A 71,413-nucleotide genomic window follows, 5' to 3' on the forward strand; every position below is an offset into this window, starting at 1 on the left:
CCTCCTATAGAGAAATTCCAAGGTTACGTCCTTGTCCTCGCATAAATATGTGAGTACCGTCTTACGAAGAAGAACTAGACGGACACGACTCGACATATCATCCGGGAGGTAGCTATTACAGCGGGGACAGTCGTTTCCTTCCATTTGGAGAGGCTAGTTACCCGCGATCGGCTATTCGCCACGCAGAATATTACAGCAATGCGGAACACGATTTCTCCAAACCATATCGCCCGGAATCATTCGCAGAAAAATCAAAGTTCATTCCGGCCATTGCGACAGCTCCGTTCCCGATAAACGCAAAAATACCAACATCCGTTGGGACATATAACGGGATGACGGACCCCAGTGATCACTTGCTGAGGTTCGAAGCAGTTGGAGGAGTCAGTGGTTGGACTCTTCCGTACTGGTGTCATATGTTCGCATTGACATTTACTGGAGCTGCACGAGAATGGTTTGAAAAATTACCTTGCGGACACATTAAGAGTTGGAAAGACTTTGTAGCAAAGTTCTCCCAACACTTTAGTCAGCAAAAGAAACACACTCGCGACCCGTCTGAAATACTTGATGTGGTAAGGCGAAATAATGAATCCATTGAAGATTTTATTACCCGTTTCAATAATGAGAGCCTTAATATTGGCGGGGTTAGTGAAGACATGCTGAGGGGATCATTCCGAAAAAACGTAAATAGTGACGCTTTGATTCGTACTCTAACCGGAAGAGACGGTATGCCCAAATCTTGGACGAAATCGTGACGTCAGCTAAGTTATTTGCAAGGAATGAGAAAACCTTGGGATCCGGCAATCAAAAACAAGTGCTAAAAGTCGAATTCCAAACTCCAAGACCAAATCGACAAGCCAAAGGGCCAATTTGGTCAAGACTGCAACCAAGTACAGAAGCACCAAAGCAATTTGATGCAAGATCATTGATTAGCAACAAGAACAAACGTAACTTTCCCGCACGTTCTTCCAATAACAGTTGGACTAAGTTGTCAAAATCTCCATCAGAAATACTCACAATCGAGAATCTGACTTTCCGCAAGCCTCAACCACTACCAAGGAAATCATTCCTTGACAGTAACAGACATTGTACGTACCATGATGACATAGGACACAACACAAACGAATGTGTGGCTTTAAGAAATGAAATAGAGGCAGCGGTAAAAAATGGGAAGTTAAACCATTTGGTCAAAAGTGTGCGACTAGGGGCTGGTAAACCTCCCGCAAAGGATAACTAGGGCCCGGCCAAAAGGCAGATAAAAGACTTGAATGTCCATATGATTCACGGAGGCCAACAGATCAGCGGAAAGAGGAAAGAATTTGAGGACGCAGAATGGAAGAATGAGCCCGTCATTTTTCCGCGTGTCAAAGGAGGACCATGCAATAAGAATCCTTTAATAATTACTGCCTTATTCGGACACTACCGGTCACAGTATGTGTTCTTCGACACCGGTAGTACGTCCGAGATTATGTATGAACAGTGCTTTGAACAGCTTGAGGAAGAGGATAAAGAACGATTGCGACCTATTCACGCACCCGTTTCTGGGTTTGTTGGGGGAAATAATGCACCCCGCGGGGTGTCATTACTTTCCTGGTCACACTTAGTGATGGAGTTCACTCAAGAACTGAAGAGGTTGAATTCTTAGTTTTACTAGCAACGTCTAAACATGATATTATCCTCTGGCGAGAGGCAATTGGTGACTTCAATGCTCACCCATCCACAGCTCACAGAGCAGTAGGGGTTCCGACCCGCACCGGTGTAGCAATAATTCGTGTTAATCGACATTGCTTCACAACCGAAAGCTCAAGACCGAGTAAGGTTTCGAAACAAAATCAGAGGACTGAGCCAGAGAAATGGGTACTTAACAAGAAATTCCCTGATCAAACAGTAATAATAGGGCCAGCCATCTCCGAAATTGTTCGAACCTTCTTAAAACAATTATTGACAAAGAATATCGACATCTTTGCGTGGCAAGCCGCGGACATGACAGGTGTCCCATGGAGGATGTGTATAGATTATAAAGATCTAAACAAGGCATGTCCGAAAGATTGTTATCCACTTCCGAAAATCGACTTAAAGGTAGACGCCGTGGCCCCATTCAAATTCAAGTGCTTCCTTGATGCCTACAAAGGGTATCACCAGATTCATATGACGGCTGGTGATGAGGATAAGACAGCTTTCCGCACCGACCAGGGCACATTCTGCTATAGAATGATGCCTTTCGGGTTAAAAAATGCGGGGGCCACGTATCAAAGGCTGATGGATCAAGCCTTCAATGGTCAGATAAGTCGAAACCTCGAAGTTTACATGGACGATTTAGTGATCAAAAGCATCGCAGAAGATCAAATGCTGAGGGACATAGAAGAAACTTTCGAAACACTGAGAAGTATCAACATGAAACTTAACCCAACAAAGTGTTCCTTCGGAATGGAAGAAGGGAAGTTCCTCGGGGTAATCGTTACAGGTGCGGGTTTCAAGGCTAATCCAGATAAGATACAAGCGGTAGCCCGCATGCCATCTCCCGCATCCCTCAAAGAAGTCCAAACACTTAACGGAAGATTGGTAGCATTAAACAGGTTTTTGGCAAACCACGCTGCTAAATCTTACCCGTTCATATCAACATTGAGGAATTGCCTCAATAAGGCACAGTTCAGATGGACTCCGGAAGCCGAGCAAGCATTCCAAGAAGTCAAGAAGTGTTTAATGGAATTACCCACGTTAACTGCTCCTCACGCGGGTGAACCATTAACGCTATATTTGTCGGCATCTGACATTGCCGTGGGGGCTGTCCTATTGACGGATAGGAAAAGTGTTCAAACTCCAATCTATTACGTCAGTAGAACATTATCAGACCCGGAAACAAGATATTCAATGTTGGAAAAACTGGTTTTGGCACTGGTTTATGCTGCCAGACGACTCCGCAGATATTTCCAGGGTTATCCCATCAACGTGTTAACCGGATACAAACTCAAGAACGTGTTGAGTAAGCCTGAATTGTCCGGCCGACTGGCAAAATGGGCCATTGAATTAGGTGAACACTCAATCGAGTACAAACCAAGGCCAGCTATCAAAGGGCAAGTACTAGCGGACTTCGTCACAGAAGTCCCGCAGCATAAAGAACAAGAGTGTCTGATCGAACAACAACCCCAAGCACCTCCGGAACAAGGACAAGTTTGGTCATTGTTTACGGATGGAGCTTCAAGCAGTGAAGGATCAGGTGCAGGCTTAAGGCTAGTCAACCCCGAGGGGCATGAATTTACATACGCCATCAAGTTAGACTTCAAGAGTACTAACAACGAGGCAGAATACGAAGCCTTCCTGGCAGGCCTGCGGATAGCGAAAAAGCTTGGGGTGAAACATTTGGAAGCGCGGGTGGATTCTATGCTAATTGTGGGACAAATAAATGGAACATATGAAGCAAAAAACGATGTCATGGCTTCTTATTTGTCACAAGCGAGGGTCTTGATCCGCCAATTTACTTCCTTCAACGTTATTCACATTAAAAGGAGTGAGAACAAATCGGCGGACGCTCTTAGCAAGTTAGCTTCAACGAATTTTGAGCATTTTGCTAAAGATATTCGTGTAGAATTCTTAGACCATCCATCCGTTCCCCAGAATCAAGTCTTGGTAATTCAAACAGGCGTCGAATCATGGATGACGCCAATTAAAGCTTACTTATCTTCCGGAGCACTTCCAGCTGGAAAAGCTGAAGCTCGGAAGATCAAACACAAAGCTTTGAATTACCAGATGATTAATGGCATCTTGTACCAAAGATCATTTCTTGGTCCGCTGTTACGTTGTGTGGACGCGGAAGGCGCAAATTACCTCATCCGGGAAATTCATGAAGGTATTTGTGGACTTCATGCGGGTCCAAGAATGATAGTTGCAAAAATCATGAACGCAGGGTATTACTTGCCTGGTATGCATTTAGACGCTGTGCAAGAAATCAGAAAGTGCGATTCTTGCCAGCGTCATACCCCAAATACCTTACGCCCAAAGAACGAATTGATTCCGGTAACATCTGCCTGACCGTTCCAGAAGTGGGCTATTGACATTATGGGACCTTTCCCAGAAGCTCCAGGACAAGTTAAATTCTTGCTAGTGGCCATCGATTACTTCACCAAGTGGGTAGAAGCCAAACCAGTTGCCTCGATAACGGCATCAACCGTAAAAAAGTTCCTTTGGGAATTCATTATTTGCCGGTTTGGCCTCCAACAAGAACTGGTAAGTGATAATGGGACCCAATTTGCTGACAACGGGTTACAGAATTGGTTAAAAAAACTTCAAGTCACTCAAGTCTTCACATCTGTAGCACACCCGCAAGCAAACGGTCAGGTCGAATGGACCAACCGAACTATCAAGGAAGGGATTAAAGCGAGGTAAGGTTCTAAACGAACGGGTTGGGTTGACGAATTGCCCCATGTACTTTGAGCCTTCCGCACCCAAAAGAACTATAGCAATCTGGAAACACCGTTTAGCCTAACCTATGGTACAGAAGCTATGATCCCAGCAGAAATCGGGATCCCATCCGCGAGGGTTCTGTTGATTAATGATAATGATCATGAACTCCGGATGAATCTCGATTTGCTTGAGGAAAGAAGAGAATTAGCATTGATCCGCAAACACAATTATAAGCGACAGCTTCAGAAATATTATAATTCGCGGGTCCAAGAATGCAAATTCGATTCGGGAGACTTTGTCTTCCGCGACAACGAGGCCTCCGGACAGGAGCCTCCGGGCAAGTTAGCCCCAACTTGGGAAGGACCTTACAGAATCAAACAAGTATTAACCAAAGGTGCCTACAAGTTGGAGAAATTAGATGGGACTGAGATTCCTCGGACGTGGAATGCAGCACAACTAAAGAAATGCTACATGTAGTGCTCCTATTTGTCTTTTATTTTCGGCATGCGCGCCCACATAGTACAGTAATTGTGTAATGCCAATGAATGAAAAATATTGAGTTAGTTCCACTTCATTCCGATAAGCTGTAATCTTTTATTGACAAAAACGAAGCACCGGATAGACACTTATATTATAGTACATAAGACAAAGTGCACCGGAAAGAAACAAAGACTTCTTATTAAACAGTCAAATGAGATTACAAGCAACGGAGATATTTACAAACAAAGGAATATACACTTATGGGGTGGCATCCTCATCTTCCGCAGTGTTTTTTAGCTTCGTCCCCTTCTTCATCATCAAGATCTAATAATTCTTTTAATCGATCGATGGCATCCTCCTTGTCCGCAAGCTCTTATATGTGATCGGAAAGGGAGAATTTCAGAGTGTCAAAATTTTTGGTTTTTTCGATGAGGATGGAAGCAGTATCTTTACCAGCCAAGATATAATCCTCCGGGATCCGGCCCTCAGAACCAAACTTGTATCCTTCTTCAAAACCCATCTGCCGGCCCACTTGTTTGGAAGCACGAAGAAGTATCGCAACGCAATTTCCAAGGTCATCACTATTGCGAACGTCAATAATAACCTGTTAAGTAAAACAAACATGTGTAAGCTTATACACATTTGAATTGATTATGTTAACAAACAGACTTGGTACCTTGGGAATCGCCGTCGACAAAAGCCATTTCCTATCCGTCTGAGCCCGGATAAGATCCATTTTGTGCTTAGCACACTCCATAGCTTGGTCTCGGCTCTTAGCATTAAGAGCAGACAAGCGCTTGTCTTTTGCTGCTGAGTCAGCCTGAAGGGTCTTTATCAGCTCAGCTTGGTCATCAAGCTGTTTCTGGATAACAGCCCTAGCTTCCTCAGCAGCAAGTTGTTCGGCTTTCGCCACCTCCATAGCCCGATGGCTATCCCAGGCATCTATTAACGCTTTAAGAGCTTCTTTCTTGGCGTCCAACAGTTTATGCTCAGTCTCTTCCAGTTCGTCGTTCATAGCCAACCAATCACGGCGTATCTCCTGATTGGTGGACACAGTGTTCGCCATGTGGTAAGAGTTGGAATCTAGAAGTTCCTGGCGGATGCGACGACGTTGTCGTTCCTGCTCTACGGGAGGAAGACTTTCGTGAAGATACTCCTGACAAACATCCGCATCGTTCAACACTGAGTTCCGACGCAACGACCAACGAGGATTATGCGGAGCAGTATCCTCCTCCACTCGGGATGAAGAAGCCTGCTCCCCATGCTTGAACACATTAACCCCCTTGATCCCGGAAGTGATACTCGTGGCGGGGGGGGGGGGGAGATACAGGAAGCTTCTCGAACTCACCAACCTCTTTTTCCCTGATGGGAGAAGAGTCTGATAGATTGATCGGTTCTTGAATATTGTTTAATGGAGAGGTTGGCGGAGTCGGAAGTTGTACAGTAGTTGAATCCTTGAAACCTGAAATCTCCAAGGCAAAGCTTTTTTAGCCATCAGTAAGTGACAAGGTCAAAATATAGCCATAATGGTTTAAAACTTACCTTTGGAGACATCTCGGGAAGACAGCTCTCGAAGACGAGCACCCAAGTCAAGAACCTAGGTCTTTCCCTTCTTCTTCTTCTTCTTGGGCGCGGCATCGGAAGGCGGCACTTTCCGCTTGCCAGCGACCTTAGAAGTACCCGCATCCAAAGCCTGAGGTCCACCCTCGACGGATTGAGGACCACCTTCCTCACCTGTTGTCGGGTCGGTGGTGGCCTTCGAATCTTGCTTACGGGTTAAACCTACAGTCGAAGATGAAGGGTTAGCAGCACCATTCGATAACTTCTCTTCACAGAGTGATGATTCTTCGCTGGACGAAAGAAGAACTACCACTCCGCTTGAAGTAACGGCGGTCACAGGTCGAGGTTGGAAAATACCTTCACACTTGGTGACAAACTCCTCACCTTGTGCGAACATCGCCTCGGAGACAAGGGGCTCCGGTGAAAGGGTTGTGGAAAAGACAAAGTTATTTCGCGTACGATCCAAAAATGGTATATCATGTTGAGTAATAGAACGGCGAACCATCATGCCTCCCATCTTGTCCACAAGCGTAGAAAGGGTCGTACCTTCACCTACAATCGAAGAACGTTAAAAAAGATACACCAGGAACCTGGAATATGACAAATAAACACTTACTCCCATCGGAATTCTCATAATAAGGTTCCAAGGAGGAAACGGCCACAAACGACTCATTCGGGCATGAACCATCGCCCCTTCGTGAATGGGACGCATGGGTGTTGGTGTCTTGGTCAAGGTGCTAAACCACTTGTGACCCTCATATTCAATAGCGGGAATTTCGGGCGCTTCGTCTTCCGGTTTCCGTTTTAACATGGTAAAAGGGATGACATCTTCCCGAATCCAAAAGAACTTGGATTTCCATCCGTGAACACTCCGGATCCATTCAAAACCAACTGGGCCCTTTCCAGTGGTAGCGAAACCATACCACCCATCACGATATGTCATTTTGTAGAAAATGGCAAACATGTTAACAGATGGTTCATAATTGTGGGATTGGCAGCAGAATTCGAAGTGACGAATTCTCAGCATCCCGAACAGGTGGATTTGGGATAAATGGAGCCCATACTTTTTTAATATAGACCGAACAAACTTCATCACGGGCAACCGGAAGTTACCCGTAGTAAAGTGGTCTAGGTATACGGCCATCTTCTTTGGCGGTGGCGCCGTTGCAATGGCCCCTTGGGTAGGACGTTCAGCCTCCCATTCCGGAGGGAAGCCGTACACATTTTTAACATCCTCGAAGTACTTCTCTTTAATATCACATCCAACTTCACTAATAGTCGGAGGACCCCTCTTCTGAGCAGCCATTATAATAAAGGGCAGATAACAGATATAAGAAGAAAAAGTTCTTTGATATGGGTAAAGGAGGAAATATGTTAATGATATGAATAGATTGAAGACATCAAGGCCTTTTTGTACTCATCGCAATTAATGCGACCGTCTGACTCACAGAGATAAGAGAAAAAATTTGAACCAAGGGATGACTGACACGTCAGGCGGGAGATTTGAAAAAGTGCTTACATGCTGTCAAAACAAGCGTTTTACACGTCATGTCAGCCACCGTCTAAAAACCTCTCTCCGCCACGTCATCAGTATTATCTACCCAACTTGCATAAGTTCAAAAATTCAAAGGAAAAGATATTCCACAACAGATATTATCAACATAGAGTTCCTTTTCATTAATATTCAAAACAGTGATTACAAAAACATGAAAAGAAATTACAAGTTTAGATTCTAACGCCTACACATAACCTAAGGGTTAGGAGGCCGCATTTTCCGGAGCAGTATAAGCCACGTCTTCCACCTTGTCATCATCAGATTTGTCGTCATCGGACTCATCATCATCAGATTCATCATCAATGTATACCCGCAATTGCTTCACACCATCTTCGGATGAAGCAAATTCCGGAAGCATATTTTGTAGCGGAAAGACAAGGTCGTCATACTTTTGAACCCGCATGCCAAGTTCTTGCTCCGCGTCAAGTCCGTGAAGAGGATGGTTTTCAATAGGTTGTCCGGATTGGGCGAATACCAATCCTTCGTTGAAGCCTTTTACCCGGCCAACCCCTTCAGAAGCGGTCGTCAAGTTCACAAAACAGTCAGTCAGCTCCGTACTTCTCTTAACATGACGGATGACCTATAAACGAAGCTTGTTAACACCATAAAAATAAGAATGCGAGAGTTAAGTAGTATCTAAGAGAAACTTACTGAGTCAAGACCACGGTTGAGGAAGTATTGCCTCTCGCGCTCAGCACGCTCCGCCCTGCCACGAAGTTCTTCTAATTCGGTGGAGGCGCGGGTGTCCGCTTCAGTCTGGGATTGCAAAAGGGAGTCATAAGCAGACTGCATCTCAACAATCGTTTTATCTTTCAGCTCAGCCTGCTCCCCTTGCAATTTCAAAGCTTCCTCGAGCTCTTGAATCCGGGCGTTTTGTCGAGACACTTCATCCTGCGCCTTCGATAATTCGTCCTTCTTCCTTTGAGTCTCAGCTCGGGAAGCCTCAAGGGTGGAATTAGACCTTTCACATGCCTCTTTCCACCGTTTCGCAGCATCAGCATTCCACTCCTTTTCCTTTTGGAGTGCAGCCTCAGTGTCGGTTTGTTTCCACCTAGCTGCACTCGCTGCCTTTCGATGCTCCTCGGTTTCCGCCTTGGCGACTTTCAAGGCCTCCGAAGCCGCACCAAGCTTCCCACCCATCGTTCGCCATTCTCGCAGAATTTCCTGACTACAAGCTAAGCTGTTAGTCAAAGAAACAGCCAAATCAGTATGAAGGTCTTGGCGGGAGCGAGTCCGTTGATACGCCATTTCAGCAGGCGGCATGCAGTGTTCAACGAAGATCATACAGGTCTTGGAGTTAGACACCCGAGACCCGTTGACAAGGTCCCAAGACGGGACAAACAAATCATAGTTTCCTCCCAACCGAACGTTCTCGAAATACTGGGAACTAGAAGTCCCGAGACGGACAGTAGTAAAAGAAGACTGTTGAGGTCCACCTTGTGAAGAACCCCCCCCCCCCAAGTCCCATGAACAGTTGGTCCCAAAAAGAATTCATCTTCCCCACCCGATGCAAAGGGCGAGGAAATAGGGTTGAATTGAGGACTGGAGTGAGGAGGAGGTTCATCAGCCCTGAAGCTTTCTTTAGTGACTTCAGTGTTATCTTGTTGAAAACCGGTGCCGTCCCCGCCTTCAAAAAGGTAATCCAATGACCCGGCGGTCATTGGTTGAACGTTAGACCCCTCCACAGTCATGTCGACAGGAGGGGTAACAAACTTCTCTGCCTCTTTCTCCGGAGGAGGCGACGGTTGCTTTTCAACATTTGGCATTGACAACCTATCAAACGCATGGCCTTCAGCAATAGACGGATCTGCAAGAGAAAGCTATAGTCAGACCACAATATCGAAAAACAACAAAGTAAACATACAATTACTTACCAGTAACCTTCCCTAGACGTTCCGCAAGGCTGGGCGGCAGTGGTTTACTCGGACGTTGTGTCCGGCGTTTCTTCGTTTTTGGCCCCTTCTCGGCGTCCGCAGCACTAGTACCTGCGTCACTCGCCTGAGAGACTTGGAAGGGCCTCTTCCGGTAAAGCTTTGCCAACAAATGAGAGACAGATGAAACTTCAGAAGCATCATCTGAGCTCTCCTCCTCAAGAATGGCAAAGTCATCGCTTGGAATGACGATTGCCCCATCGGAGGTCAGCATGTTAAGAGGGGGAGGGTTTAGAATGTACGCACCCGTTTCAAAGATGGCTTCCGAGATAATCGGTTCAGCACGAACTTTGACAGGAAAAAGAAAGTACCCGGGCTGTCTTCTCAAGGATAGGCGTGTCCTTTAAGTCACGAATAACCTTACCTACACAGCCTTTTCCATCATCTAGGTCGTTCAACATCGACCCATAACCTGGAAAACAAACGCAAACGTTAACAATGAGAACAAAAACATGGAAAGGCAAAGAAATAGGACATTAGAACTCACGCCCGTCTAGCCCAATAAAAACAGGCTCCATAAAGGGAGAAGGCTATAAGCGACTAATGCCCGCCCACACGAGGGCTTCCTCTGGGAGCGCCCGCATAGGTGTTGGCGAAGTAGTAAGTTTACGGAACCAGTCGCGTTTCTCATGAGTAGCTGGTGTGATGTCAATAAGAGCATCGTTCGGAGAACGACGAACCATGACCTCAGGCACCACATCCTCAGAAATCCAAAAGAATTTCTTCTTCCAATCCTTGGAAGTATCCTCGGTCACATTGCCGATAGTCCTATTCGGTTGGCTATGGCAAGTATACCATCCGTTCCGATTTGCCATTTTGTAAAAAACAGCGAATCGATCCAACCGAGGTACTAAGTCATGTACCATACACATGAACTCGAAATGACGAATTCACATGACGGCACGAGGATGGAGTTGGGATAAATGAATCCCAAACGCCTTGACCACTCGTTGAAAAAACTTTATGACAGGAAGGTGGAAATTCCCATGGACAAAGTAATCAGCGTACAAAGCCATCTTCCCAGGAGGTGGGAAACTGGCTATGGATCCAGCAGAAGGGAACTCTGGTTCCCATTCTGGTGGAATACCATAAGTCGTGATGAGAATCTGATACTCATCCAAGCCCCATCGGACTTCTATCTCGTCAACTTCAGATTGTACAGACGCCATGCGTAAACACTCGATGAGAAATATTCAGATTATTTCAAAGGAATCAAAAGGAAGATCAAAGGATTAAAGACAGAAAGCAAGTTCGAGTGCAGAATTCAAAGGCAATAAAACTTCAAAAAGAAGTTAACTCTCCCTATTTATACCCACCGCAATTAATGCGATGGGATATGAACAGAAGAGAGAGAAAAAACCGTCCAGTAACAGATCGCCACATCACGTGGGAAATTCGAAAAAGAGAAAAAGTGGTACAGTCGGGTACAATAACAACCGTCAAAAAAGTCCTGTCACTTGCGCATGCGCCTGCGAGTGGTCAACTTGTCATTTTTCATGATTATCCACAAACAACAATAGATATTTCTCACCAATTTGCAAAGTCAAAAACCCCCAAATCCACATTAAGTCCAGAATTTCACCCGCTTAAAGTACTTCACACTGAAGAAACACTGGTCTGGGGGGACTTATAGAGGTAGGGTACCAAAAAGACCCAAATACCTTTAAGTAATGACCGCGGGTCAATCAGAAGTCCCTCATAAGGCACCCGCGGGACATATAAACCATCCGCATAATCAGTTGAGGAAGAAACACCTTCATAGCGCGTGTGGAAGCATCATAGCACCCTCAAAGGTCATCCGCAAGAAGAAATATCCTTCCGCGTAGATGACCACAAAGTAGTGCTCCGGGGCAGCTGTCAATAACCAATTACCTTCTAGAAGATTTACCAAGATGCTTTCTTGGGCAATACGTGATCCTTCGGCCAATCAGCCAGTAACACCTGGCAAGGACGTTATAACCGTGCACATGGCCAATATTCTCCCATTAACCAATGAGAAAGTAACACGTGTCCAGGTTGTTATACATGCACATGCAACGTATAAGCTGAACCTATCACATAAGGACACGTGTACGGACGGTTATGCAGGTATCTTCTTAAGGGACAGCTGGCCCAATCACCTTCCCACACCCTTCGGCTATAAATACCCTCTCAATCATCATGAGGTATTCATTCACTCCCATTGTACTCTCTCAATTTACTTAAGTGCTTATCTTCTACAGAACAGTACTTATTCTCACGCCGGAGCCCGAAGGGTGGTTACGGGAAGCCCCCCCTCTTGTCCTTCCCGTAGCGAGCTCACGGTGTCTGTTTTGCAGGTGCTTATCATTGGACTTTAGGCAATTGGGTTCATATCGTGTTGGCAGTTAACCGTATCCTACCCTGTTGACTCATTGGATCCAGGACCCATTAGTGGGGAGAGGATCCGTGTTTCTTCATGGCACGTTAGTATCTACTACTTGGAGCTATATACGCTTGTTTATATTGTTTTGATAGCATAGCACATGAAAGGCAAAAGGGTAAATAGACTGTCAAAAAGGTCCTGAAAAATCTATGTCGTTAACAAGCGACTAGATCTCTAGAACACGTTTAAATGGTAATAATTGGTTCATGGCTAATCAAATGCAAAACAGGCTATACGGGTTAGGGCTGCGTTTTATAGGAACTAGTTCTATAATCGGGTTAGTTTTTAAACTTGGTTTATGATTCAAAACCAAATTGTTTACACTTCTAAGTAGAGGTGCAAAAAAAACCCGAACTCGTAACCGGACCGGAAAAAAAAACCCGGAACCGGTTTTTTTATACCTAGGTTCTTAATACTCGAACCCGACCCTACACGTAAGGTACAAATAGGGTATGCATTTTAGTACCAAAACCCGTACCCGAAACGGACCCGATTTGTACCCGTTAATACCCGAAAACCCGAACCGGTTCCATACTCGGAACCGGGTTCGAAACAAGCTTTTTCAAATACCCGATCTATACCCGAAATTACCCGAAAAATAACTGGAAAATACCCCAAAAATACCCTTAAAAAGTGCAACCTCTAAAAAATTCCAATCTATACCCATAAAAACCCGGAAAAAAATCCGAAGAACCCCGAACATATGATTTTTTCAATACCCAGAAATAGAGGCAAAAGGGTAAATAGACTGTCAAAAAGGTCCTGAAAAATCTATGTCGTTAACAAGCGACTAGATCTCTAGAACACGTTTAAATGGTAATAATTGGTTCATGGCTAATCAAATGCAAAACAGGCTATACGGGTTAGGGCTGCGTTTTATAGGAACTAGTTCTATAATCGGGTTAGTTTTTAAACTTGGTTTATGATTCAAAACCAAATTGTTTACACTTCTAAGTAGAGGTGCAAAAAAAACCCGAACTCGTAACCGGACCGGAAAAAAAAACCCGGAACCGGTTTTTTTATACCTAGGTTCTTAATACTCGAACCCGACCCTACACGTAAGGTACAAATAGGGTATGCATTTTAGTACCAAAACCCGTACCCGAAACGGACCCGATTTGTACCCGTTAATACCCGAAAACCCGAACCGGTTCCATACTCGGAACCGGGTTCGAAACAAGCTTTTTCAAATACCCGATCTATACCCGAAATTACCCGAAAAATAACTGGAAAATACCCCAAAAATACCCTTAAAAAGTGCAACCTCTAAAAAATTCCAATCTATACCCATAAAAACCCGGAAAAAAATCCGAAGAACCCCGAACATATGATTTTTTCAATACCCAGAAATAGAGGCAAAAGGGTAAATAGACTGTCAAAAAGGTCCTGAAAAATCTATGTCGTTAACAAGCGACTAGATCTCTAGAACACGTTTAAATGGTAATAATTGGTTCATGGCTAATCAAATGCAAAACAGGCTATACGGGTTAGGGCTGCGTTTTATAGGAACTAGTTCTATAATCGGGTTAGTTTTTAAACTTGGTTTATGATTCAAAACCAAATTGTTTACACTTCTAAGTAGAGGTGCAAAAAAAACCCGAACTCGTAACCGGACCGGAAAAAAAAACCCGGAACCGGTTTTTTTATACCTAGGTTCTTAATACTCGAACCCGACCCTACACGTAAGGTACAAATAGGGTATGCATTTTAGTACCAAAACCCGTACCCGAAACGGACCCGATTTGTACCCGTTAATACCCGAAAACCCGAACCGGTTCCATACTCGGAACCGGGTTCGAAACAAGCTTTTTCAAATACCCGATCTATACCCGAAATTACCCGAAAAATAACTGGAAAATACCCCAAAAATAACCTTAAAAAGTGCAACCTCTAAAAAATTCCAATCTATACCCATAAAAACCCGGAAAAAAATCCGAAGAACCCCGAACATATGATTTTTTCAATACCCAGAAATAGGGTATTCAAATACCCGTCCCGAACCCGATACATAGGGTATGGTTTTTAGAGGCAATACCCGGACCCGAACCTGGCCCGGGTATTGCTAATACCCGATCATACCCGAACCCAGGTTTTTCTAATACCCGATTTGTGCACTCTACTTCTAAGAGTATGCAGTCCTTTATTTTTCTTTCGATTTGTGTGTTTAGCCCAGTAAGCCCGATAAACACCCGAGATAGCCCAACTAAACCCAATAAACACTTTGGCCCGATTTAGTCATGACACCCATTTTTATCCGTAACCTCCGACCTCCGTATTTATAATTTTGGAATCCAAACATTAAAATTCTGAAACTTCAATTAATTAGGTTGCAAATCTAACAACACTTTTACACAACAATTTTTCTTATATTATTTCCAAATTAAACATATAAGACATCATATACACCATTATTTCCAAATTAAACATATGAGATCGATATCCAAGCCGGTTTCATGGGTTGTAAGCCGGGTAGAATCCCGTTTACTTATCTTGGGATTATGGTTGGAGCTAACATGAATAGGGTGGTTAATTGGGAACCGGTTGTGTCCAAGTTCAAGAAGAGGCTTTCTAAATGGAAAGTTAATTCGTTATCTATTGCTGGTCGGTTAACCCTTATTAAATCGGTGCTGGATAGTCTTCCCACTTATTACTTTTCGTTTTTTAAGGCACCCAAGAAGGTTACCAATGATTTAGAAGCTTTGATGAGAAGGTTCTTATGGGGAGGTTCGGATGAAGTGAGGAAGATGTCTTGGGTGGCTTGGGAGGTAGTCACCAAACCTATAAAAGAAGGGGGTTTAGGTATCGCTCGTTTAGAGGTTAATAATCAAGCGCTGATTACTAAATGGCTTGGGAGATTTCTAAATGACCAGCACGCGATGTGGAGAAGAGTAGTGTTGTCTATTCACGGGACCTCGCGCTGTTGGGGGCTTGCTCCGGTTAATAATGGGGTTCCCGGGGTTTGGAAGAATTGTGTTATGTTCTGGAACAAATTTAAGGTTGATGGTGTGGGTTTTAATAGAGTGATCCGGGCCACAGTCGGGAATGGTCGCCAAGTTAGGTTTTGGACGGATTTGTGGTTGGGTTCGGCGCCGGTTATGGACAAGTATCCGTCCTTATATGCGGTAGAAAAACATAAAAATGTCTTGTTAGCTGATCGGTTGGTGGTCACTGGATCTTCTCGTCGCATTGTGTGGGATTGGCTTAGAGCTCCTTGCTCCCATCAGGAGGTCAGCGAGAAGCAGGAGTTGGAAGATCTCCTTCAAGGGGTGGTGATGGTTGACCGTGAAGATTCATGGTCTTGGGCGGTTGGTAGCTGCAAAGAGTTTGAGGTTTCGGCGATTAAAAGATGGATGGTGCGGTCCGTTGTGGACGCTGGGAGTTCCAGTTTCCAATGGAGCGATTGGGTCCCGAAAAAATGTAATATTTTTATGTGGAGGGCCGTTCAGGATAGCCTTCCAACCAAGCAGGCTTTAGCTAGACGTCATTTGTATTGTGATGATCATAGTTGCGCTTTATGTGAGAGTAATGAGGAATCGCTCGAGCACTTGTTAACCGGGTGTTCCATTTCTATGGCCGTTTGGAATGCGATTGGTTCATGGTGCAACATCCCTAGACTATTTGTTTTTCATGTCAATGATTTGGTGGAAGTGCATAAGGTTTGTGGTGCGACGGGGAATAAAAGGTTGATTATTCATGGAATTGTCATCATTACTTGTTGGAGGATTTGGCGGGCTAGGAATGAAAAGATTTTTTCGGGCAAGAGCACTAACGTGGCAGAAATGGTTGCGGATATAAAATCTTTGGGTTTTCTTTGGTACAAAAATAGATCTAAGATAGGGGTGGTGGATTGAAAAAATTGGTGTTTATTTGATGTAACGTGATTGTTGGTTTTGGTTTTTGGATTTCAGCGTCTTTCTCCGTCTTGGTGATAGTCGTTGGTTGTGTCTTTTTTTAATGAAAGTCAATTTTCAAAAAAAAAAAAAATATACACCATTGTTTTCCAAACGGCCACATCATTGCTAACCTATTAAAAGAGGTGCCATTTAATCACACTTTTTAATTAAAAACTGTATTTTAAAAGCCTAACTTTCTTTAATTACATTTAGTGACGGTTTAAAAGCCTAATTTTTTTTCAAGAGCATTAAACAAAGAACATGTTTATTGATGGTTTATATATCGAACACTTTGAAATGTAAACACGACACTTAACGATATGTAGTTAAACAAGTTTGGGTTTGGACTTAACTAATTCCGTGTCTTAAACATGTTCACATGTTTAAGATCTGTTTAAATAGGTTAATCATCTGCTAACCTGTTAATGACCTTTTATATTTTTTGTTTTTCTTTAAATAAAATATATGCACTACTTAGTGGATGCTATGATTTGATTTAAAACCTTTCTGAATTTTTGCTTCAAGTATGTTAAGAATTATATAATAATTAAGACTTTTATGAATTTTGACAACTTCTGTCTCACTATAAATTAATGTGATATTTTCGTTTCACTAAACAGGTCGTGCTATGTAACATACTTTTAAACATGTTTGTGTCTTAGGGGTTGTTTGGCAAGTGCTAACCATTAAGTGCTGAACCATTAAGAGGTCTGAATGATTAAGAGGGCTGAACCACTAAGATCTGAACAAGTTAAAGTCTGTTTGGTTGGACATCTGAATAACTGTACAAAATGACTATCTTACCCTCTGAACTATTTTATGCTAAATGAACTGTATCTTTTTGTTTAAAACTAAAAGGAAAAGACAAAAATCATAGAAAATTCAAATTGCACATTATTACTTCAAAATTCATGGAAACATACTAAAATCCAAATAGAAATTAATACTTGTTTACAATTTTAATTTTATTAATTTGAAATTAGTCGAGTAGTTATCTCGTCACGCAAAGTAGTCATATACTCAACACCTTGTGAACCCCATTCTATGTCATGAACGAACTCGCCATCACTTTCATCGCCTTGTATTTCAGAAAAGATGGTGTTCTCATCATAGTCCAAAAATAATTGATCATGGATATTGCATTTCCTTATAAAGTTATGGACAGCAAAACATGCAATCACTATGTCTCTTTGTATTGGAAAAGAAAAGGGAGCAATTCTCTTTAGGATTGGGAATCTAGCCTTCAAAACGGCATATGTGCGCTCGATAACATTTCCGAGTTAAGGGCTGGGAGGGATAGTAGATGAGAAAGACTGATTGGCAAGCAGCACTGCAGCAGCACCGAAATGGAATGAGGTAGGCTGATTGGAAGGTTGAGGTTGGGGAGGGATAACAGATGAAGAAGAAGCGTGTATTAGGTTAGGGTTATTGTTGTCCATGTTCTCATTCTGACTCTTTATGTATCTGAGCGATTCAGATGTTTAATTTTTCATTCAGATGAAATTTTTAAACAAAACAAACGGTCTGAATCTGACCGATTCAGATGTTCAGGTCTGAATGGTACCATTAGGAGCTGAAACAAACAACCCCTTATAGTCTTAAATACTTAATGCAACGTAAGAAATTAAATTACGTGAAGTAGTTGGAATTGAATCGAATTGTCAAAACATTTCTTCAAGGACTAAACATGCACACTTTTATCAATCATGGTTGGCTTGGAGCTGTCTATAAATAAAGTGAGACATCACAACTAACATAACCTCTAAAACCTTGGCTAGCTATCACAACTGTATCTGCCGTTAATAATTTCTAGCATCATGTATAGCATATCGCCATCCGACGATGTTAATTCCGGTGATCTTACGACCGAGAACTATATCCAGATTACAACGTCTGGTGGTCGAAGTATTCCGGTACACGCTAACATTCTGGTAATATACATATATTCATTGTCTCTCGTAGTTTTGAGATCCTGCTTATTGTATTTTAATGAAATTATGATTTGGTTGCTATGTGCATTCAGGCATCGGCTTCGACGGTGTTCGAAAGCATAATTGATAGGCCACGTAATAAGCATCGAATCTCTGAGAAAAGTATTCCGATCCTTGGCGTTCCGTGTGACGCCGTGGAGGTGTTCGTCGGATTTCTTTGTTCCGGCAAGTGAGTTCCCAGCCATTTTATTCATTTACTGGTCATGCTATAGCTACACCATTCCAATTTGGTTTCATACAATCCAACGGCCGGTCTACAAACACTCGTTTTGATAAAAAAGAAAAAGAAAATCAAACTTAGAAAATGCTGTTTAGAATGTCAGTTTGAACAATATTTGAACGGCTGTTATAACCATTTGGGATCGAATTTTGAAAATTATTGGTTAAAATGTCCGTTTGGTCGATATCTGTTTTGACCATAGATAGTCAAACTTTGAAATTTTTTTAACCGTCTAAATTGTATGGGATTAGATGTCAAACGCATGTTTTATAACCATTATTTTATATATTTGGAGGATTTATTTACATGCTAGCCGTTGAATATAATATTTATTCAAGTGAGTTCCCAATCATTTTATCTAATTTAACACTATCAAACGGCCATTCATCAAACACTTAAAACGATTGTTTGATTAAAAAATGTGAACTTAGAAATTATTGGTTTAAAAGTTTTCACAACATCCAGATGATCATTCTAACAAAATGGGTCAAACTTTAAAAATTATTAGTCGGTCGTCTGAACAATTTTTGGGATTGTTGTTGTAGTCATACGCGATAAACTTTAAAATTTTTGATCAAAATGACCGTTCATCTGCTATAAAAAAATTTGTTTGAAGCAGTGTGAGATTAGATATTAAACGATGTATATATTATAGTATATACTCCCCCGTCTCATTATAAGTGTCATAGTTTGAATTTTCAAGTCTTTCTTTTCAACGTTGACCGTAAATATTTTTGTTCATGTCATATAGTACTTGATGAAAATTATATCAATGTAAAATACGTTTAAAACCCAATCCATTCATATATTTTACATCAAGTATTATATAACACAAACAAAAATATTGTCGGTCAAAGTTAAACAAGAAAGACTAGAAAAATCAAACTCTGACACTTATAATGAGACGGATGGAGTATTATAGACCCCAATAATAATAATAATTATTTTATGTATTTGGAGGATTAAATTACTTACATGCTAGCCGTAGAATATAGTAATATTTGTTCAAAAACATCTGCACCGTCCAACCTTTCTACACCTTACACATCTGCCACCGCCCATAAGCGATGGTTGAAACTTACTCCACCGCCGGCCACCGGTTGTTCCGGTAATATTTGAACAAATCAACGCCACCAAATATTAATATAATAATAAAAACAAGTAATATATATTATTGAGATGACAGGTGCACGGAGGAAGATATGGAAAACTACGGGGTTCATCTACTGGCCCTATCACATGTATACCTGGTCCCACAACTCAAATCGCAGTGCACCAAGGCCTTGATCCAACGGTTATCAATTCATAACGTAGTTGATGCGCTTCAACTTGCGAGGCTATGTGACGCACCTGATCTCTACCTCAAATGCATGAAGCTCGTGTCTAATAGCTTTTATGCCGTTGAAAAAACTGAAGGCTGGAAATTTGTTCAAAACCATGATCCTTTCCTTGAACTCGAGATTCTCCAGTTCATCGATGATACTGAATCGGTACGTACTGAATACTAGTCACTTTCCATTTCGTTTGCCTTGAAAATTACCTTGGGCATTACTTAAATTGTGTCGGGTTGGAGTATTGTGACACTTAAAACGTATCAAACAGGTTGGTGGGTATAATCAAATAAGTCAACCAAAACACGACTTGTTTATAAAGTAGGTTAGATATATACCAACACAAAACTAGATTATTTTCGAGTCACGCGGAAGTTGTCAACCACTAGGTTCCAAAGTCTTTTACCATAACCATAAGTTTTCCAGTAAAAGTTCTTATGGTAAAGAAAAGATCAAACTGAAATTTGATCTGTTCAATATTAATTTTCAGAGGATGAAGATGAGCAGGAAGAAGATAAAAGAACAAAACATGTATTTTCAGCTGAGTGAAGCCATGGATTGTTTGGAGCACATTTGTACCGAAGGTTGCATAAACGTCGGACCACACGACAAGGAACCGAGTAAGAAGATGACCCCATGTAACAAGTTTTCAACATGTCAAGGCCTGCAACTCTCAATCCAACATTTCATGAACTGCAAAAAAAGAATCAATGGAGTCTGTGTTCGGTGCAAAAGGATGTGGCAACTCTTCAAACTCCATGCATCCATATGCAAATCACCTGACTCTACATGTAGAGTTCCTCTTTGCGGGTAACAAATCATTCTTTCTTGATTTAAGTCGGTACATACTCGTAATAGCTGTAATGGGTGAGATAGATTTGACCCGAATGGGATCGGGCATGGGCGGACCTACGTGTTAGGTTGGGGTTGGGGGGGTTACTTTAATATTTATTTTTCCTTTTTGGTGTTATTATTTGTATGGGAAAATCTCGATCGCACTCATTAAAATTAGCGTTAAGTCATGATGTCGACCTAAGAAAATAATTTTTGGGTCCGCCATGGAAAGGATTTGGGTTCTAGAAGATAAAATTTTGCATGTGAAGAAAGAGTGGTTACAAAGTTAATTAGGTGCCATATTGCAATAATGTTGATGGCAAAATGCATTCATGTAGAGAGGTAGCTACCTTAAAAAGCATGCAACTTGTGTTTCAGTCAACTACTTTATGAGATGTTCATATTCAAAAAAGGACAAAAACAATAACATATGATTTCAGAGCATTCACAACAACAAACTCATGCAAACCATCATATCATCATCACATCATATTTCAAACTTTTTTCAAAAACCCTCATTTTTTTCACAACAACAAATCTTCAAAGACCTTATTAAAAAAATATTAAATATGTATGCATATGTGTAATATTATATGATATGGGTGTGTAAGAGAGAGAGAGGGGACCCATACTCCAAGTTTGCAAATTCAAACTTAGAAAAATCCTTAATTCTTCACAATGGTGAAGTTTGGCTCCTTCAAAGTTTACAAGTTAGCCACATAGATTTGGACATTGGGGTGTGTAGCCCATTGTGAATGCTTTTATGAGAGGCAACTTGAACCCGACCAACATACTACATTTATACAAATAGAATTTAATCCTCCTATATTCATTTATATTTGACATTTTGCTTATCATCTTTCAATTTATAAGCCATGTTTTTCATTTTGGCTATTGTCGACTTAAATTAACTTTCAAGGCGTAGCGTACCCGTAATCGCTTATTTCCATCTTATTATTGGCAAACTATTTACGGTGTCTCATGAATATTCTAGGAAGGGTTTTTCGTAGACATTAAAATGAAAGTTGATCCCACATGATTTTTTTCTTTGATTTTTATAACGTATCACATATGAAGTATGAACTCATTATTAAGAAGGCAGCTGGTCTTTTATAAAGTTCTCTTTACATGTTGGGTGCTCAACTGTGCATGTGTAATTGTGTATGGTAGTTAATAAGATCAAGTCACTTTTTAGTAGCTTAAACTAGATATGTTAGTTATGTTTATTGTCGAATGAAATGAAAGAGATTATTTGATATTCCGTATTTATGACTGATTTAACATAACATACATTAAGTAACTGAATTGTTATGACAAGTATATATGACATTATACATATAAGGTTAGGTTTTGAATGTGACCCATCATGAATTGTATTTAATTTGACCGAGCCATTTCATTAATATTGTAGGCGATTCAAGACACGATGTAGAGAGGAAAAGAAGAGGAGGAAGAAGAAGAAGGAAGAGGTACGATGGGAGTTATTGGTTCAAAAAGTGGTGTTAGCAAAAGCCACGTCGTCTTTATTGTTGCCCAAGAGAAAAAGGATGGAAGAAGAGCCAACACCGGTATGCGGGGATGCCAATGAGAATAATAGTTATGGCATAATAAATTTAGTTTGTTGACTATAGCAATCAATGAATAGTTTGATTATATTTCTTTCTAGGAAATAGCAAAAGCATGTGTTTGTATATCTTGGGTGTGGGCATACCATACATATTTATATATATTGTATCATTGTTATATTTTTGAATTTTTTTTCAAGTGGTAATGGAGAAATACTTTTATGGTTTTAACTTTTAATCTATTATAAATCCACATACGGTTTTAGTTTGATGGCAATTGTTGATATTCAAGAACTTCTTATCAAAGTTTAAAAGAATTAAGATTCTTCTTATGTTCAAACATCAGATCGAGTTTGGAACTATCTAATTTTGTTATTCTTATGCACTAGATGAATCTTCTATCAGTTGTGAACATGCTGAATTCATAATGAATACATGTGAAGTTTGGTGACTAGGATCGATAAACACAAAAATATATATTTAGATCATAAGCTCGATCTTTGTAATTTTCATTAGCTCGGAAATTACAATACTCAAATCTCTTAAAGATATAACCCACAAGCTCGGGTATATATACTAGTTTAAATATGAAAACATAATTAGACTAAAATACAAACTACTTATCATACTCAAATATTTTTTTTTTCATTTTGTAAGATATTTCATTATATAGAAACATAGATATTACATCAACATAGCAGGTAGGCGGGCAACAAGCTGCGCCGCCACCTCTTTCTGAATTGCAAACCCTAACCTGCTAAAGACATACCCCTGCCCCTTTGGAGTCGACACATTGCTATGCACAACCCGTTGGACCCTGGTTAGGAAACGGATAGCTTCCGGTGCCAAGGAGCCAAAGGTATCAAAAGCCAAAGGGACAAAAACATGTTGGTTCTCTTCGCAGGCTTTAGCATGTTTCTCCACCTTCTTCGTTTCAGCCCTTTTCAAAGCTTGCTCAGCTACAAACCCATTATCCCTTAAACCAGCTAAGGGAGATGCCCCTGTGAGGTCAACACAAGCGTGTTTTCCCCCGGCCCAACCAAAGACGAGCAAATCTGCCGGTCGTAGAGTGGATCTCCCTTCTGTGGGGTCTGTAAGGAAGTTTACGGGGGCTTCCTTTTTAGCTGATATCCCAGCTCGCCTTAAGATGTCCCAAAGAATGTCCCGCACCCAATCATGTCGGTATTTGAACCCAGGCATCTCCTTGCAATGAACCGCATGCTCTCGGCACTCAAATACTAATTAGTAAAAACATATTTAAATAATAATTAATAAATAAATTCCTTGTTGTCCAAGTCATTCGCTCGACTTGTTCACCAAATAATTTATTCCATGTTAACCAAGTCGCGTGCTCAACTTGATAAACAAGACACCAACTCATCATAGGCTCGATGAGTCGGCCCAACAGAAATTACGTCCAACAACATGATCATCAGTATCAACGTGTTCTTATAAGTATTCGTCCAAACTCTCGGTCTACAGGGTAACAAAATATTAAGCTTTCTGCAAAATAAAAAAATAATCTTTTTTTTTAAGTGTAGTAGTTGTACCCAGGAATATTTGACAAAATTGTTTTTGTTGAATCATCTTTTCTTGAGATTGACATTAAACTATATTATTCCCCGTGCCAACTTTCTTTAAATACAAGACCCTAAACCTACCAACTTTGAAATGTAGTGTTAAACAAATGCTAACATGTTATTTATTTTTAGTGCTCTCCTTGTGATTTAATGACGGGCTATTAGTATATAAATCTATATATATTAGCATGATTTTACATGTAAAATTAATTTCTTTCACCATTAACATATTAAAGTTTCCTAATGTCTTTAAATACATACTGAATTCAAAAATAATTATTTAAAATGACATAATTAGATGTTTAAGCTGATTTGAGTGTGATGGACATTCCAGGCATGAGGGTGATGGTTGATGCTTGAGATCTTTATGCCTTCCGATTACAAACATGACTTAGTTTTTCCTATAGTAGCGGGCTTCCTTCTTGAAGTTGCTCATGAGTGAAGCCTAGAACGTTTAAATCGGTATGGATATTATGAATGTTTGAGTGCTTGAACACATACCATCCCCTCAACCCAGTTTTGTGTTGTTTGCGGATGTTGCTTTATAAAGCAACCCGAAACCCCCTCAACTGATCATAATGTTTGCTTGATCGAAACCCTCACGTACGTGTTTTTACGACATAAGAGATGCTTGATGTCTTTTGCATATTGTTTAGGACAATATGACTCCATGCCTGGGGTAATGCTAGACAAGTGAAGTGATCCCAAGTTCCCAACTCCAAAATATAACCCCAGGATTGGTCCAAGAATCATTGTCAATGTCATGTCTAGGCCTTGAAGGAGAAGAATGTTCAGGTTTATTGCAACAAGGTGTCAACTTGGGGCCCACTTGGTATTGGACTTTGTATATTGTTGTTTACTATGTTGAAAGAAGCCAAAAAGTGCAAGCTTTTAAGGTAGGATCTAACCTGATAAAAAATTATGAGAGAGGTTTAACTTTCCCACGTTTTTGAGGTTTTGAAAGATTCTTTTCCATGTGATACCTTCTTTTAATATTAGCTTCCACTTGTTCCTCATTCCCTCTTATGTTAGCTTCTTCAACCGCAGTAGCAATGACGGCCTCAACCGACAATCATCATTTAGGTTTTGTTGGCTTCTTGATCATATTGGTACTACTGTTTCCTACACTTATAGATGCAGATTGTAATCCTGGTGATAAGGATTTACTCTTGTCCTTTGCTACTAACTTTCACAACCTCAATTGGTCTGCTACCGTTGACTGCTGCTCATGGGACGGAATCACTTGTGATCATAAAGGATATCGAGTCGTCGGGTTATCCCTCCCTGAAAGAGGCCTTCGTGGTCCCATGCCGCCTTCTATTCAAAATCTAACGTCTCTTTCCTTCCTTAACCTGTCTTATAATTTTCTTTCTGGTCCGCTACCTGGCCGACTATTCTCCTCATTCAACAACCTCCACACCATTGACTTGAGCTACAATAGGCTTTCTGGATACCTACCCGACCCATTGCCGGTTACCCTCCAAGTGCTCATTTCTCCAGCAATCGGTTTAGTGGCACAATTCAAGCGACCGGTCTTTGGTCACTTCAAAACTTGACCGCTCTCAATATTGGAAACAACAGCATTTCTGGCTCAATTCCTGTCTCCGTATGCAACCCTTTACCAGCTTTAGTGCTCCTTGATTTCTCTCTGAACGACTTCACTATATCCCTGAAGGATTCGGTGCATGTTCTAACCTCCAGGTTTTGATTTTGGGTTTTAACAACCTAACAGGAGCAATTCCAACTGATATCAAAGGCGCACTATCTTTACAACAATTATTATTACCTGGAAACTCTCTTATGGGGGAGATTGGTGAAAGCATTACCGACCTCAAAATTCTTAGGAGTCTTGTCTTGTATGGTAACATGTTCTCTGGTTCCATCCCTCGCGATATTGGGAAGTTGTCATTGTTGGAGAGACTGGAACTTCACATTAATAGCCTCAATGGAACCATACCACTGTCACTGATGAATTGTAGAAAGCTTAAACGGCTTAATTTAAGGGTCAACTCATTAGGTGGCAGGCTATCCGATTTTGATTTCTCGAACTTCAGTCAACTCACCATAGTTGATCTTGGTGAAAATAAATTCAGAGGAGTGCTACCTAAAAGCCTTACTCCTGCAAATCACTAACCGCTATTCGACTAGCCACAAATAAGCTAGAGGGCGAAATCTCACCTGACATACTTGAATTGCCATCTCTGTCCTTCCTCTCGCTTTCAAACAATTCCTTCAAGAATATTAATCAAGCACTCAATATTCTTAGCAGTCATGAGAAACTCACCGCCCTCATAGTCTCCTTAAACTTCTTCAATGAAACCCTACCAGCTGCAGGAGTTTCAGGGTTTAACAATCTTAAGATCATGGGGCTCGGTGGTTGCAAGTTATTTGGTCAAGTTCCTATTTGGCTGATGTCATTGATGAATCTCCAGGTACTCGACCTCTCTCAAAATAACATCAATGGCACAATTCCAGGCTGGATACAAACACTTTCAAATTTTTTTTTATCTTGATTTATCTAACAATTCCCTCTTGGGCGGTTTTCATGTAGAGCTTACTAAACTTCCAGCACTTGCATCACAGCAAGTTCTGGATCAAGTAAACAATAAGATCTTTCAACTACCCATATTCGTGGCTCCACAAAATGCTTCATATTTGCAGTATAATCATCCCTCCGCCTTCCCCCCTGCGTTGTACCTAGCTAGCAACAACCTGAGTGGTGACATCCCTGTTGAGATTGGCAATATACAGCTTCACAGGCGCAATTCCTCCATCTATTTGCACCAATTCTCCAGATTTAGTGCTCCTTGATTTCTCTCTGAATGAATTCATTGGAATAATCCCTCAAGGGTTCGGTGCTTGTTCTAACCTCGAGGTTTTGAGTCTAGGTTTTAACAATCTCACAGGACAGATTCCAGCTGACATCAATGGTTCTGGATCCCTGCAACACTTATCCTTTCCTGGAAATTCTCTTACAGGAGAGATTGGTGAAAGCATTACCAACCTCACAAGCCTTAGGAGTCTTGTCTTGTTTGGTAACATGTTGTCTGGTTCCATCCCTAGCAATATCGGAAAATTGTCATTGCTGGAGAAACTGGAACTTCACATTAATCGACTCAATGGAACCTTGCCTCTGTCAATGATAAATTGTACAAATCTTCAGCTACTTAATTTGAGGGTCAACTCTTTAGGCGGCAGGCTTTCCGATCTTGATTTCTCAACTTCAGTAAACTTACCATAATTGACCTAGGTGAAAATCAGTTCAGCGGGGTGCTACCTAAAACCCTTTATTCCTGCGAATCACTCACCACCATTCGACTGGCCACAAATAAGCTAGAGGGGGGGATATTACCTGACATACTTGATTTGTCATTTTTGTCCTTCTCGCTTTCAAACAATACCTTCCAGAATATCACTCAAGCATTAACTATTCTTAGTAGTCATAAGAAGCTTACCACTCTCATCCTCTCCAAAAATTTCTTCAATGAAGAAGTACCTGCTGAAGGTATTTCCGGGTTTCACGAGCTTAAGATCATGGGATTAGGTGGTTGCAAGTTGTCTGGGCAATTACCTATTTGGCTGATGTCACTAACGAACCTGGAGGTACTCGACCTCTCTCAAAATAACATCAATGGCACAATTCCAAGCTTGATACAAACACTTTTAAATCTTCTTTATCTGGATTTATCTAACAATTCTCTCTCGGGTGGTTTCCCATTACAGCTTACTAGACTTCCAGCACTTTCATCACAGCAAGTTCTGGATCAAGTAAACAGTAGTTACCTTGAACTACCTGTATTTGTTTCACCACAAAATGCTACATATTTGCAGTACAATCAGCTAGCTACCCTCCCACCTGCCTTGTACCTATCTGACAATAACCTCAGCGGTGACATCCCTGTTGAGATTGGCAATATGCAGTCGGTTCATATTCTTGAACTGAGTCAAAACAAGTTTTCTGGTACCATTCCTAGTTCCATTTCAAACCTCATAAACTTGGAAAGAATAGACCTCTCTCATAATCTTTTATCTGGGGAGATCCCATCGTCTTTTAAAAGCTTGAACTTTTTGTCTACATTCAACGTTGCATACAACAGTTTACAGGGTTCAATACCAACCGGGGGCCAGTTTGACACCTTTTCGTATCCGATTTATGAAGGCAATCCAGGTTTATGTGGACCGCCCGTGCTAAAGTCTTGTAGAAAGCTATCAAATCCCCCTCCTCCTTCACCTCCGGGGCATAAGAAGGATCTTTACACGGAAGTGATTGTTGGACCAATCCTCGGGTTCTGTTTTGGATTTGGGATCATTCTCACATGTCAAACATTCTGCATACTGTCTAAAAGAAGGATTCTCCCTAGAGTGATACATAGGTATTTCATATGGACATGATGCCCTTCAATTCAACACCAGCAGTACACAATAGATCAAGCATCTCACTATAACTGAATCATCTTGAAAGCAATTAAGGTTTCAGTCAAGCAAACATAACTGGTACCACACACTATGAATAGTTTTTCTTCTTTCTTTTGCTTTATATGTGGTTCCTTATGCAAAGGAGTTTTACCTGCTGATGACTGTATAATAATGTATAAAGATTGTATTCTTCAGGTTCAATAAGATGCTATTTCCATAGATAAAGGTTGGCCCAGCTCGATAAATAAAGTGTAACTTAGGGTACAATGACAAATATAAACTCTGTTCTTGTTCGTGATCTGTAAACATCTAGTTTCAGCTGATCAGGCTAAAACTCACTTAGATCAACTAGAATGCATCTAAGATCCCATATATATGTCAAAAGAATTGTAGATAATCATGTTTAGTAATAGAATAAAATTATGAACCGCTGAGTGCTGACATCTTTTAAGGATGTCTGATAATGGAAGGGTCAACTGTCAAGTGTCCACTCATGTAGATTTGCTGGAGGGTCCAACAATCACCAACTGCAATCAATTACTTGATGCTTAGTCAGCCCAAGCCCCAACAATTACCTCTGGCCTTGATTGTTAATCACATAATCAGTGTTACTAGTTTCTGATTATTGTATCAAGTCCTATATTTGCTTAGTGCTTGCAGGCGAATATTGTTGTTATGACTATACTAGACATTTTACGGTTTTAGCTTGTTACCGCAAGTTAGTTAATTCTGTTATCTAAAATGAATAATCATTTTTGTAAGTTTCATCGGTGCAACTAAAACTAAGAAATCAAAACGTCAACTTGATGACATAGAGTTTGATTAGATGAATAGTCTTTTTTCAATGACTGCAAGAAATTGTTAACAGAAAACTCGCGGGCATCACCATGCCTCTGCTACCTACGGGATCAATTAAAACACACATCTTGCGCCGATGGGTAGCCTTAAAAAGAGTTCATGTAAATACGAGCACGTTGCTTCTTGACCAAAGTAGCACCTTTGTTGTAGTTACAGTGCCTTTCCTCTTTCCTTTTAGATTAGCTGCCATTAATATTTTGCTTCTGTGTTTCATTCTGGTTCTGTATTTTAATTTTGAGCTTGGTAAGCATCCATTTTGGCTTATGTGTTGGTAATGATCGAATGGGGTCTAACGATGACTTTGAATTCAATAAATGAGTTTTGACATTTTTTTAGGAATATATAGCTTGTTTTCAGTGTATTTTACTGTGTGAGTAGATCAGATGTGTGTATGGATGTTAAGCTATGATTCTATGAATACTAACCCGGGACTAGCTGAAATCCAAACAAAACAGAGGATCATCAATATGACTAAAATAGAAAATTTGAACGAATCAAATGGCGGCGAAAATCATAGTTTACTGTTTTATTTTATTTTTTTTTCTCTGTCCATCACTTTGGAGTCCCCACTTACACTGGCCATGGTCATGGTTGATTTGATAACAGAAGTACCTGTCACTACCACCACACAGCCGCCCAACTATTGAAATATTGAAAATACACAAAAGTAAACACTTCCATGCATGATGATTAACTCTTGATGCCTTCTTTAAATTTTTATATTTACCTTTTCTTCTTTTTAATATTGATCTTGGTCAATTTCTGCTTGTCTCCTCCTTCCTCCATATGATCCTTCTCATCTACATCAATCTTTCTTTACGATCCCTCTTCATCTGTCTTCTTTCGCAGTAGCAGCGTAATGTTGCCGCCAAAACCCCTTATATTTCCATCTTCCTCAACCAACCATCATTATCTATGTTTTGTTGTCTTCTTGATTATACTCATGTTCATGTTGCCCACACTTACGGATGCATATTGTAACCCCGATGACAAAAATTCTCTATTACCCTTCACAACCAACTTTTCTACCCTCAACTGGTCGGCTACAACTGATTGCTGCTCATGGGATGGGGTCTACTGTGATGCTAAAGGATACCGGGTTGTTGGATTATCCATACCCAAAAAAGGCCTTCACGGTGCCATCCCTTCTTCTCTTCAAAATCTCACATATCTATCTTTCCTCAACCTGTCTTATAACTTCCTCTCCGGTCCCCTCCCTGATGGACTTTTCTCCTATTTCAACAACCTACACACCGTTGACTTGAGCTATAATAGGCTTTCTAGGTACTTAGTCGACTCATTGCCAGATACCCTCCGAGTGCTCAATTTCTCCAGCAATCATTTTACTTGGACACTTCAAGCAGCCAGTCTCCAGTCACTTCAAAGCTTGACTGCTCTTAATATTAGCAACAACAGCTTCACAGGCACAATTCCTCCCTCTATATGCACCAATTCACCGGCTTTAGTAATCCTCGATTTCTCGTTGAATGACTTCTTTGGGAATATCCCGCAAGGGTTCGATGCCTGTTCTAAACTCGAGGTTTTGAGTCTGGGTTTTAACAATCTCACAGGACAGATTCCAACTAGCATCTATGGCTCTCTATCATTAAAACACTTATCATTACCTGGAAACTCTTTTATAGGGGAGATTGGTGAAAGCGTTACCAACCTCACAAACCTCAGGAGTCTTGTCTTGTTTGGTAACATGTTGTCTGGTTCCATCCCTCGTAACATCGGGAAGTTGTCATTGCTGGAGAAACTAGAACTTCACATTAATCGCCTCAATGGAACCTTGCCCCTGTCATTGATGAATTGCACAAAGCTTCAACTGCTTAATTTGAGGGTCAATTCTTTCAGTGGCAGGCTTTCAGATTTTGATTTCTCTAATTTCAGTCAACTCACCCTAGTTGATCTTGGCAAAAACAAATTCAGAGGGGTGCTTCCTAAAAGCCTTTTCTCCTGTAAATCATTAACTGCCATTCGACTAGCCACAAATATGCTAGAGGGGGATATCTCACCTGACATACTTGAATTGCCATCTCTGTCCTACCTCTCGCTTTCGAACAATACCTTCAACAATATCAGTCAAGCATTGAATATTCTTAGTGGTCATAAGAATCTCACCACTCTCCTCCTCCCAAAAATTTCTTTAATGAAACCTTACCCGCTGCAGGAATTTCCGGATTTCTCAATCTTAAGACCATAGGACTAGGTGGTTGCAAGCTGTTTGGTCAATTTCCTATTTGGCTGATGTCACTAATGAACCTAGAAGTACTCGACCTTTCTCAAAATAACATCAATGGCATAATTCCAGGTGGGCTACAAACACCTCCCAATCTTTTTTATCTGGATTTATCTAACAATTTTCTCTCGGGGGGCTTCCCTGTAGAGCTTACAAAACTTCCAGCACTTGCATCACAACAAGTTCTGGATCAAGTTAACAATAGTGGCGTAGAACTACCAGTATTTGTTGTACGGGAAAATGCTTACTCTTTGCAGTACAATAAGCTGATCACCCTCCCCCCTGCATTGTCCCTAGCTAGAAACAACCTGAGTGGTGGCATCCCTATTGAGATTGGCAATATGCAGTCGATTCACATTCTTGATTTGAGTCAAAACTATTTCTCTGGCACCATTCCTAGTTCAATTTCAAACCTCAAAAACCTGGAAAAACTTGATCTCTCTCATAATTGTTTATCTGGTGAGATCCCGTCGTCCCTTAAGAGCTTGAACTTTTTGTCCTTTTTCAATGTTGCAAACAACAACCTACAAGGTTCAATACCAACTGGGGGGCAGTTTGACACCTTTTCAGACCAGAGTTATGAAGGCAATCCAAGGTTATGTGGGGACCCCATTCAAAATCCTTGTGGCAAACTATCAAAGCATCCTCTTCCTTCTTCTCCTTCAGGACATAAGAAAAAATCTATCACAAAAATGACTGAAGGACCAATCCTCGGGTTCTGTTTTGGATTTGGGATCATTCTCACCTGTCAAACATTCTGCATCCTGTCTAAAAGAAGAATCCTCCCTAGAGTGATGCATAGGTATCTCATATGGACATGATGCCCTCCAATTCGACACCAGCAGTACACGATAGATAAAGCATCTCAAAGTAACCATGGGTTCAGTCAAACAAACATAATCGGTAGCACACACTATAACATAGTTTTCCTTCTTTCTTTTGCTTTTTATTAATCGTGGTTCCATATGCAAAAAAAATTTACTTGATGACTGTATATTAATGTATAAAGAGTGTATTATTCAGGTTCAATAAGATGCTACTTCCACAGATAAAGTTTGGCCCAACTTGATATGTAAAGTTGAGTTCAGTAAGTGTAACTAAGGGCACAATGACAGCAATTGGTTCCGTTCTTGTTTATGATCTATGACATCTATTAACGATTCCTGAAAATGGAAGGGTGTCAACTGTCGAAGTGTCCACTCTTGTAGATTTTCTGGAGCCCAACAAGAATCAACTGTGATCCACTTTAGGCTTGGGCAGTTCAAGCGCAAAAAAATTTGGAGAACTATACCTCTGCCAGTGATTGGTAACACCGTAATACGAGGCTTTTTTGTTATTGTTTAACAGGTCCTGTATGTGCTTAGTACCCCAGATTTGCATCACTTTTATAACTATCCTAGAGTATTTAAGGTTTTAGTTTATCATCATAAGTTAGATAATATTGTTCTCCATATTCATCATTTTTAAGGTCTAGTTAGCGTGACTAAAGCTAATTACAAATCAAAAGGTCGACTTGATGACTCATAGGTTAATAATTAGATGAATTATTTTGTTAATGACGGCGATAACTTGTTACCAGTGTTGTAAATATTGGTGATCAAACAAATTGAATATAATAACAAGAACACAATGATGATGCTAAACGAGTTCTTTGATTAATGAATATTGTCTGATACAATTATAATGATCGATGGTGTGGGTATATAAACCCTACAACGTTTCATCACAAACGGTTATAACATATTTACAATACTAACCCTAACCTATTTACAATGACACTATTAACCTAAACATACTTTAAACTAATAACAAACAGACCCTTAACGTTTACAATACAACTAATATTTTGTTTAACTTCAATACTCCCCCTTAAACTAAATATAGTTCAAGTGAGGTCTTCATTCTTCAATATCTTCTATAACAGAGTTGGTTCATCGTCCTCCTCGTGGATCAGATTCGCCTCCTCCTTTTCCCATGTTGGACATTCATTTTTGTAATGCCCAAGTTCATGACACTGTGACACCGTATGTGACGCTTGTCCTGTTGTACTCGACCATCGCCTCGACTTCTACCGGACCCCCGACCTTTTCCTTGGCCACGTCCAAAGCCCTCCCGACATGAGTTCCCACAACCGCAATGCTCACATTTATGGTGTTTGCCCATTTCCTTTTCATTCATTTTAGTGAATAGAAGTTTACCTGACACGTCTTCCTCCTTAGTTTGCTTCTTAGTGCGTTCCTCAAAAGTCTTCAATCTCTCAACTGCTTCTTGGAACGGCATCGTGTTAAGATTTGCAAACTGTTCGATCGCTGCTACTATCTGAATGTATTTTTCTGGTACAGACCCCAAAAGCTTTCGAACTAATCTTTTATCATCCAAAGTGTGCCCAAGACTACTTGCTTGTGATGCGATTTGACTAATCTTTCCGGCATAAACATCGAGTGATTCGTTAACATTCATCTTTAACGATTTAAAATCTGACTCGAGTGTTTCAATGCGTGCTTCCTTAACTCTATCAACCCCCACATGTCGAACCTTTAATGCATCCCAAATATCTTTTGCTGAAGTAAGATTTGCAATTTGCAAAACCATATTTTCTGGAAGTGTTTGATATAGTAATGCAATTGCCATATTATTTTTCTTTTCATCCACTTCCGTTTCTGTTTCCGCATTTGGTTCCACTACTTCCCAAATTACATGGACATTAAAAATTGCTCGAATCCTTACAGCCCAAATTGTGTAATTTGTGGAATTTAGAATTGGACATTGGAAAGTCATTGACGTTCCTCCTTCCTTAATCGCAACCGGTTCTTTGTTAGATGATTCGTCCCCCATAGTGCGTGCCTACTTTCTATTCTAAACTAATAAACTCTTATACTAAAAACTTTTCCTTATCTTCCCACAAGTACTAGTCAATTATGATAATACTTGTACAAGATTTTAAGAAATACAAAACCTGGTTATCCTTTTGGTTCCTAATCTGATCAAACCCGCTTCGCTGTTGAAAGTCAAACCCGCCTGCTGTTAATGCCAATCCCGCCAATCTGCTGTTGACAATCAAACCCGCCACTCTGCCGTTGACAATCAATCCCGCTTCTCCACCGTTAATCACGATTCTCCTTAACCAAAAACTAAAATGTTTGTTTTCCTATCCTATCAATTTTGTTTTCTACCCAATAATAAAGACTTGTAGAAAACAAAACCAAAAATACCTAAAACCCTTTTAAACCTCTAATTCTTTATGATGGCCCTCAAAGCAACACAACTTTCTGCCACCATCTCAAATCCCACCGATTCAGAATGGGAATTTGAAATTGTGAAAACCAAAGTGCAACAATGTATTCTTATCCTTGAATTTGGTTGCACAATAATGATTTTAATAACAAAAGTCACTAATTAGAAATAACAATTGTTGATTCCTTCACTTGTGAATCGAATAATAATGGTGCAAAATAAACCAATATGCTATTTCTAATCAAACGAAAAACAGTAACAATCAAACCCAAACCTTTTGATCTATGAAGCCCCTGTTTTTGATTTGAAATTTGCTGATAACAATCAGTTCCAATCGACCATGTATTTCGCCAATTCTGAAACAAAACTGATGTCTAATCTGAATGACTATGAGTCTGGGATGTTCAATCAATGAAGAAACGAATATGTACTGAACCAATTCCTTGATTTCGATTTCAACCAGTGATGATATTGAACCCTCCCTATAAATCCTTTAATCGATTTCTCAATAACCGCTCTACAATTTGATTGAATTTCCGGATATTAAAAATCCTTCTCCAGAACGATTTTGATAAACCTGGCTCTAATACCACTGTTGTAAATATTGGTGATCAAACAAATTGAATATAATAACAAGAACACAATGATGATGCTAAACGAGTTCTTTGATTAATGAATATTGTCTGATACAATTATAATGATCGATGGTGTGGGTATATAAACCCTACAACGTTTCATCACAAACGGTTATAACATATTTACAATACTAACCCTAACCTATTTACAATGACACTATTAACCTAAACATACTTTAAACTAATAACAAACAGACCCTTAACGTTTACAATACAACTAATATTTTGTTTAACTTCAATAACCAGAAAACACACAGACCTTAACCGATCAGTTAAAACACCAAGGCTTGTGCCGGTAGGTAGCCACCAAAAGAGTTAAAAGAATAGATGACATATATAAACCTCCCTATTTTCAAGACAAGATGAAAAAAAAACACGAAATAAATTAAGAGATATACATCTTATTCCAACTCCAAAGGGTTACATCATAATCTTGATACATTATTAAAACTCATTAACATATTTATTCCACAACAAGATTATTCATGAGTTGTTGAGATTGCCTTACTTATAAATTAAGTACCATCATTTATTTTCCACAGAGAGATCCATCCACAGATCTCAACACATACGTACGTACACACATATAAATATATATTCACAGATTTTCGTTTCAAGCAACCAATTTGAAGCTAGTTGCTAGATTCCTTCACGCGATCAGGTCCCCGGTTCCGGTCTATATCAAAATCTCAAACTTTCCTCCCATGCAGATGCCCAAAAAAACCCAAATGGAAGTATCTCACCATTCGGATAAAAAGAGATAAACGGGCAAATGAATAGAATTCAAGATGAAGAAACTGACAAAACCAGCAAGCAGAATTATGAAGTAAGATGTAGTAAGAATTAACAAAGTGTTAATGGTGCTAAAAAGATGGAGACTAGCACCACTAATCATAAACCAAAGAAAAAAGAAGTCGATCATTCGGTCGGTCAAGAAACCACATTGAGTTAATGGGAAAATGAGAAGATGAAGAACTATTCATCGCCTTGAATGTACCAGCATAGAAGCATGGTGGCACATCGACGAAGAATGTAGATACGAGCACGTTGCTTCTTGACCAACGTAGCACACTTTGTTGTAATTCCAATGCCTTTCCTCTTTGTTTTTAGATCACCTGCCATTTTTTGCGTTTTTTTTTTCAAAACAAGCGTACCCAGTATAATCTTAGGCAGTGTTTTTTTTTTTCTTAACGGTTTGGGAAAAAAGCTTCACAAAAGTGGAGCTGGACCCGGTTTGAGAAGTGAAGGTGAGGGGAGACGTGTATTTATAGATGGGCCGAGTTAGAAATCAGCATCGATAACCGATCACTGATTTGCATGGAAAAGAGTTGAGATTGAGTCACCAAAGGGCATTCATTGTTTTTACGTTTTTGGAAGAAAACAAGGTCAAAGGGGGTGAATGAGTGGGTTATGGAAGCTTAAGTGGGTTGTAATGTACAAGTGTTTGAAGCAAGTTGAAAAATGTGGGTTGAGTGAAACTAGAATAAAGGAAATGAGGAGGATGTTGTGATGGGGATGCGAATTGGGAACATGGTGTCGGCTTATTTGCCTTCACAAGTTATTACTTTATATTGCTTTGGATTTCCGATAGTATCTGTCATCACACATACAATCTTGGATTTTGAGGATTAAAATAATATAATATCAACTATTTTTTCCTAAATAGCATACTTTGTTTGGACGATCCTACTAAGGCTGTGTGTTGTGGGCTAACTTGAGACTTCTAGTTAAAGCGTCACGTTAACGCCAAGTAGGCAGGAATCCATTAACTAACCAACCCTTAACTATGCGTTATGGGCTAACTAACTACTCCCTCCGTCCCATTATAATTGTCCACATTTCCTTTTTTATTTGTCGCATTACAAATGTCCACTTTCAAAATTTATTAGTCAATTTCCAAGTTTACCCTTAAATACACACAACAAACATTAATAACAATATTTATGAACCAAATTTCCAAGGGCATTATTGTCATTTGGTAAGCAAAACAAACAATAATTTAATTTATCTTAAACTTTGTGTGTTTCAAACTAAGACACTTTGAACGGAACTCGGGGAGTATTAAATAAAAAAACAAAAAAATGTTTAATTGGTGCATTGTGTGTGGACCCCAGTGGATTTGGAATTGTTGGGCGTTAATGTGTTAACGGATTTGAGAAAAAAGGACCTCCCCCCCCCCCCAACAAGCACGACGTGGTGTTTGAGGGTGAAATGGGGCTGATGTGGACAAAGTTTAATGTTCCATGTGAGCCCACAACTCATAGTCTAATAATGCTACAAATTAAATAGTTCAATCTAAAACGAGCATAACTTATTATTATGTTTGAAGTTATGGAGCTGTTGGGGTTCGCCCAACTCACGAGTTATGGGTGTAAATTAAGATTTCTTATTGAGCTTCAAATTGAACTTCAAGATTTTCTTGCAACTGTTCATAATCTGATTGTATTCTATTTGATTGTAAAAATGTGTGATTTGTATGCCTCATAAATTCACATGTTTATTCAGTTATTCGAATTTATTTTTGTCATGTCACTTTCATTTTTCCCAAATTTGATATATTGGGTGGTTTAAATTTGATGACATTTGCATTATTAACACTCTCACATCAATCTTGTAGTCATGTGAGTGGAATACGAGAAAATTTTGATTCTTTTTTAAGATATTTGCAATGGAAGTTGATTGTGTTTTGCCAACTAACAAATGAATTTTAAAAAATCTTGTAAAAAATTGACATGTGAGAATAAGATTTGATAAATCAGTTTTGACTTTTCAATACTTCCAAAATCCTAGGATTTGTCAAAATGATTCTTAAAAACCCATATGGATCTTAGGAGTGAAAGTGTATGTTCAAATCAATTCATTGAATTAAGAACACAATGACAACATTCACCTACCAATTAACCAAGAAACCTTATTCTCTAAGACACTACTTTACTTGATATAGTACCAAGCAATTAGACTTCTGCTATTGCCATATTCCAAATTCCAGATAGGTTGCACTTGCAATCTTGAACTAAAGTGTTTTTATGAATTTATAACTTGCTTCAGACAACAATGGCAGCAAGCAACTCACAATCATTTGTAACATGATACATTAAAAACAGAAAATGTAGGCTTGTTTGTGTATTATGGTACTCAAACCCGCCAGCTAAGCAATGAGCGTAATTATAGGTACTTGAAGTCGTTGGTAAAATTTTAAAATTGATAAAAACGAACGTGTAATTTTCGGTTGATTTTTTGGCAAGTAGAAAAGAGAGATAAAATTGATAAGTCAGCTATTCAGTTAGTTCAAAAAAACTGCAAGTGTCTGTGTGGTTTGCTCAAGGGTTGCAACGGTTCAAGCACTTTGCGTTTAATTTAGAACCTCATAACTGACAACACCCGGAATTGAAGTCAAATACTTTGCAAGGGACAGCAAGATTTACAGTGGTACAGTTTTATATGCAGACCTGAAAGTTGAAACACAAGTATTAAATTCTGGTATTTTTAAATCATTGAATTCTGGTATTGGGTTTTTTTTTTGTTGTTGCAGTCAGCTTCGATTCGTCTAGAGTAAAGCGATTTAAGCAACATATATCTTCATCAAATGCACTATTTAAACATCTTACACGCATGCACACCCATGTTTGTTAGATGTCTTATGTGAATTTTGCCAAATGGACTGTTTGTATTTTGTGAGTAATTCTGGTGTGTTGTTTGCTTTGAATTTTGTTTCCGTCTGAATTCTAAATTTCTACAAATAAGACTTTTCGAATCCACAGAATTGGGCGATTTTGTACATTGAAGATGCTAATTCGAGTCCTATTGTTTTGTACATCGAGATCAAGTTTTGTTTATGTGCTTCGTTTTTCGAACGCAGTACTGTCAACAGGATGGACCTTGCTGATTATTAAAGACAACTTATTATAATTAATAAGCAGATTCCTAGATTCATTGCTTACTAAAATTGTTGGACTAGCAATCCTAAATACTAAAGAGAATGTTCCCAAAACCGAACTGTTTGAACTTTGAAGATAATTTTTTAAAATTTTTGGTTGATTGCATGATCGCGAATCTGTTTGAAGAGTGACAAGTTCTTAACAGATATGTAATTCTCTTTGGTAAGGCCTTAATTTGACTTGCAATTGATTTTACCTTTGAGGTTATATTCATGATATTAACTTGATGCATAGAATATTATTTTGGTTTTTTTTATCTTAATTATGCTAAACTCTACTTTCATAAACTTGAAGATTTGAATTTTTTTTTTTACAAATGGTGTATTTGGGATTACTAATCACTTGGGGGGGTTGGCTTTGTTTTTTAATCACAAATGGGGTGTTAGTTTTTAATATTGGCGAATAAGAGTGTTGCATAGGTGTGTAAGAGAATGTAAGAGGGTTGTCAGGTAAGAGATTCTTATTTGTATTTGGTAGTGGCGAATAAGGTAAATTGCATTTGATAATGGCGAATAAGTTTAACTGCATTTGATAGTGGCGAGTAAGAATGAGGTCACGTGAGCAAGTACAATTAGCAGTTAGTATTGACGAATAACCTTAATATCACTTAATATCGGCGAGTAAGGGTAGCTTCGAATAAACCTACCGGGGTCACATAAAACAAATTCAAAAGTAAAAAAAGATTCACAGATTAGACTAAACCATGGAATCTCTCAAAAAAGTAAAAAATGTTGATGCAAAGTTCTCTACATCTCAAAAATGTTGATGGACAGCTCGCTTGTAGATGCAGAGAACTTTGCATCAACATTTTTTACGTTTTTGAGAGATTCCATGGTTTAGTCTAATCATTGTGAATCTTTTTTTACTTTTGAATTTGTTTTATGTGACCCCGGTAGGTTTATTCGAAGCTACTCTTACTCGCCGATATCAAGTGGTATTAAGGTTATTCGCCAATACCAACCGCTAATTGTACTTGCTCACGTGACCTCATTCTTACTCGCCACTATCAAACGCAGTTAACCTTATTCGCCACTATCAAATGCAATTTACCTTATTATTCGCCACTACCAAATACAAATAAGATTCTCTCACCTGACAACCCTCTTACATTCTCTTACACACCTATTCCAACACTCTTATTCGCCAATATTAAAATCTAACATCCCATTTGTGATTAAAAAACAAAGCCAACCCCCCAAGTGATTAGTAATCCCAAATACACCCCATTTGTATAAAAAATTCTGAAAATTTTAAGGTTACTTATGAGCTGTTTTGGATGCACTGCATAAACCTGCAGATTTCGAAGGTTTGTTCTAACTTGTTGATAAAGATCTTACTATACTCAGAGCTCCAAAAGCAGTCTCCTGAATATAACGAAAAACGTTTGTACTGTAAATGTATCCCGCTCATTCCCGTGGTTAAAGTCTCTCTTCATGAGCATATTGTTTTCAATATTGGCGGACCAAAGAATTTTTCTTATAGGGGTCGGAAATTTTTTGGGCCGGTACTCAGTTAACTATCAGTATATAATTATTTTCCGGCCCCATTCGGTAGTTCGGGTCATGCCAAAATTCCAAATTGGTATATAAACTTTGTTCAGTCCGGTTCGACCGTTCGGGTCGGGTTACATATAAAATAAAAGATAACAAACAAAATATCATATAATTAACCACAAAAAAGTACGTGAAACGTCAGTAAGAATGCATAATTAAAATACAATATATATCTAAAGTTGTTCTCTATGGATTTTCATTTTATGATTTCTAACTAAGTATCATCTAGTTTAACATTTCAAAGCAAATCCTCTAAATTTAACAAATACAACCATCGTTTAGTTATTATTAAAATCAAATTTAATTGGGTATTGAATTTAGAGATTGGATAGAGATTGACAGGGTTGTGTATTGGACTTACAAGTTTGATATTAAATTCAAATTTAATTGGTTAATGTATTTATATTACATTTATATACTTATATTTGTAAAAATTATTATTTTTATTTGGGAAAATACCATTAAAAACCAACATACTTTGTGTTTTTAATCGTTAAAGTCCATCAACAATTCTTTGCACGTTAAAATCTCTTCACATGCTGAATTTGAATAGAAAAATGGCATAACTTATAAAAACAATATATAACTGATTTTTTTTCTAATGTATTTATTTTATTTTATTTGGCACGTGTGTATGTATAATTCTAACAACGGGGTTAAATTTATATTAAATGGGTATTTGAATAGAGTTAACATATATATACAAGTTTTCTGCTTATAATATAATAAGTCACGTTTATATAAAACGACTAAAGCAAGAAGATTCAAGTATCTCATCATAAAACATAACGAGTTCAAGCAATGTGAGCACTTAATTCTTTAAGTTTATACGTAACTAATAAATAAAATTAAAGATAAAAGAAAAAGTAGTAAATGTTATAACAAAACGAGAAAACCCATTTAGATAGTAGATACTGGATACACTAGTTCATTTGATAATTAAGACTTATGTTACAAGCAATATAACTTCTATTAATCCTACCAGAATCGTTAGCCATGATCAAGTTGTGGTGTACTGATCACAGTCAAGAGACATGAAGACATGAAGTTTCAATACACAAACATAAGACAAATGGGAAAGTTACATATTGTTTTTTAAGTTATGTCACATTTTTGTTGAATTAATTAAACATGTGTGAGGATTTTAACGTGCAAAAAATTGTTAAGAGACTTTAATGAGAAAAAACATAAATATGTTGATTTTTATGGTATTTGTCCTTTTAATTTTTATTAGGATTAGTCTTGAACTTTATGGGGTCGCTCTCGAAATTATGTTGGAAACATGGGTCAGTGTCAAAACTTCACAGGGATTAGTCAGGAATTTAACATATAATAATAGCACTAAAAAAGATCTCAGTGAATGGCGGACCCCTTACCCCCAAGCTTTTCAATCAAGGCTTGGAAGGTCGCATCTCCATAACGGTACCATTTCTTTAACGAAGGTATGCTATCATTGCTGCTTCTTCTACTTCTTCTGGTGACTTGTTGTTATTGTTGTTGTTGTTACGTACTTCGATCACATGTACGTTTTCGTGTACCCATCCCGTCCTATCCTAACCTATTTTCTTTACATGATACGGATCATGATTTTTTACTTCACTTTAAGCCCTTAAAATAGTTAAGCCGTCCATGCTGATCCCTTATCCAAATTTCAAATACTCATCCTGAAGATTTGTATTTCCATTGGTTCAGAATTCTTTTGTAATAAACCAACCTTAAACTAACCAACAGTTCTTTGTCTTTCTAAAAAGGTTAAAATTGCTAGCAAATTCAAAACACTCCAAGGATAATATCGTAATTCCTACGAGTTGACTTTTTAAACTAGCAAGTCTTCGCTCCAGTCTCTACAAATCTCCTGTGTCCTCAGTACACAACCCACAAATGGCTTCCGATCATCAAACCAACAACCCGGCACTGGATCCGGACACGGATTCGCCAACCAACCCGGGTCACCAATTGGCTCAATTCGCAGCAGGTTGCTTCTGGGGTGTCGAGCTGGCGTTTCAGCGTCTGGAAGGTGTCGTGAAAACGGAAGTGGGCTACTCTCAAGGTCACACCCATAACCCTAATTACAATCTGGTATGCACTGGATCCACCAATCACGCTGAGGTCATCCGGGTCGAGTTCGACCCGAATGTGTGTCCGTACACTAACTTACTATCCCTCTTTTGGTCTCGTCATGATCCCACTAGTCTCAATCGTCAGGTATGCGATTATTTGTTTTGATTGGAAGTTAGTTATTGGTCCGGTTTTGATGGTTTTTAGGACAAATGATGATCTTAATAGTTAGTAACGGTTTTTTGGTCATTGAAAACCGAAATCGAACTGTTGAGTAATAAAATGGAACCAAACTGGTACTAACGGTTTGGTTTCACGGTTTGAGTTTGCTAGACGAGCTTATATCTTATGGTTTGGTCTAGTTTTATACGGGTTGACAATTTTGGAATTGTAAACTAAACCGTTCATTATGGTTTAAACTTTTTGAAAAAGACAGACCGAAAGTACATAAGGGAAACCAAAGCGATATTGGTTTCACGCTTTTATACCTAAATGGTACTAACGGTTTGATTTCATGGTTTGAGCTTATTAGACAAGCTTTTTTCTTACAGTTCGGTCCGGTTTTGTACGGATTGAAATTGTAACCCACTGAAAGAACAATTCAGTGGTAAAGCTAAGGTACTCGAAAAAAACCGGGAAATCCTGACTCAACAATTTGAGAGGTTCACTACTCTTAAAGTTTTTAAACCGACTGACCAAAAGTTCATAGAAAACCGACTGAGAAACCGAACAGATGACTGGTTTGGACGGTTTCACGGTTTTGAACCGTATTGTGAACACCACTTATTATGAATGCTTGATTAGGTTAGAAAAGCAAGAATTGTTAACCTGTTTTCTGGTAATGTGTTCTTGTTTTAGGGTGGTGATGTGGGTACCCAATACCGATCAGGGATATACTATTATACCGAAGAACAAGCTCGCTTAGCGAAGGACTCATTAGATGAAAAACAGAAAAGTATCAAAAACAAGATTGTGACCGAAATTCTTCCAGCCAAAAGATTCTACCGAGCAGAGGAGTACCACCAGCAGTACCTGGAAAAGGGCGGACGCGAAGGTAACAAACAGAGTGCTGCAAAGGGCTGCAACGACCCGATCAGGTGCTACGGTTAAACAAATCAAGCATTATTAAGATCTAAGACTAAGTTACAATAAAGACCAGACTTATGTTGTCTGTCAATCATGTTATTTTGTTGAATCTTTATTATATAAGATTATGATCATACACTATAGAAATACTGTGGTTACATCAAGGTTATAAATTGTGTGTTTGAAATATGAATTTGTGTTTAGTTAGAGCTCATCTTTAAGAGATGATGTAAGGGATGATTTCGGGTTGTCCGAAGATTTCTTGATAGGGTAAGATGCTTCCATTGCTATGCCGCAAAGCCCTCTTTTATCAGATATGTCTTTTTGCATCCTGATGTATCCTTTTTCGCCCCATTCGGCTCCCCATGAGTTCTTCACTATCCAGTATTTAGTTCCGTCTTGAGTTGTGTCGTACCCAACGGCAGCCACCCCGTGGTCCAGTTGGGTCCCACACTTTCCGGTAAAGACTCCCTGTTATACATCACAGAACAGAACCGTCTTTACACTAGAATGCATTGATACAGTTACCTTTCTGTTTTTCAAGTTTCAAGATTTTGTTTATAAAGAATCCGTAATTACATGTGAATTCTTTAATCAAGTTATCAAATTTAAGGAATTTGTGCATAAAGTTTTCTGATTGGTTTATGTTCTTTCAAGCTTCAAGATTTTGTTCATGAGGAACCTGTTTTTACATTTGAGCTCTTTAATCAAATTATTGAATCTCAAGAATTTGTGCATTTTTGTTCAAAAAACCACATTTTTGTATAAACTGTTTAATCAAATTTCAAGGTTTTGTTCATACAAAATCTGTTTTTCCTTTTAAACTCTTTAATCAGATTATCGAATTTCAAAAATCCGTGCATAAAATTCTTTGATTAAATGCTGTTCTTTCAAGTTTCAAAATTTTATTCATACAAAACCCTGATCCCATCTTTAAAATTCAACATGCTCTTTCAAATTTTAATATTTGTTAATATAAACCCAATTTTTAAATTGAATTTTCAGTTAATAATTATTCTTTTAAGTATCAAGAACACGTTGTATTACCTCTGAATAGAACTGAAAATCTTCACCTCCAGCATCAATGGCAACCGAAACAGGCTGGCGAGCTACCGCTTTCATTAATGACTTCTCATTATTCTTAGGTACGTCCTCATGTCCATCAATTGACACCACCGGAGCATTCTCCTAAAAAAGTCAAATCGTTAGAATATACGGTCAACTAGATTGCAAAACTAGTTTACACTTGCAAAACTTTTACCTTTCTAGAATCACATTGCCCGTCTGCGGCCGTGTAAGGATAAACATCCTCCTTAGTTAAACCACCCTTCTTTTTAATAAAGTCAAAAGCCAAGTCCATAAGTCCTCCATTACAACCTTGGTTTTCTGAAGTGTCACAGTCGATTAGTTCTTGTTCTGATAACGACACTAGTTCGTTTGTTTTAATCTGGTTTATTCCTTCCACCGCCACCACAGTCGAAAACGCCCAACAACTTCCTATAATACAAACATTAAAAGGTTATAACTCTGCATAAAAGTTGTAGTCAAATAGTCAATGCATGGTCAACTATACACTTTATTAAAAATTTACCACATTGGCCTTGATCTTTCACAGGGGTGACTGCCCCTTTCTTTCTCCAATCAACCGAAGTAGGGACATTTTCGGCATTCGCATACATAAACGTCTTGTTACCGCTTTGATCTCCTCTAAGCATCCTATGATGCTTAATCTTGGAACCCGCGTACAAGCTTCTAAACTCATGGTTAGTCATGTCAGCAAACTTGTTAAGCTTAAGCTTATAAGGTTTATCCATTTTGTTAGTTTCATGAACATGTAACAAATTGGATTTGAACACATTGAACCGCCTTAGCTTCTCGTGAAGGTCTTCCGCCACTTTGTGGTGGCTCCTCCACCGCTCGTACATATCCCATAACCTATCCTCGGTTTCGAGCTCCTTTTCATGGAAATCAAAGCTCCATGCAACGCCTATAACGAAAGCTAAAGAAAGAGAGAACAAAAGAAACTTACTTATCGCCATTTGATTGAAATCTATTTTGATAAAGATGATGAAAGTTTGGAACTTGAAGGTTGGTTTATATAGAGCAAAGATTTATGAGTGTTGGATTGATCAGTCTTGATATAGTTACAACTTACAAGATAATCATAGTGGATGAAACGGTTCCTTATGGGCATGAAAAACCGTATAGATACAATAATAGAGGTGTAGACAGAGATATAAGTGTGTAATATTAATTCAAACTAACCATAAGGTGTAATGGTAATTGAGTGTAGGAGTTTGTTTGAATTATTATTTGATAAATATTATTAAGTTTTTAAAAAAAATAAAAGATATGATTAGATTAAATTTGGGAAAATTCCCAAATTAGTCATTTTGACCAACTTTTTCTAGTTTTAGCTCAAGACCAAAACAAATTCCAAAAATAGTCAAACTAATCCGTTGGATCCGACGAAAACCGTTTCTGATCCAACGGAATAATGAGACTATCAGGACGCACCATTTTTGAAGCATACTATTCTGTTGGGTCCAACGGTTTTCTGTTTTGTCCAACGGATTAACGAAACAAGCCGACGTATTAATAAACAGTTGATTCTGACGGTTCAGTTCATGCTTCCGTCGGATCCGACTGTTTAATTTGTCCAATTAACCCTAGATTTTTAAATTCTGTGGTTTTTGATTTTGAGTTCTAGAGTGAAATTGAACACTATGGTTGTGTTCTCCTCAAAAAATAAGCGATTTGCAATATTAATTTACTTGATTTTGTGGAGAAATAAGAAATATGGAGATGGAGGTTGGTTATGGAGGTTTAGGGTTTGAGAGATAGAAGAAAAATAATTCCACCGGACCCACTAAAACTCCGTCAGATACGGTGGAATTTTAAGAAATTTCGTTGGATCCATTAATACGTTGACACATGGCGCGATTTCAAAGGTTCAAAAATTTCGTCGGGTGGTGTTAAAATTTTGTCGGATCTGGCGGAATAATTTGGCTATTTTGGGAATTTGTGTTGGTCTTGGGCAATAATTGGAAAAGTATGGTTAAAAATGGTTAGTTTGAGAATTTTCCCATTTTAATTTTCTTTTTAATTTTTCTTGTTCTATGAGGTTTAGTTGTAATTATCCTTATTGTACTTTTATATATATTTGATTAAGAGGTGCGATCTTCATACGCCACCTCATGGTGATTGTACAGATTTATACATCTCGTATAAGGCTATACAGGTTGTATAGGACACGCATGACCGACAAGTGTACGGAGAGGACAAACAAAACACAAGCCGTATAGGTCTTCAACAACTCATGTTCTATACAATCCGTATAGCCCTATATGAGCCGTATAAAAAAAAGTGGTGTGTGAAGATCCATGATGTTGTATGAAAATAATATGTCATTTCATAAACATTATAATAGATTTCTCTATAAAATAGGGATAATTACAAAAGAAAACATAATCAAAACACATTTAGGATAATTACAAAGAGAATTTAATCTAATCATATCTGTCGATTATACTTAAGATAATTGCAATCTCTTCATACTTAAGATAACAGAGTTGAATGGTGTGGTTGAGATAATGATGACGTATGCATGGTATACACGTTATGAGGATGCAAATGGGGGGAAGGTGACAAATGGTATTGGTTTCTTTCTTGTGCACTTTTAGTTTTTCTTGTTTCACATACCATTTTTAGCCTCTTGTTTCTTTCTTTGTTGTTGCTTCATTGTTTGAATCATGTTTGTGGATACTTTTCTAGCGTAAAACAAGAAAACTATTATATTAGGCATGAATCTGAGATTTTGAGAAGAACCAAAAATTGTTTCGAAAACACAAGAGTTTCCACTAGTTGACACGAACGCAAGCGTTTAACCAGAATATTCAAATTCTTTAATATAATACTAATTTTACACAATCGTAATGACTAATTGTATAAAATAATTATATTAAAATTATGAAATATGATACTTATTTCTCACTTATTTTCTTTAGATTTTACCACAAAATACAAAATTAGCTTAAATTATCACGTAATAATATATATGTTTATTAAAATTAATAAAGACGCGGGCTAAAATGGTCATCAAGTAAACCTTATTGGTTAACCAAAACACGACATGCTTAGCTAGACGTTTTTTCAGGTTTAACATCAAATTGGCTTGAACTCATTCTAACTAAAGTTTAACCCGCTATGTTCCATTTAAGTTCGTGCCATGTTAAAAATACACACCGTTAGACACTCTACTCATGATATGGTTTTATCTAGTTCAGGATGGGGCCATCCCTTGTTCTTTTTTAGTATGCTAGTTTTTTGATGTGATCACGTGAATGTAAAAATATTTTTTTTCTTTCAAACACTTAAAATGGCTACTTGTGTTGGAAACCAAAAGGCATTTTCATCCTAACACCCCCTAAATGAGGTCTACAAAAGCGAGATGAAGACCGCATTTAAACCAAGGGAAATGGCTTAACAATAAAACCAAGAAAATACTAGTCGATAAGAAAATGAAAATAAATTTGGAGGATGTGATGTCGAGCAAATAGCTTCAAAATAGACATTGAAAAAGCTCTAAATTTGAATCATTCGGACCTGACGAGGGAATCAAATCCAGTATCTATAGAAGCCTTGATTGATAGTCATTTGGATCTAACACGACAACGCCTAATTGAGACCATGTGTTTTCATAACCCCCTCCCCCCCCCCCCGGGAGGGGGGGGGTGTATTCGCGACATGCGTCAGACACTTTCAATCATTACACAATTATTGTACTTTTAATTTCTTTTCTTATTTTAATATAAATAAAATATATATGTATTTTCAACCAACAAGATGTTTTTAATATAAATAAAAGATAAACAAAGGGTACGATCTAGATAACACCGGAGACCAAAATTGAACCCATAATGCCCATGCTGATGGGAGTGGCCGAGGGGGCGGTGTTTGGGCCTTGGGCGCTATTGGCCATAGTGTTTCGTCCATCATTGGTGCAAGCGTGCAACGAATCAATAAAAGCACCAATGAAGTGAACTGCTGGGCTTGGACCCATAGTGTTCATAACAAGTTAACAACTTAAAAGACTAAAAGATCTCACAAACTTGAGAAACATTTCAAGATTCTCATCAACATCTAATTCAAACTAGAGAAACATTTTGAACCTGGATTAATAAACAAACAAACACACAAATTAAACAAACCCCACCACCACCCCTCCTTTCCTCTACACTTTCTGTGATTTTACAAACTTTTTATTACTAATTATGAATTCTGTCAATACAATCAACACTCATACGGGGCCAATCGGGTCTGACATCAGTACTACTTCGCGGTTTCTCAATATATTCCACGCTCCTTCGTGACCGCTCCATATGCTCGTAAGGTATCCTCGGCTTTCCAACTTTCTCATCATTCATTTCAAACTTCAAAGCAAAGGGTTCAAGTTCATTGATGAAATCCAAACTCTCTTTTTTGTTTGTGCTTTTTCTTGGTGCTTCGTAGCAGTCGGTACTCTTTCTCCTACTGGAATGGTGGTTGTGGCTGCGGGTGGTGGTTGACTGGTCAACTGTTGAATTGTTCCTCCGCGGTTTTTCAATGGCGGATAGGAACTTTTTGAGGTGTTTGATGTATTCTGGAAACAGCTCTAAGTTACAGTGTTTTCCGCCTTGGATCCACAATGGTTCGTATTTCTCTTGGCACAATTCCCAAAGTTGTTTCCCGTGTGAACAATCAACCACCTCGTCAGAAGTTCCCTGCATGTATTTGACATGATGATGGTCAAAGGTCAAACCAAGAATCAGCAAGAGTGAAAACAGATCATCATTAGAGCTGGCAATTTCTGACACGACCCGTAACACGATACGAGCTTAAGCTAATTTGGGTTTAAGTAAACTGGTCATAAACGGGTCGACATGTTTATGACACGATTAAAATCGTGTCTATACAGGTTCAACCTGCCGGGCCCGTTTCTCTTGTTATTCGTTAACCATGTTAAACGGGTCACAGGTCGTGTAGTGTCATTCGTGTTACTGAACGGATTGTATTTAATCAAGTTAAACAGGTTGTGTTGTGCAACCCGTTTATTAAACATGTTTGCATTTGTGATTAAGTGAGACATAGTTAAACGGATCGTTGTCTTGTTTGGCACCCGTAATAATCGTGTCGTGTTATGATAAGATTAAAATCATGTCTATACGAATTCAACACTCCAGCCTGTTTATCTTGTTATTCGTCAACCGTGTTAAAAGGATCGGGTTGGGTCGGGTCGTGTTACTTGTGTGATTCTTGTTACTGAACTGGATATATTTAATTGAGTTAAAACGAATCATGTCATGTTGTAACCCATTAATCAAGCATGTTTGTTTGTATTTGAGTAAACGACATGTAATATTAAAGGAGTTGCGTTCATGTCTAACCCACTTAACACAACTAAACACGTTTTGCCAACCCTAGACTCGTCATCTAATAAACAATTCTTTACCTACTGAATCATGGTGCTAAGAAACAAATGACTAATCCTAAAGAACCTTTGACTTTCTGGTCAATTTTGGACTTACTTGACCTAATATGCTGATTTTGACAACTTGACAACCCCTTTTACCAAACTATTGGTGATTATAATAAGTTAAGATAAATAATGCTTACATGGATAACAAGAACAGGGCATGTCACTAATTGAATTTTATCGATGTTCTGCACAAAACAATCAAGAATCTAAGTTCAAAATTTTAAAAAATTAAAATATAAATAAATGCATAAAAAAAATGAAATTGACTCATACCTTATAAATGTCAAACCAATATGTGTGCTTAACAGGGTACATGACTCTGAGGCCCGATAATATAGGACTATGCAAAACAACAGCTCTTAATCGAGGAGAACAAGCAGCAAGATACACAGTGGGCCCACTCCCGACAGATTGACCATACAGGATGATATCTTCTTGCTTTGTGTTGTAAGTCTCTTCTAGACACTTATATGCAGCTTCAATATCTGCATACGTGTTGTGCTCACTTGGCTGCGCAAGAAACCACTTTTAGAGTCGTTTTTTATACAAATTAAGAAAACTTCACAGAGGTTTAATCGTTTATGTACCTTTCCAGAAGATCGGCCGTATCCTGAGTAATCATACCTGCAACACAACACAGCAATCAAGCTTTTGAATATACAATAAGGTGAGCAATAACCAAACTGTTAACCAAAACCGAACAGAAAACTGTTGAAACAGAACCGAAATTAACCAAAATAACCAAAAACCGAACTAACCGAAAATTGGTTATTGGTTTTTTTATACCCTCATTAACCGAACCGAACCATTCGTATTTTCATAAATTTCTAGCTTTTATATCTCCATTTCATGTTTTATACATCCATTTCATTCATTTCTAAGCAGATATTTTAGCCCAGGTTTGGTTTTGGCTATTAACCGAACCAAAAACCGACAAGCTAACCAGATAAACCAAATCAATTAACTGAAAACCAATAGGTTAATAAAATAGATCAAACGATGACTTTGGTTTCGTTTCGGTTGAGGTTAATAAACGAACCAAACCGTGTACATCCCATTCACAAAATCATAAGTAAACATTATTACTCCATAAACCTTTGATAAAATATAAATTTCCCATGTTGAGATAGAAAAAATTATGCAAAAACACAATGATTTGAGCTAAAAAAATCCAAGATTCCACCAACAACCTCTTCAAATTATTATTATCATTTTTCATTTTAATAACTTGAAAGCAAAAAATCTAAGATAATATAGTGGAAATTAATTTAACCATATTTAAAAACATTAATGTTATAAGACTCCTGGATTAATTCCACAACGCAAATAAAAAAAATAAAAATCAAACCTTTTATGTAAGACTTAAGCCCCAAATCAACAATTAGTAACTAATAATAAAATTAGGGCATGAACGAATAATAATAATAATACTAACCCCATGAGATTAACTTTGAGATGAATACTCAAATCAATAAACAACTCATACATCTGACCAATATCCGCAGCATTCCCATGCGAATACAGCACCGTCCGAGTAGCCATCGGGTACCTTACGTACACCGCCACGATCTTATTACCCCTGCGAGTCGGTATCTTCAATACGTCGACGTTTTCCCTGTGCGGAAACTTGTCCAGCAGCAACAACCCACTTGATTTCTCAGTCACCACCTTGTAATACGGTGGATTTGGTGGGAAAAATGCCAGCTTGGCTGCCATTGATGACGTCACACCTCCCATATTGGTGTTGTTATTGTTCAGTCTCTGTAAATTGAACTGGGTTTGTGGTTAATTGAAGTTTGGTTGATGATTTGGAGGAATTGATTGGAGGAGATGATCGGAGTGAAGTGGTGGTTGCCGGAGAAGTGACGACGGGGATGATATGTTATTAATATTAATATTAATTATTCGTTTCTTTTGAACTTGGTTTGGTTTGGGTGTGTGAGCTGTGAACTGCGATGTTTGGAATCCTCAAGTGTTAATAAAACAATTAAACAAGGGACTCATTGAAAACTAAAATAACTATTTTCGTGTAAAAGATTCACTCACCAATTATTTGTGTTTTTTTCTATAAATGGAATTTAATATGTTTATTTATTTATTTATTTTGCAATTTTCTTGTATTTTAACTACCGGACTTGCTCTTAACCGGTCCCAAACTGGCTTTAGAATTTTGGTTTGGGTGTTCCCGTATGAAACCATACCGCCGTCTGCCACTTGACAGTCGTTGTTCCGTCACAAGAGTAGAACTCCTTAGTGTAACATATGATGAGACGAAACCGGATGAGTCGAGATTTGAACTGACAACCTCTCAATGTCTGGCTCAAACTATTCATTGTCATGAACTCATGGTCCACCAAAAGTGACACAAGTCGAGATCAAACTTGGGTCACCAGAATGGATTTGGGTGGATATTTCAAAAATTCAATTAAATTGATAAATATAATTTAAAATTAAATTAATTATCGTGAAAATTATTTATCGTGAGATATAAAACTTCTAAAGTTAAAATTATTTTATGTTATCATAATTTATTACAGTCTGTAGTATATAATAGTTGAAAATTATTTATTGTTATATGTCGTATGGATACAATAGTTACATGCTTAGAAAGTCTTTTAAAACGGGTGCTTTAATTGTAAAAGTATCATTTGTTTTTTTGGAATAAAGAAAATATTTTTTTCTCATAAATATCCTTCGCATACCGCTAATAACTTGTAAAAAGTGAGATTTTATTGTTTTTCCTTTTTTAGTTTAATGTGAAGATATATTTAAGGTATATGATAATGAGTATAGGAAAAATGATTAATAATTGGTCAAGTGATAAAAGTTAAAAGAATGAAAGATATTTAATCAAAACAATGAAAGATATTTAATTAGGTTAAAGTGATAAGTATACAATATCTAATCATGCACCCACTTGGTGTCTTGGTGTAAAAGTATCTTAGGTTTACTTTAGATGTTTATGACAAATTATAATATATAGGCATAGAAGTAGATGTATGTGTGAAAAGATAATGATAAAAAATAGTTATTTTAACAAAGTTTTGTCCATTGTAACCGGATATCTCAATGGTCCAGCTCGTTTGCTATGTGCCATAAAGGATTCAATTATTCGGTCTAATCAATTGGTCATACTAGGTTTACAAAAAAAAACTTATTTAATTTCATGTTTGGAACATCAGTATTTAAACTTGTTTATTTTTTCATGGGTTTCTTTATAAGCTTTTTTTATAGTTATTCGGTCATATCCATTAAACTTGGTCAATCATCATTTAGAATTAAAGTCTTATATAATTCATGTGATGTTATTAGACCAAAGACCATTTGGTTCATTTTTACATAGTTTTTTTTTTCTGTATTTTTATGATTTTTAAACTGCTTATGATAAAATATGTTGTTTAAACAAACATTTTTTTAATAATGTTTATTATCATTGATCTGCTAAATTCATGATATAAAGCTCTTCTTTTTAAAGACATGATCCACCAAGTATATACAAAAATGATTTTAAAATCTCAATTTACTCAAATTGTTCTGATAACACGATCACGCAAAAACTGGAAGACTTAGTTTGAAATTGACGCCAAATCTAAGCTCTCGTGGGCTGCTTACTTCAATGTTTTGGGATGATCCAAAGCTTTTTTCCTTTTTTTTTAATATGTTAATAACTAATTTATTACACATTTACACATATATAAGATCGTTAGTTGGTTTCTGCACAATAATCAATTAGCATACATTACGTATGCAAATTTCGTTTAAGGTATACGTAATGTAACGTTGTTGTTGGTGTTGGTCAGTGACGGCTCAACGAATGTGGAGGCCTGAATCGAAACAAGATTTTGTGGTCTTTTCGTGACAATTGTTAAGAAAATAAAATTCGTTTATTACAAGTTTTGAACTCATAACATATACTTTAGTAATAACCAAGCCTACCACCACACCAATACATTACTTTGAGTTTATATTACCCAATATAATATAACTGTACAGTGGCGAAACTTGGACTGAGGCACCCGGTAGGGCGGGGGGGCGAGCTCTAAATGCATACAAAATTTCACAAACGAGAGGGGGTCGAGCTCAAATTTTCGGCCGAAAAAGGCTAAACTTACACTACACATAAAATTTTCGTCCGAAAACGAGTAAATTTACACTATTACGCAAAAAACAGGGGGGACGGGGCCACCATGGCCCTCAATGAAGCTTCACCCATGTAACTGTATATGATTTTTTTTTAGACTTTGAGGCCTTTATTAAGTACGGGCATAAAGTCATAACTTGTTTTCACTGTCTCACGAGTCACCCGTAGTGTTAGTGATTATAAAATAAAGAAAGGAGCTAATGTGGTTTAAGGGAAGAATTAATAAAGGATATCGAGGGGTAGTGGCATGGGACATGTGCCATGGTTGGTGTGTGGGGGGGTTTGGGGCGGAGGGAAAGGTGGATGGCAAAAACAAGAGCCACCCGAACGCTTCATTCTTAAGTTATAATTATTTAAACTTTCAATACCAAATATATGTTTTCTTTCAAATGGTCGAGGATCTTGACAAGTACGTACATATGGTTCAAATTATATTTTTTAATGAAATATTTATATGAATATGTGGTGTATTTTTACGTCATTTTTTCATAATCACGAAAAAGATGCATAAAGTGATATAAGTTGTAATTATATTTTTTAATGTGATAGCGACTTTTAACAAAAGATGATAAGATGTTTCATTATAAATGACATAAAAAATAGAACATCATATATAAAATTAGCATGAACAAAACACCATGTTGTATTAAATATTTGAAAGAGATGAATGAGAACTCCATTGATCCATGGAGGTTGAATAAATACGTGAGAATCAAATTGTTATTCATTCATAATTTATTTTTGTTTTTATCTTCTTAGACTTATAAATATCATTCATTAATTTTTACTATGTTCATCTGCTGCACTGAAAATTGTTTATAAATTGATATAATATAAAAAAATATAGATATGATTTCACTAAATATATAAATATTTTTATTATACTGACATAAATACCCTTTATAATCTACATAATTTAGGTAATTAGTTATTTGATTAAATGATGGATTACAATGACATAAATAAGTTTATATTAAAAACAGAAAAATAGTTAAGCGACAAAATTTGACTAATAATGAATCTACAAGTGACATGTGGCATAAGTTATTTTACTTTATTAGAATAGGTAGATTCCTTAAACCTTACTAATAAAAAATTACTATGAGTGAGATTTACTTGGTATTTTTGTTTGCTTTGTTAAATTTCACAATCAAAATTTGTTTAATGTTAGGAACTGTTTTTTTAACGGCCAACAAACATAGAATGCCTAGATACTCTGTACGGGGTGACCCAATGGCTAAAGACCACCGCCAGCCGGCCCAACCCAGCCGTACAGAGGCTTTAAGCACCTCCAATTTATCTCCGGTTTTGGAGAAAACCCACCCGCCCGAATGCCCACTGGTGGTAAAATCCGGATGCCTCAGGATCAAACTGGAGATCACAAAGATCATATTCTTCCTTCATTGAGCCACCCATGTCCCCTCAAAGTGCTGTAAGTGGGAATTAAACTTGAGTTTTCATTAAGAAACATAAACTCCCTACCACTATACCATATTGGAAAGGACTGTTAGGAATTGTTTTAGTAACTCATATTTTGCAGTAAATTAAATATATTTGTTAATAGAGAATCATCGATTTATTAGTGACTTCATAGAAACATCCAAACGATTTACAATGAAGTGGCAGGTAAGCGGACAACAAGCTGCGCCGCAACCCCCTTTTGGATAGCAAACCCAATCCAACTAAAAACAAAGTTTTGATTCTTATGGGCTGATACGTTACTATACTCAACTTTCTGAACCCTATTCAAAAGGTCCACGACATCCAGAGCTAAGAAACCAAAAGTGTCAAAGGCGAAGGGGATAAACACGTGTTGATTCTCCAAACAAGTTCTCTCGTGTTTAGCAACCTTGCCCGATGCCGCCTTTAATGCTGCCTAGCCTGCTACAAATCCAGTGTCCCTAATCCCAACAAGAGGGGACACTCCTGTGAGGTCGACACAAGCGTGTTTTCCCCCTACCCACCCAAAAAACAAGAATATCGGCCGGTCGTAATGTAGATCTTCCTTCTTGAGGATCCGTAAGAAAGTTTACGGGGGCTTCCTTTTTAGCCGAAATTCTGGCTCGTTTAAGAACATCGCATAGAACATCCCTCACCAAATCATGCATGTACTTAAACCCAGGCAACTCTTTACAGTGAACTGCATGCTCGCCAAAAGAATCCAAACAAACCTTACGGAAAACTGGGCACGGCTCATCTAGCGGAAACAAAGGGATCATTAACCGATACTTCAGGATGGCCCGGTACTCCAAAGCCGACATATGTTGGCCCAATCCTTCAATAGGGAGAACACTTAAGAAATCTTGAGCCCGAGGAGCCCAAAGACACTCAAACACCGCTTTCTGACGAGGGGATAAATCAAACTTCATTTCCAAACTCTTGATGATTCCACTATAAAGGGCACTCGCCAAAGCATGTTGGGCTTTAGGGGGGGCGGTGTCTTTATTAGAGAAACCGCTAATGTCAAAATCGGGAAGTGAAATGTGCAACCGATCTATCGCACTCCCATAATCGGAGTCAAACCCATCAATACCACAACCTCGAAGAATGTGGTCTTGCAATTCCCAAGATTGCGCCCTCGAGGCCACAAACGCATAAGTAGAAACGTCTGAAGCAGAACATAAACCCAAACCTCCAAAACGAGTCGGAAGTGATGCCAACCTCCATTCAAAATCTCCAAAGAAGAGACCACCACAAACCACGATGTCCTCAATCGCCCCCCGAAGGCCATTGTCAAACACAGAAACTGCTTCCTCTACATACACAGGTTGGCATGTTCTGAGACCAAACAACAACTTTCCAACTCCCATACATGAGCGGAGCAAAAGGAGCTCGCATTGAGGGTCCGGCAAATGCGGGAGATAGCTCATCAACTCCACAGCTCGCGAAGCCCTTTTCATAGCAAGTTCACTGATGAACCCGACATCCCGGCTAACGGCTCCCCCGAAGAGTTTCACACCTAGCATCGGTCTATATTAAAAATTAAAAACATTATGCGAACTACAATTCAAAATATTAAAAACATTATAATCTATATTTAATGCTTAACCATTAAACCATGAATCAAGCTTTTACTTAAAACAAGTTCAAAAGAGGAACATTAATAAAACTAATAATCATTGTTTAAAGATAGGTCTAGATACTTGGGTCTTAAACATAGCGTAATTCAACTGACTATCTAATCTAATGGTTATAAAGAGATATCATGCACAAGTCAGTTGTGGGTATGAGACAAAAGTTCATTTAAATATCTCATCTTTAAACATACAATGTTAGATGTTGAAGTTAATGAGAAAACCTAATATCAATATATTGAAACATGTGTTATGTAATCCCTAGGTAAGTGATGATTTGACTTCTTATATTAAGACATCCAATTCTCATCTAATATAACGTTCAAACTTGATGTTAAGGTTAGGTTAAAGTTTAACTTCTTGATGGTTCTTTTCTACATTGCATGACATGTGCCAAAGGAAAAGAGACATGTATGGGTATGAAGTTTAGCCCCTATGAGTGTTTTGAAGTTTTTCATAATTTTAAAGGGGTGAAACATTTGTTTTGACATTACTAGTGTTTGCCTAAAAATTTTTGGGTTAATTTTTCTCATTAAAAAAAAAAATAGTTTCTGTATGAAAGACTACTACAAAAACAATTTATTTAAAAACAAAGTTTTGAAAAAGTTGTTGCTAATTTTACTAAATTATTGTCACACCTCAACCTACGGCGGAAATGCCGGGGTGTGAACTGATTGCCCACAGCTCTCAAGGTACTATCATATAATATCGGAAATTTCAATATCTATTAAATTAAATTCATTTAAAATCAAATATTCAATACAATATCCAAAATCAAATAATTCACCAAACAAACATATATCATGAATCAGAAATCTTGTTTATTTTCTCTATCTTTATTCCTAAGTGATCTTTCAAAACTTGAACTAACTTCACATCACACGATAACTTGTATATGCGTTCAAAATAAAGAAGATTTGCCAACACAAGGCTGAGTAAGCAACACACCAGATTTGATGTGTGTGTATATATATATATATATATAATAGATCATAAATGTGCAACAAAGTCAAATGAGCTAAGCGATTCAACAAATGAGTAAATAATGAGTTGTCGAAAAGCACGAAGCTATTACGACTGTTGTATGATCATACTATTCTGAGATTATGTTGGACCTCCCTGAATGCGGTACACGTAAAGCAAATAAGCACATAACAAGTAAGGTACAAATCGTTAAACACAAAGTGATAATAGTTGCAGTTTGTGTATTAAATAGTAGGGAAATAAATATTAAACGCATACGTCCCCAAAACGGTTAAAAATGAGTTAAAAAGGGGGAATGTGATACTCACCTCAATAGATGAACAAAAGTGAATTAATATATTAAGAATGCGGAAATCACGCGTTGATGATAAATCCTATAAGGCCGAGTGTACAGAGCGACACTTTGGGCGAAAATGGGGCGATAAGTTGGAGGAACGCCGCCCCCCCAGGCGATATTGGGGCGAAAAGGGGCAGGGGGCGGGATCTATTTCTCGCCTAGCATGTCTGTTGTGTTGTTTGTTTATATTATTATTATATATGTGTGTGTAAGAGATATATATATATATGTATATATATATATATATATATATATATTATATTACTATTGTAGCCCCTACACAATTACACCCCAAAAACAAATTCTCACCCCTTGCTGACTGGGCGCCACACGGCGCAAAACGCCCCAATTTGTAGCCCCTCCACTACGCATAGCCTAAAAGAAGATAGAATATGGATACACTAAGTTAATGGACTAGATCAGATATGAGAGTTCGATAATTATTATAATATTTATTAAGTTAATATTATATTATTAGTTCGTAAAATCCTTTTAAAAATATATCATAAATATATTATAATATTTTATTATATAAAAAATAAGATACATCTTTTAAAAACATTATTAGTTTATTAATTATATAAATATATTTATATGTATAAAATTTACTTGATGTATATATTAAATCATAAATATTAGTTTTCGTGGTATTATATATATACGTTTATATACATAGATGCCTACATATACGTACACACACGGACGAAAAGGTGCGAGAAAACATAAGTTCTTTAGTCGGTTTTTAATAAAATAATTTTATTTAATCATTATTATTATTATACTTAATAAAATGATTTAAAGAAAAAAATAACAAAAAGCTAAAATATCGGGGTGGCAGGGGTCGAACCCGCGACTTGCTCCCCCCCCCCCCCAACATAATCAAGAGACGTAACCAGCTGGGCTAACCAGCGACGTGCAAATATGATCAGCAGCAAATAAGTATAACCGGAAGCAGATTCAACTCAATTTGCTTATGAACCCTAACAATTTTAATCGGCTATATTGTTAATCAATTTGCCGATTAACCATTGGGGTTTTGTACAGCGCAGAACGACAAACACGATGGTATAATCCAATACCTTAATCGACACTTGTAAGATGGTTAATTAAGCATGAACAACGCCGACTATAATACTTGACGAACAGACTACCAAACAACAATGAGGATCAAATTAATGTTGGGGTTTAAATGGCGACGGGTAATGTAACTTTCGTCATTTTCGATTTAACTTGTATTTGTATGGAAAACCCGACCCGTTTTGGTCTTTCGGACTCGTCATTATTAATAAAATGTTGGGTTTTATGTTCGTTTATGTTACACGATTGTCGGATCAAGAAAACATCTCTTTAAATACGTTAAAACACCTATTTATGGCCGAAAATGACTTAAAAACAAACTTCGGGGGCCTTTATTGTCAATTATTAAAAGTTAGAACCCCCCCTCCCCATAGGGGCACCGCGCCGCGCTACCACCCCCTCCTAGGTCTACCTATAGTCACCAACTCGTTTTTGTTTTGTTTTGTGCATTGTTTGACCATTTTAAACCAATGAAATGCAAGTATACCCCTTATGAGTAAACCATACTTTTATCACTATAAAAACAAGTCCCATGCACCCAATTTTGGTTGATCCTTCTTCTCCAAACTCTCTCTCAATCTAAGATCCAAGTGTTCATCTTCAACCTCTTGTTAGTTTGAATACTCAATGTCAAACTAATGCTAACCTTGTTTCTAATTAATTATTGTTACTTAAAGCTTGATATTATAACTTGTTTAAATATACTCCCCTTGTTTCCTTGGTTTTCCCTTTTCCGGCCATGTCGGTTTAGGTGTATTGCGAGGCAATGCTTCATGGAGGACTATTATAGTCCTTGATAAACACTTTAATTTATGCTTTAATTTTGTTTAAGCTTATTAATATTGTTTAGTCCTTAATTACTTTTGTTCCAAAATCATTTTAATGAGTTCTATGGTATTGGGTATGTGACAACCATCCTCGGTTTCATTCCGAGTCAAGGATCGAACCAAAACCGAACTCTTGTTTAAATGCTTTATTATTAACATGTTGTATGTAAGACTTGAGTATTATTATTTCTAAGTTTATTTTAAATAGTTCTATGGTATTGGGTATGTGGCAACCATCCTCGATTTTATTCCGAGTCAAGGACCGAACCGAAACCGAACTTTAGTTTAAACACTTTATTTTAACATGTTGTATGTAAACTTGAGTATTATCATTTCTAAATTATTTTAATAAAGTTCTATGGTATTGGGTATGTGGTAACCATACTCGGTCTTATTCCGAGTCAAGGACCGAACCAAGACCGAACTAAACCGAGTTCACTCGCTTAAGACACACAAGTGTGTTTTAGGCCACCGAATCTCATTTTCTTCAAAAACTATAATATAAACTAATTTTAACTTGTTTTCTCAAAATACTTGGTATGTCGGATCCAACTTGATCTTATAACAAGTTTGGATTGAAAAAGCCAAACACCCGCTTAAAGGACGTTAAGGTTCTTCTTAATAGAATTACACACTTGGTTAAGCTTCATTTGATTTCATTGAGTTATTTCATAGCATTTATCACCTTGGAATATCGACTTCAGGCTTGACCAATTATCAAGACTCGAACCGATAAATCCGAACACTTGTAAAATCTCGTCTTAGTATCTATTTAACAAAGGGTTTTGCAATAGCATATTTATACCCGAATATTTACTTAACAAAGGTTAAGTAAAAACTCATGAATAGAATACCGAGACCCGATTTCGGGTAAACTTACTTTTCCAAAACCATTACTTTAAATTCTTATGTATTTACATTTTAACTCTCAAACTTTAAATATTTATTTTACTTGTTATGTTATTTTATTCTAAGCTTTTAAGATCCATCAACTAACTCAAGACCCTTTTTAATCTAGGTATTGCCCATTGAACTTACCTTCCCATTTTATCGCAAACTAACCCTTCAAGTTATTTATTTCATGTGAGTACATTTCATCCCCCGTTTTCACTTTTATACTTTCGGGGTAACATGCATACTTATTCAAAAACAAGAATGATTTATAATACCCAATCCTCAAACCACAAACTTTAGGGTGTATGATACTAAAATACTTGCTCTATTGTGTGCTATATGTTTCATATGTTTTAGGTGCACGAGTGTTTATTTTTATGTTGTTGTTGAGCCTCAATAAGTATGATCATACGCACCCCTAACTACTTTAGCTTTGTGCTAGTAGAATAGGGCTTCATTATCCGAGTATATCGGTTGTTACCGGTTAGAAAAGATCCTCATTTATTTATGATTTATATACCGCAATACTTGCTCTTATTTATAGTTTAATATACGATTTGTGGATTTTTCTATATATATATATATATACTCAAAACTATGAAATTACTCACCAACATACGTGTTGACAAATATTATTTTATGCATTGTTATAGGTTTAATTATTGGTTGATTGGAGTTTGAAGAGGTTATCTTATTTTGAGACCGTTAGGTTGCTATAAGAATGAACAATTAAATTCTTATATTTGGTGTTATTTTGTATGAACAAGATGTGCTACTTTTTGTGTTTGAATGAAATTAATGAGTTGTTTAAATATTGTCACTTTAATAGTGTCTTGTGTTCTTGGGCAATCCGTTGCACCCCGGCATATTCCGCCGTCTTTGGTCGAGGTGTGACAGGTAAAGGGTGCTAATGGATCAATCATATGCATAATACATGCTCGTTTATATAGAAATATGATATTAGGGTTACAGTTGGTTAATAAAGATAATATATCAAATTTGATATTGTTAACATGATTAGTTTGTCGGTTAGGCCGAAAATACCATAATCAAAATATTTATGAGATCAAACAACATGTTTATAACGGAAATTATGGTTCAAGCAAACCAATTGTATATTTGGGTACAAGAAAACTGAAATGGATACGGGTTTAGATCATGGGTATCCAGTTAGAGATATGGGTTATAATAATAAGTTACAGTTTGGACCTTGGAGTTTGAGAATGGAAACAAAAAGAGATAAACTTTATATTTTGGGCTAAATATGTCAAAACCTAAAAGTTATAACTATAAGTAAATAAATAATAATAATATATTAATTGATTTAAACTCAAAAAACACAATTATATTTATTTAATAAAAATAATCCGAACATTGAACCGAGTCGGGTAAAGGTATAAGTTCGAAAACCCGAGTTATTACAATTATCCTATGAATGATGCAGAGGTGGGCAAAAAAAATCTGGTTCCGAAACTGACCCGCGACTATGAACCATGTTTCGGTTTCTCAGGAAATCGGACCCAGACCCGGATCACCGATCCGACATGCTGGAACTGGTTTCACCTTTACTGGTCAAAATCCTGACCCGACCCGAACAACATCCGATAAAAACCTGGCAAAACTTGTCAAAAATCCAACCATGCCTAGAACCATTTCTTACCCGACCCACTTGTTGACTTTTGTTACCCAAAATTGGAATTAATTCCTACTTGGTTTAGGTCCTGAAAAAACCGATTTACCCGGCCACCTCTAGAATGATGTGATCTAGACATAAAATCGGACCTAAAGACTAAGTGGGTGTTTGGGTGAACTTTTAAAACTTGCTTATTTGCTTCTTTGGTTGTTGAAAAGCAAAATGTGTTTGACAAAACTCCTCAAAAAGCTTCAAATTGGAGCCTTTCAAAAGTTTTTTGCTTTTCAGAAAACAAATAAGCAAATAAGCAATTTTAAAAGCTCACCCAAACACCCCGTGAAGTGAGTTGCAATTTGCAAAACTAGAAATGGGCCTGGTCAACTGGGCTTTAATCATATCGTTTTAAAACATGTTCTCCTTATGATTCTGGTCTTATGGACTTACGCATGTTGTACTAGGCCTATCATATGATCTTCATTCTTATACTAACGTAGGTCTGGGCTGACTTTGATATGTGTTTCTTGTATGTTGAAGCCCATATCAACTTAACTTCGGGCGAGCGGTCTAAATCAGTTTACTAAGTCAACCTTGATATGCTTTATTACAATTTACAATGTGGGTGAGTGTGGGCTCAACTATTAAATCAGTTTACTAAGTCAACAGAGAATTATGACAATTGTGACCACTGCACAGCACCATAACCATCCAACTTGATATGAATAAAGGCATAAAACCATATTATAATAAAAAAAAAAATACACAAATGAGAGTTAAAGGGAAGTCTCATATGTATACTTTAAGAACAAAACATTCATATGATACAAACATGTTACAGTTACCCATACAAACATTTAGATTAAACATAAAAGATGCACTTGGAATAAAAACTATAAAAGCATTCATTTGACATAAAAGCTAAATATGGAAAATTATCAATAACTGGAGCTACTATATTTGTCATGCATCCTTATTTTAGATTCACAAACTTGCATATGACTGATGGATTTGAGCCAACATCAACCTAACATTTTTACCATCGGGCCTCGCTTTCGGATCATCGCTTGTACAAAAGCAAGAAATCTTAAGAACAAGAAGCATTTGTTCTTCATACCCGCTGCCCAACAAACTCGGGTCAATCGCTTGTTGTGGATCCTCACCCGTCATCACATTCCTCATCCACTTCACCAAACTTATCTCAGTAGTCCTCTGAAAAAACTCATCCGACGGAAGCCTCCCCATCACCAAAGTGGCCAACAACACTCCGAAACTATAAATATCACATTTATCTGTAAACTTCATCGTTGAATGATATTCAGGCGCGATGTATCCTAAAGTTCCCGCAACATTGGAACTCGTCATGTGCGTGTCAGCATCCGGGATCGATTTTGCCAGCCCAAAATCAGCTATACGGGCTTCCATGTCATCATCAATAAGAACATTGGCAGGCTTCAAATCTCTATGAACTATACGAGGAGTATGGCTCATGTGAAGATACTCTAGCCCGGCTGCCACTCCTAGCGCAATCTTGTGTCGGGCCAACCAATCCAACACTCGGGTCCCATCTTTAACTTGTTGTAAAATATCCTGTAAACTTCCATTATTCATGAACTCGTAAACAAGGTAATGACAATTTGGTCTGGAAACATGGGCTAGTAACGGAAGCAAGTTTCGGTGTCTAATCTGACCGACGGTTTGGATTTCCGACTTGATTTGTCTCATCTTTCTATTGAGAAGCTTTGTATCTTCATCCGTAAGCTCATCAGCATCTTTCGGAGGTTGTACAACCTTCTTTATTGCAATTGTTTTAATTTTGCACTCGGGTAACTCGCGTTTGTAAACTTCACCACAACCTCCTCTCCCAATAACTTGAAGTGATGCAACTTCCTCATCTTTCTCCAAAAACGCGAGTTCTTCCGCTTTAATCTGTTGACTAAATATCGTCGGGCCGAAATCATTCTTTCGGCCCTTGATAGCATTCAGTATCAACGTAAACAGGACCGACACAATCACCCCGCATATAATTCCCGCTATTGCCCCAACCGAAAACCCGAGGATCCAACGAATGATTTTCTTTACTTTGTTTTTTTGTTGTTGTTTATGCACCGGCCCACCAGCAGGCCCTAGGGCCGGTGCAATACTATTACTATTACTATTATTATTACTAGACTCGGCGAAAATATAACGTTTTGGAACAAGTTTGTTACTCCCCATTGGAGATTCCAATTGGTTCATATCCGGTACCGGACCTTCCAGGAAGCTATTACCGGAAATATTAAAGAACCGGAGGTTTCGAAACAACCGCAACGAGGCGGGTACTTTCCCGGTGAACATATTATTATCAAGGGAGAGTTTTTCAAGGTTCGGGAAATACTTCAAGAAGTTAAGATCACCAGAAAACTTATTAGACGACAAATCAAGTATCCGAAGGCGGACAAGGGAGGATAATCCGGTGGGTACTTCACCGGAAAACTTATTATTCCGAAGGTTTAAAACTTCAAGTTTCCGGCAATTGGATATTTGATGTGGGATTTGGTTAACTAGACGGTTGTTGGGTAACGAGAGTTCTTTAAGCTCTGAGAGCTTACCGATGGCCGGAGAGATAGAGCCTTTCAAGCGGCGGTGTTTGAAGACAATACGTGTGACACTTAGCACGGTGGTGCTGTTGGAGAGTCTCCGTTCACAGAATATTCCGGCAGCGTTGCAAATGCTGGTGGAGATGCCGATGCCGATGCCGATGCCTAATTCGTTGTGGATTGATAGCATGGATTCATGGTCGGTGGTTAAGAGGGTTAAGCGGGATTGGGTTAATATTATGAGAGTGAAGAGGTGGAGGAGAATGAGGTTGAAGACGGTGGCCATTGCCGGTGACAATGGAGATAGATATGATGGTTTAGTGAAGAATATAAATATAAAACATGACAAGGTTTGATTTGGTTTATAATAAGAGTGTTGGTGTTTGTCGGACTTGTGGAAAATTGAAGTGTCGAGGCTTGCCGTGTGGAAAAATTGATGATGTAAGGATTCAAAGACTTGGATTTTTTTTTTCAAACATGGTAAGTTTCCTGCAGCTTGATGCACTTGAAATTCCCGGGTGGCCCTTGCTTCATTGCAAATTTACAATTCTACCACTTGTCATCTAAGGGGACGATATTTTTTTTTTAAATTCTAGTGTCTGAATTAGTGGTGAACAGTAACCGAAATGAACGGTGAACACCCATAGTCCCAACTTCCATATAGTTTGTTATTGATTTGTTTGAAGATAATGTTATATGTGAGTTATGACGTGGTTTCGAGGGAACGGTAGGGACGAAGAATGGAGTGGACAATAGATTGATCGAATGAGGTGAGTCATTACCATTCATTTGTCTTATTTGGTTAACTTATTAAAATTGAATGAATTGTAAATGACAAACATGCCCCGCCTCAAATAAGAAAATTTATCAAAATAAAAAAAATGGCAATTTCGATGGTTGTTGTGGCAGTAGCAACGGAGGTGGTGGTCAGGCAGGGGCAGTGGTGGTGGTAAGGCGACAATGGCAATGGTGGCGACAGTGGTCAAGTGGCGGCGCCTTGGTTGTGACATCGCTACTGGTGGCGGCGATGGTGACAGTGTTGGAGGTGGCAGTGGTGGTTGTCATGTGTGTTCAGAAAAGTAAGGTGAGAGAAACTGTATGGAAAAAAAATTCATAAGGTATTCACGATTTTGATTATATGAGATTTCTGTTTATTTCATTCAATCGACCAACCAAACATTCTTTTTTTTGTCTTTCAGAATAATCCATTGCATTATGTATGTCATTCTTGCGTATCAAATACTATCTAACCATCACAAATAATTCATTAGAAGGTTATAGAGTCAAAAATATATATTTTTTGATTATATCTTACTCTTACCAATTTAACACGTTTAAAAGTTATTACTATCATTATTACTAATTTGCATTGTAATTTCATCATATAAATATAAACCTAGAGTGTTCAATAATCGTAATAGTTCAATAAAGTTCAAGATATGAACTGATTAATGGACCCGACTTACTTTACGACTAGCAGTACATTTCAAGTGCTAGTTTCGGCTAGGTTGTTATGTAAGAAAACTAAATTACAAAAAGCGTGTGCATGTGCTTGAAATTGAATTAAATCTTTTCACACTTACGTTGATGGCAAACATCCCCGATTGAAGAAACACTAAGTGAACCCTGGACAGATTATAGATAATCTGGGGGTTAAGTAATGTTTCCCACGGATGAGATCTAGCTGAGAAGGTTGTTCTTCAGGAGACCTGCAAAACAGACACCGTAAGCTCGTCACTGAGAAGGGGGGGGGGGGTTCCTCCTTGTGACCACCCTCCGGCGTGAGAATCAGACTAGATTGCTCTGAATATAAGAGTATATTAAGAGATTGCTAGATAAGATTGAGATATCAGATGATGTCCTTACCATTCCAAGGTGTTGGAGTATTTATAGCCGAAGGTAGGTTTCCAAGCAGGTACAGCCGGCTGAATAGTATTCCTGTTCTACCAACAGTGGACGTATGCACAGGCCATGCTGGTTGGTGGATAGGTTACGGCCAACAGTAACAAGGTCGGCTGTATACTGTTCCTTTACTGCTGGCTACGTACTGTTCCACCAACTGTAGGCTGCGCACGTCCCCTCGTAAGGGTTGGTGAGTAGGCAGCGGCTAATAGTGACAAACAGTACTAGAGGGTGCTCCTCCTCGTATTGTTGTCGGTGAGCTGTCACCCTGTGATTAGTTCATGGGCTGCTCTGGTCAAACTGTCTGTTCCGTCCATACCTTAGTAGGTATAGTACGAAAGACCTTCCAGAAGCATACGGACTGGCTCATTTAGGCGGGAGTGTTCCCGCCTTGCTCATTCCTTCATGTGACAACTGAAGTAACGAATGCCTTGTGCGTGTAGCCTTGCTGTTAGTGCGGGTAGCCTTCCCTGATGGCTTGTACCCGCAGCTGCGGGAACAGGCGGGGTACTTCACCATTGGGAGGCTTTCCCTGCGGGTACAGCTGGCGTACTGCGCGTAAGGTTCTTTGAGCATGGTGGGTCCTGCTGGAGCAGTTGGTCATCGCGCAGACGTCCCTGTTCAAGGTGAGTCTTGCGGGTCCAACTGGGCTCTGCTGGGACCTACCTCTTCAAGTCCCCCCAGTCCAATGTTCTTCTCATGAATTATTAATAAGTGAGGTGAGCTTTTGGACTTAGCAAGGGGTTTTGTGTAACATCCTAAAATTTTTATATTGATAAATAAAAGAAAGTTATGTTTAGTAATTTCACGTTTTAGTTATTTAATGTCGAGTAAGGAACGGGTCTTGGGCTTAGTTATTTTATGAACTCGGCCTGTCTCGACCCGTAGGAAGCCAACCCGAGCCTAACCAAACCCGTAGTATATAAACGAAATTTCTTGACACATCCACCATTTTCACCATCTTCCTTCACTTACACCCACCCAAACACTCTCAATTCTAGAGAGAGAAACTAGAGAGAGAAAGTTCTCAAATCGCCGATCCGAGTTCACAATCTTGTTCCTAGTCGTTTTTGGTAAGTCCCTCTCGAAAATCATCCGTTTTCATAACCATTTCGGCCTCAAATCGAGCAAAAACGTAACTTGAGTTTTCGGGTCAAAAACCGCCTTGTTTTGGTGTCAAAATGCAAGCTTTTGTGTTTAAAAGTACTAGGAATCGATAGCCCTTTCAATCCCGAACATTTCCATGTCAAAAACTTCGTTTTTGGGTCAAAAATCTGGAAAATCTGGAAAACCCGTGAGTTTCTCCGTCGCCAGCTTGAAGGAGTCGAATCAGACTCATTCGATCGAACCAGTCGATCGAATCAGTCCATTCGATCGAATGTGTAGATCGAACAAGTCCAGTCGATCGAATAGGGAAGCAACCGAATGGTCTCCAACTCATTCGATCGAATGAGTTTTGTATTCGATCGAACGTGTGCCTATTCGATCGAACGTGTGTCTATTCGATCGAACGTGTGTCTATTCGATCGAACGTGTGTCTATTCGATCGAACGTGTGTCTATTCGATCGAACGTGTGTCTATTCGATCGAACGTGTGTCTATTCGATCGAACGTGTGCCTATTCGATCGAACGTGTTCCTATTCGATCGAATCAAGCCAGAACCAAGCTGTTTCCAAGTTCGCCTAAGGTTTAACTTCGCCTGAAGCGAAGTTCGTTTATAAAATAAATTAAAAACCTAATGGAAAATGTGTTAAGGCAGTTATCGAAAATAAAATTTTTCCAAGCTGACCTGGCAGCTTAACCCCAGCCAGGGGCTCTGCCCCTTGGACCCCGCTAGGGGCTGCCGCCCCTAGAACCCCGCTGCCAGGGGCGCTGCCCCCGGACCCCCGTTCGTTGTGGGTCATATATAGATAGAAATACAAACGAGTAGCAGTAGTTAATTGATATGTGTAAATATTATACAGTTAGCCGAGCCCAGTTAAAGAAAGGAATTACGATCAGCGGCGAGCGTAACAGGATCCAGGTGAGTTTCTAGCCCCATTTATGTGTCATGTTTTCGGGGCTGTGTGCATACTCAATATGTTTGTTAATACGCTTATCCTAAGAGATAAGTGTATGCCTTATGTGAATGATGTGATATGTGTGAATGATTGCTTGATGGTACGTGAACGATCTTCGGATATTGCACGTACTGTCAGGTTGTAATGCTAAGTTAAGGTAAGTATGATATGTATGCTTATGTGTATGAATGTGATAAGGATAATAAAAGAAAGAAATGATAATGTATGGTTGTATGGTTATGAAAAGGGTACCGAGCCCTAATAATACTCGAGGAAGGAGGGTACCGAGCCCTAATAATACTCGAGGAAGGAGGGTACCGAGCCCTAATAATACTCGAGGAAGGAGGGTACCGAGCCCTAACAATACTCGAGGAATGTAGGGCGTAGTGCTCTTTATAACGTAAGATATGAAAGTAAGAAAGTAAGAAAGTATGAAAGTATGAATGAAAGTAAGAAAGTAAGGAAGTATGAAAATATGAAAGTATGAATATAACGTTATGTAAATGGTATGATTACGTGATTATCTAGAACTCACTCAGCGTAGCTGACTTTTAGTATGCACGCAGGTGAGTAGGATGAGGCAGCTCGCTTGAGGAGACACATGGCACTGAACAAGAATCTGGCATCTGAAGATTGTGATGTGTTAACTTTAATGCTTTAATGTGAAAGACAATGAATGTTTTGAGACAAGTTATGAATTATGTAATGTTTAATGAAAGTTTTATATTCCGCATAAATGTTTTAATTAACTCTGATATTTAGAACTGTGTTTATGAGTAAATCCAACACGAAAGTAGGGTTACCGGTATCGGGGCCTTACAAGTTGGTATCAGAGCAAAGTTCGAGAGATTTAAGCATCCTACATGCTTAGACTCGAACAGAGAATGGGATTTAAGTAAGAAAAGAAAGAAGATGCCAGTTCAAGAATGCCATGTGTTGCCCAAGCAAGATCAGTAAAGGTATGGTGTAGGATTAAAAGATATTTGTTAATGAGAAAGGAAAGATATGTGAACGGTAGGGACAGGAATAATTGATGGTTTAATTTGACAAACTGCTTAAGTAGAACCAGCACAAATGGACTCATAAAGGGAAGTGTATAGGACACGGAAAGTAACGTGATCAGCTAATCACAACTGGCCACTGTTATTACCTGTTAGCCTTACTATCCTTGTACTAAATAGTTCTTTGAGTGATGATGTTTGTGTTTTCCCTTGTAGAATACTAATGGCGGGAGCTGGAGAATTTGTTGGAACTGGGGGTCGCGCTGGACGTCGTGGCAGGCCTCGTCTTGTCCGGCAACCCTCGGTAGAAGAAGCTTCCCACACCGAAGATGAAGGAAGCGCAGCTGGAGGAGACCAAAACAACAACGAAGAAGTTCAACTTAGCCCTGCAGTTCAAGCAGCCATTGTTCAGGCTGTGGTTGCTGCTGTGAAGAACCTGAATCCCGAAGGATCTGCTGGAAGCCGTGAACGAACCGCTGAAGGGGCGGGTGGTGATGGTAGGAAGGATGGGGAAGGTGAAAGAGGGGCCTCGAGTGGGGATAAGTCTGTGAAAGTCGATGATAGGAGAAGAGGACAAGGTGGGTGCAGCTATAAGTCCTTCAAAGGATGCGACCCGCCAAAGCTGACCGG

The 71,413-nt window shown here is 38.3% G+C and overlaps 7 protein-coding genes and 3 pseudogenes across 8 annotated transcripts; 5 read left to right on the forward strand and 5 right to left on the reverse strand.

Moving 5' to 3' along the window:
- Nucleotides 1-4,497: 4,497 nt before the first annotated feature.
- LOC143595270 (uncharacterized) lies at nt 4,498-4,875 on the forward strand. The gene has a single exon (XM_077074330.1). The coding sequence runs from the start codon at nt 4,498-4,500 to the stop codon at nt 4,873-4,875; it is 378 nt and encodes a 125-aa protein (XP_076930445.1).
- Nucleotides 4,876-18,018: 13,143 nt separating this feature from the next.
- Nucleotides 18,019-22,317, forward strand: LOC143595260 (BTB/POZ and TAZ domain-containing protein 1-like). Its single transcript, XM_077074322.1, has 5 exons — nt 18,019-18,152; nt 18,245-18,381; nt 19,619-19,922; nt 20,254-20,573; nt 22,009-22,317. Exons 1-5 carry the CDS (start codon nt 18,039-18,041, stop codon nt 22,220-22,222), a joined length of 1,089 nt encoding a protein of 362 aa, XP_076930437.1. The 5' UTR covers nt 18,019-18,038; the 3' UTR covers nt 22,223-22,317.
- A 2,477-nt stretch (nt 22,318-24,794) lies between these two features.
- On the forward strand, nt 24,795-28,187 carry LOC143595271 (tyrosine-sulfated glycopeptide receptor 1 pseudogene; annotated as a pseudogene).
- Nucleotides 28,188-29,875: 1,688 nt separating this feature from the next.
- On the forward strand, nt 29,876-32,117 carry LOC143595272 (receptor-like protein 2 pseudogene; annotated as a pseudogene).
- A 1,091-nt stretch (nt 32,118-33,208) lies between these two features.
- On the reverse strand, nt 33,209-34,093 carry LOC143595273 (uncharacterized). The gene has a single exon (XM_077074332.1). It carries the CDS (start codon nt 34,091-34,093, stop codon nt 33,209-33,211), a length of 885 nt encoding a protein of 294 aa, XP_076930447.1.
- Nucleotides 34,094-35,591: 1,498 nt separating this feature from the next.
- On the reverse strand, nt 35,592-36,922 carry LOC143595267 (small polypeptide DEVIL 22-like). The gene has a single exon (XM_077074327.1). The coding sequence runs from the start codon at nt 36,247-36,249 to the stop codon at nt 36,103-36,105; it is 147 nt and encodes a 48-aa protein (XP_076930442.1). The 5' UTR covers nt 36,250-36,922; the 3' UTR covers nt 35,592-36,102.
- Nucleotides 36,923-42,468: 5,546 nt separating this feature from the next.
- On the forward strand, nt 42,469-43,951 carry LOC143595265 (peptide methionine sulfoxide reductase-like). The gene is made up of 2 exons (XM_077074326.1): nt 42,469-42,823; nt 43,535-43,951. Exons 1-2 carry the CDS (start codon nt 42,500-42,502, stop codon nt 43,784-43,786), a joined length of 576 nt encoding a protein of 191 aa, XP_076930441.1. The 5' UTR covers nt 42,469-42,499; the 3' UTR covers nt 43,787-43,951.
- A 3-nt stretch (nt 43,952-43,954) lies between these two features.
- On the reverse strand, nt 43,955-45,968 carry LOC143595264 (vignain-like). The gene is made up of 4 exons (XM_077074325.1): nt 45,354-45,968; nt 45,024-45,259; nt 44,810-44,950; nt 43,955-44,233 (listed from the first exon to the last, which is right to left on the reverse strand). The coding sequence occupies exons 1-4, from the start codon at nt 45,799-45,801 to the stop codon at nt 43,967-43,969; spliced, it is 1,092 nt and encodes a 363-aa protein (XP_076930440.1). The 5' UTR covers nt 45,802-45,968; the 3' UTR covers nt 43,955-43,966.
- A 2,887-nt stretch (nt 45,969-48,855) lies between these two features.
- Nucleotides 48,856-52,308, reverse strand: LOC143595268 (uncharacterized). Of its 2 annotated transcripts, XR_013146493.1 has the most exons (6): nt 51,715-52,308; nt 50,867-50,903; nt 50,553-50,789; nt 50,417-50,464; nt 48,973-49,524; nt 48,856-48,933 (listed from the first exon to the last, which is right to left on the reverse strand). XR_013146493.1 is itself a non-coding variant. In XM_077074328.1 (5 exons), exons 1-5 carry the CDS (start codon nt 52,014-52,016, stop codon nt 49,030-49,032), a joined length of 1,119 nt encoding a protein of 372 aa, XP_076930443.1. In that variant the 5' UTR covers nt 52,017-52,308; the 3' UTR covers nt 48,890-49,029. The 2 variants fall into 2 exon arrangements, 1 of the variants encoding a protein (XP_076930443.1); XM_077074328.1 differs by having other exon boundaries at nt 48,890-49,524.
- An 11,702-nt stretch (nt 52,309-64,010) lies between these two features.
- LOC143595269 (leucine-rich repeat receptor-like serine/threonine/tyrosine-protein kinase SOBIR1 pseudogene) lies at nt 64,011-66,306 on the reverse strand (annotated as a pseudogene).
- Nucleotides 66,307-71,413: the final 5,107 nt, after the last annotated feature.

Source organism: Bidens hawaiensis, unplaced genomic scaffold (assembly GCF_021521415.1).
Source record: "Bidens hawaiensis isolate Kalapana, Puna unplaced genomic scaffold, B.hawaiensis_p1.1 tig00044853_1, whole genome shotgun sequence".
NCBI classification, from domain to species: domain Eukaryota; kingdom Viridiplantae; phylum Streptophyta; class Magnoliopsida; order Asterales; family Asteraceae; genus Bidens; species Bidens hawaiensis.

What these genes read in the sequence shown, in the direction of transcription:
- LOC143595260 (XM_077074322.1), top strand. Translation starts at nt 18,039, where the DNA reads ATGTATAGCATATCGCCATCCGACGATGTTAATTCCGGTGATCTTACG. An exon ending in CGGTACACGCTAACATTCTG is followed by an intron (nt 18,153 to 18,244) that starts GTAATATACATA and finishes ATGTGCATTCAG; the next exon opens with GCATCGGCTTCGACGGTGTT. An exon ending in TCATCGATGATACTGAATCG is followed by an intron (nt 19,923 to 20,253) that starts GTACGTACTGAA and finishes ATTAATTTTCAG; the next exon opens with AGGATGAAGATGAGCAGGAA.
- LOC143595270 (XM_077074330.1), top strand. Translation starts at nt 4,498, where the DNA reads ATGATCCCAGCAGAAATCGGGATCCCATCCGCGAGGGTTCTGTTGATT.
- LOC143595267 (XM_077074327.1), bottom strand. Translation starts at nt 36,249, where the DNA reads ATGGCAGGTGATCTAAAAACAAAGAGGAAAGGCATTGGAATTACAACA.
- LOC143595265 (XM_077074326.1), top strand. Translation starts at nt 42,500, where the DNA reads ATGGCTTCCGATCATCAAACCAACAACCCGGCACTGGATCCGGACACG. An exon ending in CCACTAGTCTCAATCGTCAG is followed by an intron (nt 42,824 to 43,534) that starts GTATGCGATTAT and finishes TTCTTGTTTTAG; the next exon opens with GGTGGTGATGTGGGTACCCA.
- LOC143595264 (XM_077074325.1), bottom strand. Translation starts at nt 45,801, where the DNA reads ATGGCGATAAGTAAGTTTCTTTTGTTCTCTCTTTCTTTAGCTTTCGTT. An exon ending in GGCAATGTGATTCTAGAAAG is followed by an intron (nt 44,951 to 45,023) that starts GTAAAAGTTTTG and finishes TGACTTTTTTAG; the next exon opens with GAGAATGCTCCGGTGGTGTC. An exon ending in ATTTTCAGTTCTATTCAGAG is followed by an intron (nt 44,234 to 44,809) that starts GTAATACAACGT and finishes GATGTATAACAG; the next exon opens with GGAGTCTTTACCGGAAAGTG.
- LOC143595273 (XM_077074332.1), bottom strand. Translation starts at nt 34,093, where the DNA reads ATGGGGGACGAATCATCTAACAAAGAACCGGTTGCGATTAAGGAAGGA.
- LOC143595268 (XM_077074328.1), bottom strand. Translation starts at nt 52,016, where the DNA reads ATGGGAGGTGTGACGTCATCAATGGCAGCCAAGCTGGCATTTTTCCCA. An exon ending in CTCAAAGTTAATCTCATGGG is followed by an intron (nt 50,904 to 51,714) that starts GTTAGTATTATT and finishes GTTGTGTTGCAG; the next exon opens with GTATGATTACTCAGGATACG. An exon ending in ACGGCCGATCTTCTGGAAAG is followed by an intron (nt 50,790 to 50,866) that starts GTACATAAACGA and finishes TTTCTTGCGCAG; the next exon opens with CCAAGTGAGCACAACACGTA.